Source organism: Gymnodraco acuticeps, unplaced genomic scaffold, assembly GCF_902827175.1.
Source record: "Gymnodraco acuticeps unplaced genomic scaffold, fGymAcu1.1, whole genome shotgun sequence".
Taxonomy (NCBI): domain Eukaryota; kingdom Metazoa; phylum Chordata; class Actinopteri; order Perciformes; family Bathydraconidae; genus Gymnodraco; species Gymnodraco acuticeps.
In genome coordinates, this window is record NW_022990947.1 from 1267674 (window position 1) to 1326007 (window position 58334).

At 40.9% G+C, this 58334-nt stretch overlaps 4 protein-coding genes across 5 annotated transcripts; 3 read left to right on the forward strand and 1 right to left on the reverse strand.

The window, feature by feature from the left end:
* The first annotated feature begins 6770 nt into the window (after positions 1-6770).
* Positions 6771-7841, forward strand: LOC117558667. The gene is made up of 2 exons (XM_034235001.1): positions 6771-6935; positions 7025-7841. The coding sequence occupies exons 1-2, from the start codon at positions 6792-6794 to the stop codon at positions 7823-7825; spliced, it is 945 nt and encodes a 314-aa protein (XP_034090892.1). The 5' UTR covers positions 6771-6791; the 3' UTR covers positions 7826-7841.
* Positions 7842-18600: 10759 nt separating this feature from the next.
* On the forward strand, positions 18601-29369 carry c7a (complement component 7a). Its single transcript, XM_034234790.1, has 18 exons — positions 18601-18699; positions 18920-18981; positions 19096-19174; positions 19374-19515; positions 23753-23897; positions 23978-24116; positions 24667-24810; positions 24918-25161; positions 25771-25884; positions 25983-26149; positions 26253-26481; positions 26797-26968; positions 27081-27168; positions 27333-27465; positions 27548-27736; positions 28514-28610; positions 28713-28894; positions 28989-29369. Exons 1-18 carry the CDS (start codon positions 18694-18696, stop codon positions 29171-29173), a joined length of 2517 nt encoding a protein of 838 aa, XP_034090681.1. The 5' UTR covers positions 18601-18693; the 3' UTR covers positions 29174-29369.
* A 3095-nt stretch (positions 29370-32464) lies between these two features.
* On the reverse strand, positions 32465-39518 carry rgs7bpa (regulator of G protein signaling 7 binding protein a). Of its 2 annotated transcripts, none has more exons than XM_034234854.1 (6): positions 38542-39518; positions 37435-37601; positions 34120-34250; positions 33545-33689; positions 32877-32947; positions 32465-32684 (listed from the first exon to the last, which is right to left on the reverse strand). In XM_034234854.1, the coding sequence occupies exons 1-6, from the start codon at positions 38689-38691 to the stop codon at positions 32593-32595; spliced, it is 756 nt and encodes a 251-aa protein (XP_034090745.1). In that variant the 5' UTR covers positions 38692-39518; the 3' UTR covers positions 32465-32592. The 2 variants fall into 2 exon arrangements, with proteins under 2 accessions (XP_034090745.1, XP_034090746.1); XM_034234855.1 differs by having other exon boundaries at positions 39235-39516.
* Positions 39519-50519: 11001 nt separating this feature from the next.
* On the forward strand, positions 50520-52443 carry htr1aa (5-hydroxytryptamine (serotonin) receptor 1A a). The gene has a single exon (XM_034234852.1). It carries the CDS (start codon positions 50779-50781, stop codon positions 52036-52038), a length of 1260 nt encoding a protein of 419 aa, XP_034090743.1. The 5' UTR covers positions 50520-50778; the 3' UTR covers positions 52039-52443.
* Positions 52444-58334: the final 5891 nt, after the last annotated feature.

The following is a 58334-nucleotide window of genomic DNA, read 5'->3' on the forward strand; positions in this document are numbered from 1 at the left end:
AGGCTCTTCCCCATTGACTTCAATGTTAAAAAAAAGAGTTTTAAAAAGCTGAATATTTCAAAAAGTATGAAATATTTTGAAAAAGTTGAAAGTTTCCCATCGATTCCTGAACAGGCTGAATAGTTTAATATTTGAATGGTTTCTGTAGCTGAAAATAAGCTGAAGTTATGGAGTGCCAAAGTATTGGCTGAAATAATAATAAGGGGAAGAATAAAGATTTGAAGCACTATAGTGGAATGCTGTAAACAGCATTCGCACTAATAAGGGGAAGAATAAAGATTTGAAGCACTATAGTGGAATGCTGTAAACAGCATTCGCACTAACTAGAAAATGCATTTCTTGCAGAAAATGCGTGCGAATGCTGTAAACTGTGAACATTTATGGCTGAATTTAGCTGAAAATGCAGAAAAAGCTGAATATGTTATTAGCTGAATGGTAGCTGCTTTTAGCTAAAAAAATGCAGAAAAAAGCTGAATATTTAAAAGAAAAGGTTTAAAAAAGGTATAAACAACAACATGTATAGCCTTGATGTCCTGAAATAGCTGAATAATGTAATAGTTGAATGGGTTATGCAGCTGAAAATAGGCTGAAGGAGTTAAATATCAGATGTAAGTAGTAGTGAATTAATTTGTATTAAGATGAGAAAAGAAAGTAAAAAGGCTTGGGAAACTTTTGAACTAACTTGATGGTGAATGATCTGTCGCCATGGCAATGGCATTTGATGACATCCCATAATACTCTTAGATGTGTTGATGGCTGCATTGTTACCAAACCTGTGAAGTTTTGGGCCATTTCGAGTATTTTCACTGAAGTTATGAGAAAACCGTGTTTCATGGTGAGCATTGTGTTGCCATGGCAACGGCATTTGAAGAAATCTCAAAACTGTCACGTAGATGTCTTCACGGCTGGACTGTTACGGCCCGTCCACACAGCAGCTTTTGGCGATTTGTCCACCGCTTCCAGCGCGTCTCCGCCCATTGACTTTGAATGGGGATGACGTCACTTTCCCTCGCTTGTCGCCGAACTGCATTGTGGGGGGGCGAGGCGAAGATTTCCAGGATTTCCAGGATGTTCAGGATTCCAAAGTTGAACAATGTTCAACTTTTGAGGCTGAGCTGGAAGCGACAGCCAATCAGATCCGTTTATGCAAATCTGACATTTCAAGCGCTAGCCAATCAAACCGCGTGCAAGCTGGGAGAACCAGACCCGGAGTTCATTTCCTCATATTCCAAACGAGAAATTACGGTAGCAAATCACCCGGTTCTTTACGACCAGACTATTTACCGGGATACAAACCGGAGGAACCAGGCATGGAGGGAGGTGGCAGAGACAGTGGGTGAAACTGGTAGGTTTTCGCCTGTTTGGGGAGTTTATATATATATATATATTGCTCGCATAAAAATCCCCGTTTTTTTTTGCTTTGTATGTCGGGGGCGGGAGATTCATGTGATTGGTTGTTGGTCGTGTTGCTCGCAAAAAATCCCCAAGCTGTCAGACACGCCCAGCTCCTAGATTTTCAAGATTTGTTCAAAGCTGCTGTGTGGACGGGCCGTTAGCACACATGTGAAGTTTGCGCACTCTTTGAACATTTGCATAGGAGTTATAGTGACATCATATTTTATGGCGAGGGATGCGTTTCCATGGAAACGGCATATGGTGAGATCTCAGATTTGGCGTAGAGCTGTGGAGGCATGGACCGGTGATATACAAGTGAAGATTAGGGGACGATTGGACCGTGTCCATTGGACTTATAGCGACATCAAGTTGTATGGCGAGGGATGCGTTTCCATGGAAACGGCATATGGTGAGATCTCAGATTTGGCGTAGAGCTCTTGAGGCATGGACCGGTGATATACAAGTGAAGATTGGGGGACGATTGGACAGTGTCGATTTGACTTACAGCCTCATCGTGTTTCATGGCGAGTGGTCTGTCGCCATGGCGATGACACCCCATACTACGCTTAGATGCATTGATGGCTGCATCTTTATCAAACCTGTGAAGTTCTGGGCTGTTTGGAGTATTTTCACTGAAGCTATGAGAAAACCGTGTTTCAAGGCGAGCATTGTGTTGCCATGGCAACGGCATTTGGAGAAATCTCAAGACTGTCCCGAATCGTCTTCACAGCTGGACTGTTGAAGTCTGCTGCATGTCAGTTGGAGTGATGACATCATCGTGTTCCATTACACAGGTGTTTATATTTGAACTAACGAGCTCTGTAGAGATCACAGGTTTCCATTGTTCTGAATGAGAGATGAACCTCTTACATGTGAACGTTTTGTGGAAGAACCGTAACAGATATCTGTGAAATTTCAAAACGTGAAGCATGTCAAGGAAGTTGAGTATCTGAAGTGTAATTGTTGTGTAGTTTTGGTTTAATAATGTGGCCTTTTTGGCAGTTTAACTAAAGGTGTGCGGCTGCTACCGTGAGGAAATATCTGCCTGAAATTACAATGGGCTTCAATGGAGGAATGTTGAACGTTTTTGTCACTTAATGCCCTCAAGAGGCATTTTCTTTAATATTTTTTCTTATTTTTTCTTTATTTTACAAGCTAGAAGAGGTTTTCCTACGTTTTCCATGAAAAAATATGTCTGAGGAGTGTAGGGTTTGGGAAGTATGGCAAGTTTAAAACATTTTTGGGGGAGAATTTTGAGCTGTCCTGCACTCTGTTTTGAGATCAAAGCACTCTAGAGTTAATGAGCTGCTCCATCCACTCTAATGTAAACATCTTAAAAATGCCTCTCTACCAAGCTCCAAACTAAATTCAATATCTCAAAAAGTTGAAAAGATATCAAAATTATTTTATACAAGTTTTATAGCTGAAGGTATTGTGATCATTTGAAAGTTGGAATGAAGTGTCTGGCTGAAATTATGTGGAAGGAGATGCATTTGGCGCAAAGTGTAGGAAAACAGGATTTGAAGGCATCTCCCATTGACTTCAATGTTAAAAAAAGAGTTTAAAAAGCTTAATATTTCAAAAAGTATGAAATATTTTGAAAAAGTTGAAGGTTTCCCATCGATTCCTGAACAGGCTGAATAGTTTAATATTTGAATGGTTTCTGTAGCCGAAAGTAAGCTGAAGTTATGGAGAGCTAAAGTATTGGCTGATTTGAAGGCTCTTCCCATTGACTTCAATGTTAAAAAAAGAGTTTAAAAAGCTGAATATTTCAAAAAGTATGAAATATTTTGAAAAAGTTGAAGGTTTCCCATCGATTCCTGAACAGGCTGAATAGTTTAATATTTGAATGGTTTCTGTAGCCGAAAGTAAGCTGAAGTTATGGAGAGCTAAAGTATTGGCTGATTTGAAGGCTCTTCCCATTGACTTCAATGTTAAAAAAAGAGCTTAAAAAGCTGAATATTTCAAAAAGTATAACATATTTTGAAAAAGTTGAAGGTTTCCCATCGATTCCTGAACAGGCTGAATAGTTTAATATTTGAATGGTTTCTGTAGCTGAAAATAAGCTGAAGTTATGGAAAGCCAAAGTATTGGCTGAAATAATAATAATAATAACTAGAAAATGCATTTCTTGCAGAAAATGCGTGCGAATGCTGTAAACTGTGAACATTTATGGCTGAATTTAGCTGAAAATGCAGAAAAAGCTGAATATGTTATTAGCTGAATGGTAGCTGCTTTTAGCTAAAAAAATGCAGAAAAAGCTGAATATTTAAAAGAAAAGGTTTAAAAAAGGTATAAACAACAACATGTATAGCCTTGATGTCCTGAAATAGCTGAATAATGTAATAGTTGAATGGGTTATGCAGCTGAAAATAGGCTGAAGGAGTTAAATATCATATGTAAGTAGTAGTGAATGAATTTGTATTAAGATGAGAAAAGAAAGTAAAAAGGCTTGGGAAACTTTTGAACTAACTTGATGGTGAATGATCTGTCGCCATGGCAACGGCATTTGATGACATCCCATAATACTCTTAGATGTGTTGATGGCTGCATTGTTACCAAACCTGTGAAGTTTTGGGCCATTTCGAGTATTTTCACTGAAGTTATGAGAAAACCGTGTTTCATGGTGAGCATTGTGTTGCCATGGCAACGGCATTTGAAGAAATCTCAAAACTGTCACGTAGATGTCTTCACGGCTGGACTGTTAGCACACATGTGAAGATTGAGCACTCTTTGAACATTTGCATAGGAGTTATAGTGACATCATATTTTATGGCGAGGGATGCGTTTTCATGGAAACGGCATATGGTGAGATCTCAGATTTGGCGTAGAGCTGTGGAGGCATGGACCGGTGATATACAAGTGAAGATTGGGGGACGATTGGACCGTGTCCATTGGACTTATAGCGACATCAAGTTGTATGGCGAGGGATGCGTTTCCATGGAAACGGCATATGGTGAGATCTCAGATTTGGCGTAGAGCTCTTGAGGCATGGACCGGTGATATACAAGTGAAGATTGGGGGACGATTGGACAGTGTCGATTTGACTTACAGCCTCATCGTGTTTCATGGCGAGTGGTCTGTCGCCATGGCGATGACATTTGATGACACCCCATACTACGCTTAGATGCATTGATGGCTGCATCGTTATCAAACCTGTGAAGTTCTGGGTTGTTTGGAGTATTTTCACTGAAGCTATGAGAAAACCGTGTTTCAAGGCGAGCATTGTGTTGCCATGGCAACGGCATTTGGAGAAATCTCAAGACTGTCCCGAATCGTCTTCACAGCTGGACTGTTGAAGTCTGCTGCATGGCAGTTGGAGTGATGACATCATCGTGTTCCATTGCACAGGTGTTTATATTTGAACTAACGAGCTCTGTAGAGATCACAGGTTTCCATTGTTCTGAATGAGAGATGAACCTCTTACATGTGAACGTTTTGTGGAAGAACCGTAACAGATATCTGTGAAATTTCAAAACGTGAAGCATGTCAAGGAAGTTGAGTATCTGAAGTGTAATTTTTGTGTAGTTTTGGTTTAATAATGTGGCCTTTTTGGCAGTTTAACTAAAGGTGTGCGGCTGCTACCATGAGGAAATATCTGCCTGAAATTACAATGGGCTTCAATGGAGGAATGTTGAACGTTTTTGTCACTTAATGCCCTCAAGAGGCATTTTCTTTAATATTTTTTCTTATTTTTTCTTTATTTTACAAGCTAGGAGAGGTTTTCCTACGTTTTCCATGAAAAAATATGTCTGAGGAGTGTAGGGTTTGGGAAGTATGGCAAGTTTAAAACATTTTTGGGGGAGAATTTTGAGCTGTCCTGCACTCTGTTTTGAGATCAAAGCACTCTAGAGTTAATGAGCTGCTCCATCCACTCTAATGTAAAAATCTTAAAAAGGCCTCTCTACCAAGCTCCAAACTAAATTCAATATCTCAAAAAGTTGAAAAGATATCAAAATTATTTTATACAAGTTTTATAGCTGAAGGTATTGTGATCATTTGAAAGTTGGAATGAAGTGTCTGGCTGAAATTATGTGGAAGGAGATGCATTTGGCGCAAAGTGTAGGAAAAGTGGATTTGAAGGCTCTTCCCATTGACTTCAATGTTAAAAAAAAGAGTTTAAAAAGCTGAATATTTCAAAAAGTATGAAATATTTTGAAAAAGTTGAAAGTTTCCCATCGATTCCTGAACAGGCTGAATAGTTTAATATTTGAATGGTTTCTGTAGCTGAAAATAAGCTGAAGTTATGGAGTGCCAAAGTATTGGCTGAAATAATAATAAGGGGAAGAATAAAGATTTGAAGTACTATAGTGGAATGCTGTAAACAGCATTCGCACTAATAAGGGGAAGAATAAAGATTTGAAGTACTATAGTGGGAATGCTGTAAACAGCATTCGCACTAATAAGGGGAAGAATAAAGATTTGAAGCACTATAGTGGAATGCTGTAAACAGCATTCGCACTAATAATAAGGGGAAGAATAAAGATTTGAAGCACTATAGTGGAATGCTGTAAACAGCATTCGCACTAATAATAATAAGGGGAAGAATAAAGATTTGAAGCACTATAGTGGGAATGCTGTAAACAGCATTCGCACTAATAAGGGGAAGAATAAAGATTTGAAGCACTATAGTGGAATGCTGTAAACAGCATTCGCACTAATAATAAGGGGAAGAATAAAGATTTGAAGCACTATAGTGGGAATGCTGTAAACAGCATTCGCACTAATAATAATAAGGGGAAGAATAAAGATTTGAAGCACTATAGTGGAATGCTGTAAACAGCATTCGCACTAATAAGGGGAAGAATAAAGATTTGAAGCACTATAGTGGAATGCTGTAAACAGCATTCGCACTAATAAGGGGAAGAATAAAGATTTGAAGTACTATAGTGGGAATGCTGTAAACAGCATTCGCACTAATAATAATAAGGGGAAGAATAAAGATTTGAAGCACTATAGTGGAATGCTGTAAACAGCATTCGCACTAATAATAAGGGGAAGAATAAAGATTTGAAGCACTATAGTGGAATGCTGTAAACAGCATTCGCACTAATAATAAGGGGAAGAATAAAGATTTGAAGTACTATAGTGGAATGCTGTAAACAGCATTCGCACTAATAAAGATTTGAAGTACTATAGTGGAATGCTGTAAACAGCATTCGCACTAAATATATAAACAACCGGACCTGAGGGGTTCAGCCTCTTTTTCTGCTAGCGAGAGCCAGGGACAGCTGCTTTTCTGTCGGACAATATCTTGTTTGTGACTTTACCACACTTTTTATTAATTAAAGTACCAATTTTGAAACAATCTCAGAGACTCCATTTAGTCTCCTTTTTAAGCTTCTCTTTCCTGGACGCGAGAATAAGAACACAGTTAACAATCCGAGCTGCTCGTAATGGCTACCGGCGGGCAACAAGTCGTCTCGTGCATTAGCTGCGGAGCGCAGGGCCACACTTCTCCGCTCTGCCCTTCAGTGCCTCTCTCCGGGTCTAGCGTTTTCCCCATGCAGTATTCCGGGAACAATAAACCAAACCGTCAGGTGATCAAGCAAAGGGATAATAAGATTTGCGTTTATTTTAATGAGAACGTGTGTTCTTACCCTTATTGTACTTTTCTTCACATTTGCAGTACCTGCAGGGATGCTCACCCGAGTTCAGTTTGCCCCAGGCGCCGGCCCCCTTTCCCGCGCCAGAATCAACGTGGTGGAAAAACCTTTTAAAACATCACCCCTCGACTCCCATTAACACCACACACTTAGCAGCTGCGCTTTCGACTCACCCAAATCCCGTGTTCGTTGATTATCTTTTGTCAGGGCTCTCTCAAGGGTTCAGGGTAGGGGTCCTTTCTCCCCCCTCAGTGACTTTAGTGGCTAAAAACCTGCAGTCAGCCGCCAAAGAACCCACCATAGTCTCTCAGCTCATTCAAAAAGAGCTCAACAAAGGATATTTAATCGGTCCTTTCCATTCCTCTCCGTTCCCAGTGTTCCGGACAAGCCCAATAGGGGTCGCTACACGCAAATACTCAGAGAAGAAAAGGCTCATTTTCGATCTGTCCGCTCCTCGCGCTGGTCCGTTTTGCAGCACCAATAGCCTTATTCCCCCAGAGTATTTTTCGCTTCATTACGCTTCAGTCGATAATGCCATCAAGCTTATCAAATTCGCAGGGCAAGGAGCGCGGCTCTCCAAAGCAGACATCACCGACGCGTTCAAAATAATTCCCATTCACCCATCTCAGTGGCACATGTTCGGTATCAGGTGGGAGTCCAAATTCTACTTTGCTGTCCGTTTAACCTTCGGGTGCAGAAGTAGCCCTTGCATTAATTATTTTTCCGAAGCCCTCTGCTGGATCCTCCTAAACATCGTCAGAATCCCCTCCGTCCTTCACTTATTGGACGATTTCCCCCTCGGGACAACTCAGGCGCCTCTTTAGCAAAACTCAAACTATGCTTTCAGGAGTTAGGTGTTCCCCTCTCAGAAGAGAAAACGCTAGGTCCCACCACACGCCTGGAGTTTTTGGGCATTACACTCGACTCTGTAGACATGGAAGCGTCTCTCCCCACGGACAAACTGCAGCGCATTCGCGACATCTCAAAAGCCTTCTGCGAGCAACAAGTTATCACCAAGCAGCAGCTGCTCTCCCTGCTCGGGCACCTCAACTTCGCCATGCGTATCATCCCTCAGGGGCGCTCTTTTATTTCCCGGCTCCTGGATACAGCATCGGCTGCAGAAAACCTCCATGACCACGTCTTCCTAGATGAAGGCTGCCGCTCAGACCTGCGGTTTTGGTCCCTCCTGCTCGCACACTGGAATGGCGTCACCTTCTTCTACGACGACCTCGTGTACTCCTCCGACTCCATGAGATTATTTACGGACGCTGCCCCATCCGTGGGTTTTGGGGGTTTCTTCCAGGGAGAGTGGTTCGCAGGCTTGTGGCCTCCGTCATTCCCCAGCCATGCCTCTTCCTCCGCTCTGCATGAGATCTTTCCGATCGCTGTTGCCTGCCACGTGTGGGGTCACCTCTGGCCCCGGAAGCGGATCTCAGTACTCTGTGACAACCAATCAGTGGTCGGGATTATTAATAAAGCGCACTCCCCGTGCTGCGACATCATGCCGTTCATGAGAAGCATCACGTGGTCTTCCATCACCCACAACTTCCTCATCTCCGTCCCTGCTAAGTCAGGTTGCCCCGCACGTCCGGGAAGCCCTGCATGTTCAGGACGCCCCGTACGTCCGGGATGCCCTGTATGTCCAGGACGCCCTGTATGTCCAGGACGCCCTGTATGTCCAGGATGCCCTGTATGTCCAGGATGCCCCGTACGTCCGGGAAGCCCCGTATGTCCGGGACGCCCTGTATGTCCAGGATGCCCTGTACGTCCAGGATGCCCCGTACGTCCGGGAAGCCCTGTATGTCAAGGACGCCCTGTATGTCCAGGATGCCCTGTACGTCCAGGGTGCCCTGTACGTCCAGGGTGCCCTGTACATCCAGGAAGCCCTGTACGTCCAGGAAGGATGCCTGGGAGGCATCAGTATGTCTAAATTCCCACATGTATTAACCTCTCATTTCATCCATAGATTTCCACTGCATCCCACAAGGTAAGATTTCTTCACGTTTAGTACTTCATACTTCACTTCTTTTGGGGGTTCATCGGAAACGGTTCTTTCCCTTCCCGAATGATATCCTACAAAACCTGGGCCTAATCGCCAAACACCATTTAATTCACTTTCATTCAATGATAAACTGTCATAATTATGTTTCATTTATATAATGTGACCGATAATAAACATGTATTCCATACATCACGTCTCTCCTGATTGAAATGAAGCTTAGCGCAAGTTCAGGCAGGAAGACCTATCACTCCGTATTGCACATCATGGCAATACTCGAGTCTCGCTCCCTTCACTAGATGACAGGGAGCGCCACTCCTTAGCTAACCTATCACTTCCCTCCATTCACAAGCCTAATTATCGCACCTGTTAATCCCTCTATATATGCTCTCCCCTTTTCTATCAGCTGTCTTCCAGGTGTCAACGCGCAACCCTCCTCCACCCTTTCGCCTCCTGCTTCCAACTCAGGGCCAAGCTTAACCTTCTCCCTTCCAACCGGACCTAACCACTTATCACCACCACCAGTGTCTAGACCCATCGGAAACGGTTCTTTCCCTTCCCGAATGATATCCTACAAAACCTGGGCCTAATCGCCAAAACACCATTTCATTCACTTGTTATAAACTGTCATCATTATGTTTCATTTATATAATGTGACCGATAATAAACATGTATTCCATACATCACGTCTCTCCTGATTGAACTAGCTTATTTGTTATGAACAAGACTTCACTTTAAAATAGGGAACACGTTCTTAGATATAAATACCTAATTTTGAATGATTTAGACTTAATTAACACTTAGGCCTATAGTTGCATGTCTTGTTACATAAGGATAGATCATATTTTTTAAGTGTTATTATGGGAGAATTACTATTGGTACTACTGCCTTATTAGGCCAATATTGAGCATATTAAGACCAAACAACTTCCTTACTTGCAATAAATAAGCACCAAATTAGAGGGTTATTGAGGAAAAACTCTCAACTAATGGCCTATTACTTGTAGAATATGGTCATGTAGAATAAGGCATTAATAAGTGTTTTATAATGACCAATAAAGAGCCAATATACTGCTAATATGCATGTTAATTAATGACTAGTTGATGGTGAATTTGTGTACCTTAATATAAAGTGTTACCAAAAGTTCTTATTGTAGCTCAAATTTAGCCAGCAGTGCTCTGAGCAGCTTCAGGCTTTGTTTTCAAGGCTGTAAACCAGTCAAGGAATTCATATTTAAACTGGCTTTCTGTTGGATCAACCTGACTTCCTTTTAAAGTATACTCTCTCACAACCAGTACAATGTCCTCTCACATAAACTGTCATAAGCTCTCAAAAACACAAGCATAGTCTTTCACATACACTATCATTCTCTCTCACACACACACACACACACACACACACACACACACACACACACTACTATACCCTCATACATACTACACTTCCTCTCACATACACTATCATTCTCTCTCTCACACACACTACTATACCCTCATACATACTACAATTCCTCTCTCACATACACTATCATTCTCTCTCTCACAAACACTACTATACCCTCATACATACTACAATTCCTCTCTCACATACAAAGTTTTCTATCTTGCATACACTACTAGAGTATTATACTGTAGTATGATGTTGTCTATAAGTGGGAATAATAGTGTTTCTGAGAAAGTACAGTTTGGTATGTAAGTAAGTTTGATTTATGGCCCAGACAAAAGTGTGTGAAAGAGAGTATGTATTTTGCGTGTAAAAGTGTTTAGCAATATGTATAAAAGAGTTTAATGGTGTATGTGTGATATTCTGATATTGTTTGTAAGACCAAGTATGAGTTGTGAGCTAGACGGCCTCTCATATTATGAAGTGGATTCTAGCAATTACTGTGCCAGTGAAGGGAGCGGAGGAGCGGCGTGGTGTGGTAAAATGTTGGAAGGTTGAAGACCAGACAAGCTGCTGCATTCTGGATGAGCTGCAGAGGTCGGATGGCACATGCAGGTAGACCAGCCAGGAGGGAGTTGCAGTAGTCTAGGCGTGACGAGAGCCTGGACCAGAAACTGCGTCGCTTTCTGGGTCAGGAGGGGACGTGTCCTCCTGATGTTGTAAAGAGTGTATCTGCAGCAGCGGGTTGCAGCAGCGGGTTGTAGCAGAGATGTTTGCAGTGAAGGACAGGTTGTTATCAAGGGTCACACCCAGATTCCTTGCAGTCTGACTCGGGGAAACAACAGAGGGGCCGATGTTGATTGTTAGGTCAAGAGTGGGACAATCTTTTCCCGGAAGAAATAGCAGTTCAGTCTTGTCCAGGTTGAGCTTGAGGTGGTGAGCAGACATCCACGAGAGATGTCCGCTAGACAGGCAGAGATACGTGCGACAACCTGGGTTTCAGAACGGGTGTCGTCAGCATAGCAGTGGTATGAAAAACCATGCGGGCTAATGACAGATCCGAGCAAGTTTGTGTACAGAGATAAGAGGAGGGGACCGAGGACAGAGCCATGAGGCAAGGCAAGGCAAGTTTATTTATATAGCACCTTTCAACACTAGGCAATTCAAGGTGCTTTACAAAAAACGAAAGACATTCAGAAAATGGCATTTAAAATCAGTCATTAAAAAGAAAAGATAATAAAAGAAACATTAAAAGAAAAAATACATGGATACAAGTTACAGTGCAGTTTAAGATATGAATAGTTCAATTAAAAGCAGCGGCAAAAAGAAAAGTCTTCAGCCTGGATTTAAAAGTAGTCAGAGTTGCAGCGGACCTGCAGGTTTCTGGGAGTTTGTTCCAGATATTTGGAGCATAATAACTGAACGCTGCTTTACCATGTTTAGTTCTGACTCTGGGGACAGAAAGCTGACCAGTCCCTGAAGACCTGAGAGATCTGGATGGTTCATAATTTAGCAGGAAGTCAGAAATGTATTTTGGGCCTAAACCATTCAAAGCTTTATAAACCAGCAGCAGTATTTTTGAAATCTATTCTTTGACACACAGGAAGCCAGTGTAAAGACTTCAGAACAGGAGTGATGTGATCCACTTTCTTAGTGTTAGTGAGGACTCGAGCAGCGGCGTTCTGAATCAGCTGCAGCTTTCTAATAGATTTTTTAGTGAGACCTGTAAAGACACCATTACAGTAGTCCAGTCTACTGAAGATAAAAGCATGGACAAGTTTTTCCAAATCCTGCTGTGACATTAGTCTTTTAATCCTAGATATATTCTTTAGGTGATAGTAGGCTGATTTAGTAACTGTTTTAATGTGACTGTTGAAACTCAGGTCAGAGTCCATGACTACACCTAGATTTCTGGCTTTATCTGTTGTTTTGAACATTGCAGACTGAAGCTCAGCGCTAACTTTTATACGTTCTGCCTTGGCTCCAAAAACCATTACCTCAGTTTTATCTATGTTTAATTGGAGAAAGTTCTGACACATCCAGTCATTGATTTGTTCAATGTACTTACTCAGTGTTTGAATTGGAGCATAGTCTCCTGGTGAAATTGTTATGTAAATGTGTGTGTCATCCGCATAGCTATGGTAACTTATTTTGTTGTTTTTCATTATCTGAGCCAGTGGTAGCATGTAGATGTTAAAGAGAAGAGGCCCCAAGATGGAGCCTTGAGGTACCCCACATGTCATATTTGTCAACTCAGATGTGTATTTACCTATAGAAACAACGTTTTTTTCTGTCCTTTAAGTAGGATTCAAACCAATTTAGAACTGTTTCCGAAAGTCCCACCCAGTTTTCTTGGATTGTAGCTGACATTCTCGTGGATTCATCTTCTTATTACAGACTCATGCATTTCCTAACATTCGGTCTATATGCTCTAAAATGTATTATCTCTTCGATTTACACACGGCATCTATTGCACGTCTGTCCGTCCTGGGAGAGGGATCCCTCCTCTGTTGCTCTCCCTGAGGTTTCTCCCATTTTTTCCCCTTAAACTGTGGGTTTTCTCTGGAAGTTTTTCCTTGTACGATGTGAAGGTCTAAGGATAGAGGGTGTCGTTTTTTTCATACTGATATTCTGAACAATCTGTGTTGTTGTATTTGCTGTAAAGTGTCTCTACTGTAGGCTATTTTTATTTTATGTACAGCACTTTGGCTCGACCAAACATCGTTTATAAATGTGCTATATAAATAAAACTTGATTTGATTGGATTTTCTAGTCGGTCTAGTAATATGTTGCTGTCAACAGTGTCAAACGCAGCACTGAGATCTAATAATACTAATACTGAAGTTCTGCCACTGTCTGTGTTTAAGTGGATGTCATTGAAGACCTTTACAAGAGCAGTCTCAGTGCTGTGGTTTGGACGAAAGCCTGACTGGAACACATTGAAACAACTATTTAAATGCTAGAAATTACTCAACTGTTGAAAAACAACTTTTTCAATGATTTGGTTTGATATGGGCCTGTAATTGTTCATTACTGAAGCATCTAGATTATTCTTTTTTAAGAGCGCTTTAATGACTGCAGTTTTCAGGGCCTGTGGAAAAATACCTGAGTGAAGAGATTTGTTTACTATATGAAGTAGATCTGAGGCCATGCAACGAAAAACATCTTTGAAAAATCCTGTTGGAATAATATCAAGGCAGCAGGAGGATTTCAGAAGTTGAATAATGTCCTCTAGGTTTTTATCATTAATCTGATGGAATTGTGTCTTATTTTTATCTTGGTTTTATGGAAATTATAGATAGACATGCACCCCTGCGTACATTTAGAGTGAAGGGACGAGACAATCCTTAGTTTTCTGCTGAATTATCTAGTCTCCTTCATGAGAGAAACAAGGCCTGGGCAAAGGCTAGGAAATCAGGCTCAGAGGTAGAATGGCTGCGTTTTAGGCAGCTAAGAAATAGCTTCACATCGCAAATCAAAAGTGCTAAGTCTAAGTATTATCTGTCAGTAACCACAAAGAACCTGAATAATCCTGGACATTTTTGGAAAGCCATAAAATCGATATCCACCGATGATATCCGTAATGAGCTACCTCCGTGCATTACCACAACATCTGGCACTACATCGGACAGGGCCACTATGTTAAATTGTTTTAATGAGCATTTTGTGTCCTGTGGCTCTCTGTTTGATTCTGTCACTAACTCTGCTTCTGTGAACACTACAGTCTGTGACTCTGAAAAACGTGTTTTGGAAAACCCTTTTAGTTTTACTCCTTTTACTGTTGATGTTGTTCGTGAAGCTTTAACCAAGTTAGATCCTAAGAAACCGGCTGGCCCGGACAACGTAGAGCCTTTCTTTTTAAAGATAGCTGCAGATTTTATTGCTTTATTTTATTTTATTTTATTGATTTTATTTGTATCTCACTACTCTTTTTAACCTCTCCCTCAGCTCAAACACAATTCCAAAATTGTGGAAGTCAGCGTATGTCCTGCCTCTACTAAAAGGTGGGGAGGCCACTTTATTAAATAATTATAGGCCCATCTCTAAATTATCAGTTCTGGCTAAGGTTCTTGAACGCAGGCCTAGTGAGTGAACAGGTAAAGGTGTTTTTATGTACAAATAACATCCTGTCTAAACATCAGTCAGGCTTCAGAAAGCAACACAGCACCATCACTGCGACAATAAAAGTGGTGAATGATGTGGCGAGTTTTTTAGATAATAAGCAGAATTGTGCAGCTCTATTTATTGACCTGTCCAAAGCGTTTGATACCGTCGATCATCGCATCTTAAAGCAGAGGCTACTCAGTATTGGCATATCCAGCGATGCAGTAGGGTGGTTTGTGAACTACCTCTCTGAAAGGTCCCAATGTGTTCATTTTGATGGGATGTCTTCTGAGTGGTTAAACATTATTAATGGTGTTCCTCAAGGTTCTGTTTTAGGTCCACTTTTATTCTCCATCTACATCAATAGTTTAGGTGAAAATGTCGATGGAGCAACCTTACATTTTTTTGCGGACGATACCGTGATGTACTGTGCAGGTCCCTCCATTAAGGAGGCTGTTGTTGAATTGCAAGCAGTTTTTAACAGCTCTCTGAACTAAAGCTTCTTTTAAATGTTGATAAAACCAAGGTAATGCTCTTTTCAAAAGCTAAAAAGACACCAGAGCCTGTTGTAGATATTGTAACTAAGCAAGGAATAAAAATTGAAGTGGTTACCTGTTACAAATACCTTGGTATCTGGCTTGATGATTGTCTCACTTTTAAACGTCATGTAAATAACCTGCTTAAAAAACTGAGAGTTAGGCTAGGTTTCTTCTACAGGAACAAGTCCTGTTTCTCGCTTGAAGCCAGGAAAAGGCTAGTCACTGTGACCTTTTTACCTGTGCTGGACTATGGTGATTTGATTTATATGAATGCACCTGCTAATTGCCTGGTCAAGTTAGATGCTGCGTATCACAGCGCACTGAGATTTGTGACAAACTGTAAAGCATTAACCCATCACTGTACCCTGTATGCAAGGGCTGGTTTGCCTTCGCTAACTGTACGGAGGCTCAGTCACTGGTACATTTTTATATACAAAGCCATGTTAGGGAAACTTCCATCCTACATCTGCTCCCTGATCTCACGGTGAATTGTAAGTGGCTACTGACATGGAATCACTGCTAAATTTGATAAACTCACACAAACGTTTGAGCACTTCCTGTTTCTAAGCTGATTCACCGCTCTTAATCTATTACCTATCAACACAGATATTGGCAAAGCTACTGGCAGGCAGGGCCCTGGCATGTCCTGGAAAGAGTTGAGAGTGCCTTACGCCCTTGAGCCTGGACCCAGCACATATCAGTAAGAGTTTGTTGCATTTTGTACACACACATCCTTTTCAGGCTTCGGAGACTGCAGATGCTTTCTTGAAGGGAGGGACCCCTTACAGGGTAGGTCAATTGCCTACAGGGACCCCTGTAGATAATTGACAAGGTTCGGACTCGGACTCTCTCCAAGTTAGCCTGTAGGTGCAGTCTTTGAGGTAGGAGGTGAGGAGGGAAAGTGCAGAGCCTGAAACTCCAAGTTATTGGAGAGTGTGAAGGAGGATCTGATGGATCTGATTCACCGTGTCGAAGGCTGCAGGCAACACTCACAGCAAGGGGACGGAGAATGAGACGAGTTGATGTTATGATTGTGTATTTCTGTCTGAACGGACCAATGATTAGACCAATGATTAGAACTGACTGCGTGTTGTTTACGACCCTGTTCATCATAACACATAGAGTTAGGCTTAACTTTGCACTCTTTCTGGCTTGTGAAGCAACTTTTGACCCCTTGTCACAGGCTAAATATCTTTATATTGCTTCATATTGCTGCTATTGCTGCAGAAAAGATAATAAGCAGTTCAAGATAAACTTTTGTTAAAATAAAATTGTTGAGTGTTATACTTCCCCAATATGTAGATGTAACCTGTAAAGGAACATTTAATCTGTCTGTTTTTCTCAAAACAGTGACAGGAGTATTGTGTGCTTCTGAAATGTTTTCATTTTTAATAATTCATTAGACACCTAAGGGAGTAGAAGTCAGATATTCAGAGTAAAAGAAAGATGAGAGAAAAGTCTGTAACAAATTAAACAAAATGTTGTTCTATTTCATGTTCAGTTACAGCTACATAAATCAGTAGCAGCTACTCAAAACCTTACAAATGTAATGCTTTTATAAAAAGATATACATTGATATTGAGCAGAATTTAGTTAAGCCCTCCATGCAGTCCCAGTTTCTCATGAGACTCCTTTGGAAAATATATTGCCCACCCCGTTCTGGACCCCTATGTTAGGAGTTAAATGAATTACCATAAACGTACAAAGTTGATTTGGTTGAAGGCTGTGTGATTTGCAGTTTTGGCAGCTTTCATAAGTTCTCATTAAATGTTAAAGTTCTGTTTTAAATAATACTTTACCTGGACTGACAGGAAATATGGGATATGCAACAAAAATCCCCAGGCAAAGAAAACTGCTGAGTTTTGCAGAGTTGCATACTGTATGATAAACATTATAACTACAATAAAAAAGTTGAAATATGGTATATTGTTTTGTCTGGAGGAGAGTAAGCAGAGCAACTCCACATTCATTGACCATATCTGTCTCTGTCAGAACCTCACAGCCTGACAGCTCTGGCAGACCGACCTTCCCGGGCAGATGGCGGTCAGAGATGCCTTCTGAACATCATGAGAGCCAGAGAAGCGGCACTAATGGAGGGCATGGTCTGGTGGCCTACTGTCTGAGCCAACTGTTATTCTAGGTGCTGGGACTCGGCTTTCTGCCGTACAGTTGCCAAGTCATTCAGCATGGGCTGGCGAGTTTTGTTGTTGTTGTTTTTATCAGTCTACGTATGTAGTTGGCAATTATGCGTGACCTTTTGATAGTCTGGAATTGGTTTTATGACCTGAAGTGACACTGTGCTCAAAGAAATGTTTTCTCCCATTTGTATATTTTTCTACAGTAAAAAGATCACTTTCCCAAAACAAAATTATGTATCAGTACCTAGAGAAACATAGTAAGTTATTAATGTATTCAAGTTACATAGCATAATATTTAATAATAATAAATGATTCTGCTGCATATTGTTAGGTAAAAGGCACATTTTCCCACTTGCTCTTCATAGATGACAATGCCATGCAATTTTGGCATTGCTCAAAAATTGCTGTACCTGGACAATTGCTCTCAAAATAAGAGGCTTACCTTGAGGGAGCTTCACTTTTCTGTAAATGTAGGGCTGGGAAAGTCGGCACCAAGTGTTTGAGCTCTGTATTGCTTCTATTGTATGTGTCTGCTATATATTTAGAACAAGAAACGTAATTGCAACTGTAGTAAAAGTAACATTTTCTATCATTTGCATCTCATTTTAAATGGAGCACTACAATTATTTGACAGCCTCAATTTGAGGGCAGAATAAATTGGGTCTCGCTTATTTCTATAGATGATATGACGCAAGAATCAATGCTCACTAACACAACCTCACTTGACCGAAGGCTGCCAGAAAAACTTCATCTCAACCCAGACACTCAGTGCTCTCCTATTGAGCTGCCAGTATGTGTTGGATATGCCTTCTGTCTGGATGTGTGGATTTCACATACAAGTATGTTGAACATTCTATATTAAATAGCAAACAATCTCAACTTTGACCTGTAGACACATGTCTGATTGTTATCGACGTCATCATCCAGACACAGTTTTGTGTCTCCCTCAACATTTGCACAACTATAAACATTATAATTGAACCAAATCTAAGGGTCAGTCTTTTAAACTATCCCATAAGATCCTTTACTATATTCATTTTTCCTTAGAAATCTCCTCTACTTACTTACTTCGTCTACAACTTTGCTCAGCCTTGAATCACATTTCAGCCAGGGAGAGGAAATGGTTCTCTATTGCCCTCAGTGTTCACTCAACAATATCCCATCTCAATAATAATATATGTGTTTTTCGTTTTTTTTTGTCTATGTCAAAGTTGTTGTTCATGCATGCTTTCACTGCCATGACAGCGGAAAGTGTCTGCCATGAGAAAGGTCAATAAGCCCGATAATAAGTGTTATAGTCAGAAGAAGAACAACAGACATAGTTTATCACCCCAAGAGAAAACTGGTTTAGGTTTCACAATGAGCTTTTTTGGCAGGAGAAGCCGAGGCAAAACGACCAACCCCCAACCCCAACACACACTCCCCTCACATACACCCAATGTCCTTCCAACAGTTTGACTCCATAACAAGAACAACACCAAGCCTCCACACCATTTCAAGACTCTTCTGTTTGCTGCTCTACACCCACCATGAAGGCAAGTAGATGTTACACTCAATAACAATTACAAACACATGTTTCACATTTCTGCAAAACCTCTGACTTATATAACTGAGAACAGATTTTTGAGTTGTAGTATTTTCACTTTTACTGTCTTCTTTTTACTACTGCGACATTTTCTGCCCGCAACTTATTCTCTTGTCTTTGTATCTCATTCTGTCTTCTCTTTTCTCTTGTTCTCTTCTTTTTTTCTTCAGAGAATTACTCAACTTCTTTTTGCAGCCTTGCCATGGCTGCTATTCCAGGTCATTTCAAAGGGGTGAATCTGTTTTTGCTTACGGTTTCAACATCAAAAACAAAGGAACAAAATTACAAATATACAATTACTTTTTGGTTTTGTTTAATTTATAGAATTACAAATGTTATTCCTTAGGTTTTGTGAACAAAGAGTTAATTGCCAGTGGGGGCCTTATGGTGAATGGTCAGAGTGTGATGGCTGCACCAAATTACAGGTAAAAGGATTCATTTGTAGTATTGACTTGTGCACTTCTCAGTTTGTTAATTACCTTAAGAAGATAAAATATCACATCATATAGAATTTGGGTAAAATATACATTTTACCAACAAGACTGCTCAATTATATTTTAAATGTATTCATTTTGAGTATATTTTCTTATTTTCTAATCTTTGCAACATTGTGGTATGTTTCAGACAAGGAGTCGAGCTATGGCAGTACACACTCAGTTTGGAGGGAACCCATGTGATGGGGATCGCAGCGAGACCAGAGCCTGTGAAACGACGCAAGGCTGCCCTCTGGAGGAGGGATGTGGGGACAGGTTTCGCTGTCGTTCAGGTTTGAAATTACAGTAAAGTTCTCCTATTATGCTATTTTTAGGCATATATTATAGGTGTCAGATATATACAAAACATGTCTATGAAGTGTTTTGCTCAAAATACCAAACAGATCACCCATTCTAGCCATGCCTCATACCCCTCTATTTCAGCCCTGTTAGAGAAGTGCTGATTCTGGGTTTAACGCTTTGAAAAAAGAAAAGAAAAAGAGGGTGGGGGGGGGGGGGGAGCTTATGCTGAGTATCTGATCAGGAGAATTCTATCCAGATACAGCTACATGCTGCCGTGATTAAACGCCATATCATGTTAAAAACCACATCAAGGATTATTTTTGACAGTATGGAACTCAAATGCTTTTTCTCTTGCGGGTTTACCACAAAGTGGGTGAGTACCTTTATACCAAGGTTGTTGACACATACTCTCTCCAGTACAGGTTAGCTCTGAGTGTTAGCGATGCTTGCTAGTGCAAACAAAGACCATATACGTCCAAAACAGTCGGGCATTGTTTCTGATAGCGACGTTTCTGATAGGGCCGTGGTTCCACAGTTCCGATATTACGTCATATCGGCAGGAAATCTGGATCAGTTTGTCACGATCTTGGAAACACAAGGTATTGGACTCAAATGCACGACCCAGGAGACAGAGGTAAAGTATGAGTAAGATACTTTATTCCAAAAACAGGATAATAAATAAGGATCGACACTCTGGATGAGGTGACAAAAAAGGTTCAAAAAGGCACAAAAGAAAATCGCTCACTAAGTGAGTAACAAACTTACAAAATAATTCGAGAAGATAAATCAGACTTGAGACAAGGTGAGTAATAGAGACAGGACAAGACGAACTGACACAAAACAAGGGGAGACTGGGGAATTTAAACAAGACGTGGGAACAATCAGGGGCGGCGCTGGCGCTGATGAGAGCGGGAGACACACACGGATAGGGAGTCAAGAGCCCTGGAAAGAAACATAACAGGTGAGTACCAAAATAAAACAGGAAGTGGGAGACAAGACAAAAAATAAAAACATGAAGCATGACTAAATTCAACATTTTTGACGGGACACAACACAATTCCGTTGTACCCCCGTTTTTAGAGATTTCGGCAAGGAGGAATAGAGAGAGGGTTTTGTTTTCTGACACTTTGTGAGTTCTCTTACACACCCGGGACACATATTTATGTAGAAAAGACATACACAAGCTAATTTTGCATGATAGCTAGACCTTTAAACTGCTCACTGCTATAATCTTACATACTTAAATACATGGGCGTCGCAGCCATTATATGAAAGTGGGACAAGTCCCCCCCACCTTTTAAAATGATTAGTTTTAGACCCCCCCCCACTTTTACCATGTGGAAAGTCCGTGCATCGGTCTGTCCACTCGCCACTCGTTGTAGAGCGCTGTGTCAGTGCTTCATTATCAAATCCATTCCACTTGCTTATTGAGAGAATGTCCAAATCAATGAAACTCCGTACCATGTTTTCACTGCTACTTTGTACAAAGGCAGATTCTCAGAGCCGTACACATGCTGCGTGTTTTGTGTTGCTGTGTCTTTAGTTGTAAAATTATGCGCGCCACAGTTCTCATTCATAACACTCCGTTCGATGTCTCACTATGGGATGTGCCTCATTGCGGAGCAAACAGAAGCATCAATCTCATTACGCCAATCCTGATTGGCTGGTGATCTTGACGTCAGCGTCAGGGAATCACCCCCTATAAGTAGCTTGCGCTACGTCGCATGCGTCATTCAAAATAAGCACCTCTTCTCGCTTCACCATAGCAAGGAGGGCCGTCTGGTGAGACATCTCACTACATGTTACTCTGAGAACTGGGGTTACGTAAGTAACCTATAGTTCTCATTCATAACACTCCGTTCGATGTCTCACTATGGGATATTGTAGCTCCCGTATTGCCAGACGAGCTTATCTCGAAATTCACCAAACCAACCAGAACTTAACAGGTAGAGCTCTGACTCAACAAGGTGCCCAGCACTGCTCGGGCCACACTAGGAGCAGAGACGTCTAGCCTGTAAAAGCGGACAAAAGTGAGCGGCGAGGACCAGTTCGCTGCTGCACAAATGTCTTGGATGGAAACACCCTTGAACAAAGTCCAGGATGTAGCCAGACCACGAGTCGAATGAGCACGCAGACCCGAAGGTGCCTGCAAACCCTGACTCGTATAGGCCAAAGCAATTGCCTCTACAATCCAGTGGGAGACCCGTTGCTTAGTAACGGGCTTGCCCTTCTGAGGGTTAGCCCAGGACACAAAGAGTTGGTCATTATGACAAAACTCTTTTGATCTGTCCATATAGGTGCGTAAAGCACGGACTGGACACAGCAAATCCGGCTGCTGTTCCCCGGAGGAACACAGCGGCGGATTAAATGCCTCAATGTCAATTGGGGTACATGAACCAACCACCTTAGGTATAAAGGCAGGGTTGGGCTTCAACAACACTCTCGTTTGCCCTGGGGCGAACTGAGTGGATGAAGGATGTACAGATAGCGCATGAATGTCACTGACTCGCTTGGCTGATGCCAGGGCCAGTAACAGCACTGTCTTGAGTGACAAGTGCTTCATGTCAGCTTCTTCAAGGGGTTCAAATGGGGTTAGAGTGAGCCCATCTAAAACCACTGCCAAGTCCCATAAGGGCACCAGTGACCTGGAAACAGGGAGGAGCCTGCGAGCTTTAAGATGCGATGATCGACGGTATCAAACGCTTTGGAAAGGTCAATAAATAGAGCTGTACAACTCTGCTTATTGTCTAAAATACTCGTAATGTCATTCACCACTTTCATTGTGGCAGTGATGGTGCTATGTTGCTTTCTGAAGCCTGACTGATGTTTAGACAGGATATCATTTTTACATAAAAACTCCTTTACCTGTTCACTCTCTAAGCGTTCAAGAACCTTCGCCAGAACTGACAATTTAGAGATTGGCCTATAGTTATTTAAAATAGTTGCCTCCCCTCCTTTTAGTAAAGGCAAGACATAAGCTGACTTCCATACTTTTGGAATTGCATTTGTGCTGAGGGAGAGGTTAAAAGAGTAGTAAGAGGAAGAGCAATAAAATCTGCAGCTATCTTTAAAAAGAAAGGTTCTACGTTGTCCGGGCCAGCCGGTTTCTTAGGATCTAGCTTAGATAAGGCTTCATGAACAACATTGACAGTAAAAGGAGTAAAACTGAAAGGGTTTTCCAAACCACATTATTCAGAGTCACGGATTGGGGTGTTCACAGAAGCAGAGTTAGTCACAGAATCAAACATAGAACCGCAGGACACAAAATGCTCATTAAAGCAATTTAGCATAGTAGCCCTGTCCGATATAGAGCCAGATGCTGTGGTAAGGCACGGAGGTAGCTCATTACGGATCTCACCGGTGGATATCGATTTTTATTGCTTTCCAAAATTTCCTTGGATTATTTAGGTTTTCTGTGGTAACTGACAAATAGTACTTCGACTTTGCACTTTTGACATTTGAAGTGAAGCTATTCCTTAGCTGCCTAAAACGCAGCCACTCTACCTCTGAGCCTGATTGCCTAGCCTTTGCCCAGGCCGTGTTTCTCTCATGAAGGAGACTAAACAGCTCAGCAGAAAACCAAGGATTGTCTCGTCCCTTTACTCTAAATTTACGCAGGGGTGCATGTCTATCAATGATCTCCATAAAACCAAGATAAAAATAAGACCATGCGGTTTCCACATCAGCACACAGATCGATTTTACCCCAATCAAAATCAAACAGATCATGCACAAAACCCTGCTCAACAAAATGTTTTTTGTCTCTCTTAATGATAATGCGAGGTTTAACCTTTTGGACCTTAGTGTCCCTAATTGTGGCTACAACACAGTGATCGCTCAGATCATTTGCAAAAAGGACTATCTGAGGGTTTAGATAGTTAACTTTAGTCTAAGTAGTGGGTCTCAAACGGTTTGGTAACACAAAAATACAGTTTAAAAAAGGGAGTGATTTGTAAAATATGCATAAAGAAAAAGTCAATCTGTTTACAGTTCTGTTTCACATGGGTGTTGATGAGAGATGTATCCATAGATCTCCTAACTTTGCTCTCAAAATGCACCAGATTGATGCTTTTAACTTCAATATTTAAAAAAGAATCTTCCCGGGGGAGCATGCCCACACCACCTGCCCACACCCCCTGTCAAATTGTCCCACCCACATTGAGGATGCTTCCTACGCCCATGATTAAATAACAATCACTGAGCCGTCCGCATGTCTTCTGACTCACAGGGCAGTGCATAAATCGGGCTCTGCTGTGTAACGGAGATCAGGACTGTGAGGAAGATGGACACGATGAACAGGTCTGTGTCGTTGAAAAATACATTACATGTGGGATGTCAGTTCCTCCGCCTAACATCAAGGACCTAGGACTCGGGTATGGGACACATTGTTTGAACACACTCACACAAACAGGTACGATGTGCTGTGTAATGGAGACTTTCATTGCTCCTGCAGGTTTGATGTGGTGTCAGGGAAGCGGAGGGGCAGTGTCATCAACACAGTGAGCTTTGGGGGGCAGTGCCGCAAGATCTACAGCGGAGTTCATAAAACTTTGTACAGACTGCCCCTTAGTACCATCCAGTACAGCTTCTTGGTAAGTCACTCTGGAAACACATACAGTGGCAAATTTGGCAATTATTATTGTAAAGGGGCCCTGTGTTGATTGTTCATGAATTCCACTGTTAACAGTCAACTTTATAATACATAGATCTAGATCTAGACTATAACTTTTCAGCCTTTTTATTTTGATCTTTGCATTAGTTGTGAGTATTGCAACATGTTCTTCTTTCTTTTTGGTAATTAAACCAATCGCTGTTAAAGTTAAGGAAAGATTGTGGCTATGTTTGAAACATTGCTGTCAATGACTTGAGGATCTTTCACAGAGCTGTATCTCTGGTGTCAAAGTCATTAGGTTAGTTGACTTTAGTCAGCTACCATGGAGCCATTCGTCTGTTATTGTGTGTGTATCTGTCTTTTTGTTAATGATGGAAAACTAAAGGTAAAATAATAACTCTGCAACACAACTTGTGGTCAAAATCTCCACAGGGTACCTTTTAAATATCCAACATCTAATTTTTGTGAAAAATGCAGAACATTTCTCGATTTAAGATGTTAAATTAACATTGTGAAACCTCTGCTGTCAGGTCAAAGCTCAAAATGACTTCAGTGATGAGACGTTCACCAGTAAATGGCACTATGCAAAGGACATTATCAATAGAGAGAAAGTGACCGGGACAACGGAAGGATTTAGCAACTATGACTTTCATGAGACACATGACACGGCTCAGGTGTGTACAAACCTGCATATCGTCACTGTATATTTGATTAAGTATTAGATTGGTAAAGGCAAAACAAATGAAATGTAACTTTCTCATTGATTTTTTGCTCCTTCTAGAAACAAAAGCTTTTGATTTTAAAGAGTGACATAGAGGTGACTCAGTTCCAGAGTAACTCCCCTCAGTACCTCCCATTATCTGAGGAGTTTTGGAAGACACTGGTTAAACTCCCATCAGTCTACGACTACGCTGCATACAGGAATGTGTTGGAGAGGTTTGGAACACACTACCTGTCTGCAGGAAGCCTCGGAGGCTCATTCAAGGTCATCGCAAAGATTGATGAAGAAACTGAGAAATTGATGGGTGAAGATTAATTAATCATCAGCAGCTTCTTGGCAGGCCTAAATTAAAGAACAGTGAATCTCCAGGAACCAGACAGCATCAGCTTGTCATTTTTTTTAAATATTCATGATGGAATATGTAGGGAAAAAAGGTACCTTTTACCTAACATGCTGGTGTTCACATTAAGATTTCTTCTGATGTTTGCTGGTTTGCGTTTTAACATTATAAAAGTATTATAAGAACTAGCCCTTGTTGTTATAAACAACATTTTCAATATATATTCTATGGTGTATTTCTATGTGTCTATTTTTTCAAGAGTTAGTTATCAGATTTCATTTGAAAATGTGAAAGCCAATTTATTTTTTCATCCCTGAAATGTCATGTTATGTCACTATGCTTCCTCATTTAGAAATGAAATAGCAATTATTTTTTAAACGCAACTTAACACATATGATATTTACAGTCACACAGGATTTCCAAATCCACATGACCCTTTTAACGTTCTGTGGGTACATTTAACTGGGAAAACTAGTTGGATGAAACATTAATTAGTATTATGAATGAATCTATCCAGTGTGGTTAATATATGACACTTACTTTGAATTGTCTTTTTCCTTTGATTTACCTAAGTCAGTGAAAGCTCTCATTATGATGAATGTGCAAGGACTAAACGCTGGGTTTTTATATTCCCCATCACCCATGTGTCCTGCAAGAGTGGCCAAAGTCCAACACGATCAACATCTGGTGAGCTTTTAATGTTACTACAACAAACATAACAGCACATGAAATAACTTTACATTCTGAATCTTTCTGTCATTCTTAATATCTGAATTTCTTTGTAGACATTACTAGGAGGTTAAACTTCCAAAAAGTGGATGTGCAAGGAGGAGGCAGCCAACAAAAAGCTGCCCTTTTGCTCATACAGCCGTCTTCTCCTGACAGGAACTGGGAAGTGTACTCAAACTGGGCCGAGTCTGTCGGGTCATTTCCACATGTTACGAAACAAACGGTGAGGAAAAGTCAAATTAATGTAATGTTAGATTTACTTCTGTTTATTTTAGTGTATCATCTTATCGAATAATACAACCCCTCTGTCCCTCTGGTTCTTGTAGCTGCGGCCCCTGTCAGAGCTGGTGAAGGAGGTCCAGTGTGCCGGGGCGAAGAGGCTGTACCTCCGTAGGGCCATAGAGCAGTACCTCAGTGAGAGCCACACCTGCCACTGTCGGCCCTGCAGAAACAATGGCATGGTTGTCATGGATGGAGATGAGTGCAAATGCATCTGTAAGCATGGCACATCAGGAGTGGCCTGTGAGGAGGGAACTGAAGCCGAGGGTCAGCCGGGTGGGTGTTACATTTCAGACACATACTTTACTCCTGCTTTGGTCTTGGTTGAGTTGATTTGATGTGTTAGTAAGGGAGTCACCCTTCATCGGATAATATCACATACACTGTATTACATTTCTGAATGTAATTTAATTAATTTAACTCCTTTATTGTCATTGTACAGGTACAACTAAATTGATACTAAATATATATCAACAGACAATACAATTAAAACGACATGCAGTTCTAATCACAGTGTTCAATAACATACAGGTAGTGAAATTAAATTAATTAAATACAGAAATAAATATGTGTTCTGTTTCTACTCGTTAGGGGTGATTGACGGTATTTGGGCCTGCTGGTCTGCCTGGTCGTCGTGCTCTGGGGTCAAAAGGTCAAGAAGTCGCTCCTGCTCTAATCCCGCTCCTCAGAACGCTGGACAACAATGTATCGGAGAACCCACTGAGACATCCAACTGTGAAGACCAAGACATGCAATACTTAAGGTCAGAGCTAGACGTTTTTTGTTTGCAAATATCACATTTTCAATAAGAGGTGGTTTCTAATAGATGTCATCAATATGCAGCAATAAATCATGCTATAAACTGTTTTTCACAGAACTATGGAGCCTCAGTGCTTTGACCAAACTCTCCCAGCAAGCCAGACCTGTGGAACACCGCCTGCTCTGATCAATGGCTACATACTGGTAAATATTAAGCCAAACTTGAACTTTTTCTTACATTTAATATTTTGCATTGGTTATTGTTTTTTTAGTCCCTAATTTCTGTTATTTTTTAAGAGATTTCTGACCAGAAATCTGAACTGAAACATGGAACTGAATCACCTTTTTGTAACCCAAATGTTTCACAGGTCCCTAAGGACATCTACCTTGTGGGTAGTAAGGTTGACTACACCTGCACAGAAGGATTATATCTTGTTGGTTTTGGCACTATTGAATGCACTGCTAGTCAAACCTGGTCTGCGAAGCCTGGACCGTGCACAAGTGAGCAAGCATAACTAGTGTTCAACATTACGATCACAATGTATTACAATTGTACTGTGTTTAACTCTACATTTCCCCCAAGATGCTAGGTGCACCATAGATTCCCTTGATGAGGACGTCATTGCCTCTCCTCAACAAGAGGTCTACGGCATTGGGGAGTCAGTCACTTTGTCTTGTCCAGAAGGCAGACAGCTAATAGGAGAAGCAACTCTTATGTGTGACCCCAGTCTGAATTTTTCACCAGACCCAGCAGACATCAAATGCAGTCCAGGTACACATTTTCATTTAAGTTTCGTAAAAATAACCTATTGACAGCGTGGAACTGATGTCTAAAACTACATGACTGCAGTTTAATGTATCCTATCACTGTGAAGTTAGTTTTAAGTTGGATATTTTGACAGACATGCAGAGGACAGTTAGCTCCCATCCAAGCCCTCGCTCTAAACCACAGGGTTGGACTAAGGGACTATCAATAAATTACACAAAACCAGGTTTATGTTCAGTATCTCCATGTTAACTTGCACATATTTGTGAAAATGATGCAAGAGAAAATAAAATGTATTTGGACTAAAATAAAGCAAATTAGGTTTCCTACTAAAAAAAGTAGCATTATTGAATACACTGTTGCCCATAAAGTTGGAATACAATATGTTTTACCTCTTGACCAAATGATTGTTTGTGTAAATAGGAATAAAAAGAGGAATGTATCTGAAAACAAAAATATTCCAACTTTAGTTATATGAAATAGAAGAAGCACTACAATCTAATATCTATCTAATAAGTCTATTTGTTATTCATAATAATATTTGGTATGGATTTAAAGCTATAATTTAAAGGCAATGGGTCAGACGACATAAAAAAAACTGAAAATATTTTCACGCTGCTACTTCCATGAATGTCTGTTGAATATCCCACCTAAAACTAACTTCATTGTGGTACCTTATTTTTGATTGATTCTTTACTGGTCCATATATTGTAATTCAATCACTGCATGCATGTAAAAGCTACTCAGTTACTAATGTAACAGAGTGTGCGATGAATCCCACAGTCACTGTGTCTCAAGCACCCACCTCTTCGCTCCAATGTCAACCCTGGGAGAAATCATCCAGAGGAAAATGTGTTTGCAAAATGCCTTTCGAATGCAGGTATGTTTACTCAGACAGCCATCACTTTGGCCATGGGATGTTTCTAAATTGGACCATTTTGGTTTATTGGTCTTATGGTTTGTATTTGATGATTGTCAACAGTTCATCTTTGGAGGTGTGCGTCACTACCTCTAGCAGAAGCCCAGTCCTTCTGAACGTGTGCAAAATGCAATCACTGCAGTGTTTGGGGAAGAACCACACGATGGCAGAGGAAAGCTCCTGCGTGTGGCCGCAGCGCATCACAACAGACTGCACCAACTGTCACATATGGGAGACCTGTGATGGTGGGGACATCTCAAAGTCATACAATCCATGATTTCACAGAGTATTTGTACTGTGTAGGCATTGATCTTATCCATCTTCACAACTTTCTTTCAGATCAAACCAATGTGTGTCGCTGTAAGGAGTCTGCAGATTGCCTAACCCCTGGATCAAATGTCTGTGTTCAAGTTGGAGAAGATGCAAGTGCAGCTTCTCAGACCATGAGCGAGTGTGAAGCAGGACAGCGGCGTTGTAAGGGAGAAAAGGTTACAGTTGTCAGTATCCTGCCTTGTGCTGCCTAACAATGCAAGAAGAGTGTCTGACCTTATGACCTTATATCTCCCCCTTCGTTTACACATTAATCCTCTATAACACAATACTCATATTTTTCCAGTAAATTAGTATTGTATCACCACATGTACAAGTACACAGTTATGCATGTAAACTGCTATAATGTAAAACAGTATATAGACAATAAATAAACAGCAAAAAACACCAGCCAAGTTGGATTTATTTTCAAAAATGAATATTGACAGAGATATGTGTATAATCATTACAGGGAAATGTTGTTGACTGTTGTTGAGTTGCATACGCAATACACTGCATAAAGTAGGTTTTAAGAGTAAAGAGTAGTTTTGTAACCTCAAGATAATCGATAAAAAACGTGCAGTTGCCTGAGATGATCTATTTTAAAAAAAGTATAGTGCTTACTTAACCAGACAGGTTTCAGCATGCCATCAAACCCCTGCTGAAAATGTGTTTTCGCCGACCGCTAGCTGCCGTCTGATGGTGTGAGTGCATGTGTTTTATATTGACAGTTCATGGTCTCAGCCAGATCCTTGATGTCTTCTCTTCACACAAACATGCTTATTGTCAGCAGATGTGTGACCATCAGTAACAGCCTGTTGAACAGAAAGGCTAGTGGGTGATTGGAAGGTGTTGAGAAATGGTCAAGAGGGAACACATGCAACTGAAATACAGGGTTTTTCTGAGTGAAAAAGGAATATTCAGGAATGCAAAGTTAGGCTTTAACAGTGTTGTGCTAGTTACTGAAAACCAGTAACGAGTTACCATTACTAGTTACTTCATTTAAAAAGTAACTCAGTTACTGTACTAGCTACTTACACCAAAAAGTAATGCGTTACTGTGGAAAGTAACGTTTTCGTTACTTGACAAAAGGGCTCCCATTAATGCCCTTATAGCCTTCATTTCAGTACTGTTATTGCATTGGAGAATAATACAATCTGTTGATCAACTTGACATGCATTATATGCAATCTGGATTGCATCGATATTAGCTGGCTTTCCATTTCTGTATATTCTTTCTCCAGGTAGTTGGAAAAAGTTTTCCGTCCCATATGCCGTGTGCCGCCCGGACATGCTATCATGCTAACTAGCTCCCTGAAAGCGGGTGACTCCACTGTAGCAATAGCCTGCATGTGTTCTACAACATACCGTGCAATGGCTTTATCGACTTTTCCCTGGCTAGCAGTCCCTTGGTTAAAATCCAGCCGCTGTTGCTTAGGTGGAGGTGGAGTGGCGTCGGCTGAGTCTCTGTGGTCTTAGCTACTAGCTTCGTCCCAGCATGTTGTTTTTGCAGATGTTTTAAGAGATTTGAATTACTGGTTTGGGCAGTAGATCGGATCTTTGACCCGCCAAGACACAACTTACATTTAACTAAAACGTTCTTTTCTTTGTGCTCGACAAAAGTGAAATAGTGAGAATATCTCCAGGTGGAGAAACTAGACTTGAGCTCCGCCGCCGCCATGATAGTCTTGTTAGTAAACAACACAAACACGCCCACAGCGCGTCTCCGCATGTGACACAGGAAGTATCTAAGTACATTTACTCAAGTACTGTACTTAAGTACAGTTCTCATCTCTGTTCGCCTGGCTGTTGACTATATAAAAAAAACTAACGCAGTAACTGAGTAACGCACCATGTAGTAACGGTAACTGAGTTACTAAATTCAAAAAGTAATGCGTTAGAGTACTAGTTACTGCCAAAAATAACGGCGTTACAGTCACACGTTACTTTGTAACGTGTTACTCCCAACACTGGGCTTTAACCATAGACTGTATATATAAAGGCTTTAACGATGAAGGATAGGAAATATACAGTCATGTGACAAAATAGAGATAAAAACAAGTTTACAAATTGATGTAGGAAAACAATGTGATAGATGCATCTACAGATTGTAAGATGCTACTGTCCTTTTACTCATCTCATAAAAAAACATGTTATTCCTAAAAGTCAACTTTTCATGAGTTAGGAAAAGAGTAAACGATATGTAGTAAACATTTGGGACAATTTGTGTTTTCTTCTATGAAAGAAACCATGCAGCCACTGATCATGCTGAGAGAATGTTGAAGTGTAACTGTAAAAAAATGTACTTTATTTCAGCAGCAAAAGTAAGTGACCAGCTCCCTTCTTAGGTTTGGTAGTTTAATCTACAACTGCAACTGCCTTTTATGGTCTAAATATGATCAGGCTTTTCTGTATCTCTATCACTCTTTGTCCTCTTGTTACCCTCCCACATAAACATGTTTACTCTACAAACAGGGTTAAGACTAGGACAATCCAAAGCAAACGGAAGAAATACAAAAATAGCAAGTAATTGTTGAGGTGTGTATCCCAAAATATGAATGATGATTAACTATATTGCAATCCATTGCATTTTTTAAGATTTTTTAAGATTTACACAGATGTTTCAGAACAGTTTGGCATTTTTGATTGTTTGTCTCCACCAAGTGGACACTTCATTGGATTACATGCAAATAAATACAAAGACTAGTTTATAAATTTCAATAACAAAAGTTTTTATTAACAATGTAAAATGACCTATATCACCTCTGACTACTGAACCTCCACCGTGCCCTAAACATTGATCACTATCATTAATAAGCAAGACCATGCTGTCTCACCTCAGACAGAGGGAGACCCTTCCTGCTTCTGCCAACTAACAGAATCTCTGCTAACCATCTCCATCCTTGAAAATAATTCAGAGAGCAGTGCGTAAAGTGTATGTGTATATACAAGTCTAATGTCTCAATGTATAGATAGATATTGTGTGCAAAGGATTTTTCTTTTTGAGTATTGTATCATATATTCCATTCTGAAGCTGGAAAAGTTTAAGTTGGATACAGGTACTTGGTTTATGGAAGACTAAATTAAGTACATTAAGAAGAAGAAACAGCAAGTAACAGAAAACAGAGACTGTAATACACAACAAACCTGTCATCTCAGCTTAGACACACGAAGGTATAACTTTGTCTAACTTAAATAATTGGATTGGCGTCTAATTATAAGTTATCACATTGTTTCTGACAAAACTGACAATTATATTCCCTTTTTTAAAACATGAATCTTCATTTCATTCACTCAGGTTTGTGGAAGTAATGAACATTGACATTATTTCAAATGACCTCTCATTCTCTTTAGCATTGGACAAGCAGATATCTGACTTCATTTACCAAAAAAGGGAAAGTTTGTTGCAAAATATCTTAAAATATATGTTCATGACTTTTGTTTTCATTACAATGCAGTTACAATTCTTCTTTGTATTACAAAATAAAATTATAAAATGGGCAGCCGTTTAAAAAAAAGAGAAAGAGACAATTTATTTGAAAATGGCAGTAATAGATTGGTGGGAGACACAAGTGGTGAAGGACAGTGGGTAATGGTGTCTTTGTTACCGCCTCCTACCCACAAAGGCGGGGCCCTTAGCTGGTTACCAGGCAACAGAGCCCAAAGAACCGCCTCTTCCTCTGTCGGACCAGAGGGTATGGAGTCAGGTTCAGCAAACTGCTGTCGTCTGGGCACAAGAACACACAGCAGAAATGTTTAAAGTTGTAATCATGTTTCTTTTTTATATTCACTCTTGATCCCAATACATCTTCTATGCTTTCGGAGCAGAAAGGGTTTCAAAGTGTCACTGCTCTATGGGGTTGAGGTGTGGGGGGGATGTGTGTGTTAGAATTAAGGTAAAGTTTGATTTGTATCTTACCTTGGTTCTTCAATGGTAAAGGCATTGTCTCCCTGAGTTTACTGAGAAGGTTTTTCATCTCTCTCATATCCCTGCAACAACACAAATGACATATTTACACTCACACACACGCCTCCCATTTTTGACGCATCGTCTAAAAATGCAACCTAAAAACCTACTTAGTAGTAAAAATGTATTATTGTATAATACAAGACTTTCTTTAATAATAATTTAAAGCACAGCACACTCTGAGACCTTCGGATGCAACTCCGGTGATATTTATATGTATTTCTATATTATATCTTATTTTAAGATTCGATTCTAAAGTTGTATTAATTGTTAAAGTTATAAAAAATGCTACATTCCATTAGCCTACATTTTTGTCTGGTTTAGAGTAAAATATTTGCATATATTTTAACTGTTGTAATAATCTAGGTTGGCATAACTCCTGTTATCTTTTTTTGAGTAAAAAAAGGTACATTTCATTTTCAAATCCAATTGAAAATGACCAACTATTACATCATTAGTGAGGTTCAAAAGAAGAACATGTGAAGTGTGATTGACTAAAACAACTTTTAACTACATACTGTATGTGTATTATTTTTAAACAAGGAGCATCTACAATTATTGACACCAAAGAAACGTAGTCACACACAGAGGGACACATTTCATTTTGTGTCTACCTATACCTTTCAATGTTCTCTATGTCATTGGCCACCAGCCAGCAGAGCTGAGGAAAGTCGGTGGGGGAGGAGGAGGTCTCCTCGAGGATGGGGATGTCCGAGCTGTCCTCCTTCTTATTGTCCCCTCCAGTGGGGCCGCAGCCATCCTTACCTAAAGCACACAGAGAGCAGCTAGCCTTTAGCATGTGGCACCACTACACGCATTAGAAAACAAGGAAAACAAGGGTGGGAACAAAATAAGAAGAGTTGACATACAATTAGCCATCAGATTACATGATAATTGTTGAACATTAGTGCTGCTTTATATCTGTAGACTAATATTCAGGTCTGTTGATCAGGTTGCTGTTGGTAGAATAGGAATGGTGGTGAAGTTTTAGATGATAATCTGTTAAATAAAACATGGTAGAAAGCTGAAAATCAATAATTACATCTGAACAGTTTCAAATCTGCCAGTGTGTGATTGTCTCCTGTTTTCTTTGTTGAGAAATCATTTTAAAAATAGAAGTAAATCATGCTGTGTATATACTAGCTAGCACACATGCATAAATACAAACATTCTAAAATCGTCTTTGTGTATTAACCTTTCCTGTGGAGCTGCAGGGAGCCCAGCAAGCAGACAGACTTGAGCATCTCAGTGATGAACATCTCGAGACAGCACTGCAGCTGGATGAAGAGCCGACAGATCTCAGGGTGGATCTCCCCGTCCTCCGGCCTGAAACGGTTCATAGTTCGAACACAGCAAGTTTGTAAGCGAGCTGGAACTGGATGAACTATGGAAACATTAAAGCGACTTAATGAAAACTAATTCAAATCATAGTTCCGTTTAGGGATAAAGTTAATGGATAGCATCTTCACGTTTCTTAGTATTTTTAACATAGTTTACTGTTGAGTTATGCATTGCTGACCTCAGTAACTTGATGTGCGTGTGCTAATCTAAACTCTTACATTTGTAGCAATTCCACTATAAAGCCCTCTATTAATGTTCAACATATAGTTTCCAAATTGCATGCAGTTACATACAAAAAGACTCTCTCCAAATCTCGTTAACCATGAGAAAAGTGAAATAGTTGATAATGGTATAGTGAATGGGGAAGAAAAATCAAAACCAAAACCCAATGCCCTTTAATATAATTACACAGAGTGAATTATTGATGTGTGGCTATTACAAGTAATACTTCCATCTTTCAACATAATATCTTCGATGCCACATCATAAGCAGCAACAAAACTATTGAGTATCACAATTGCCAAAAGCTGCCTGACGAGTTAGGCTGCTTGTGATAACTTCAATGTGATCTCTAACCTGAACAATAACTATAAATCCTAATAGCAGCAGCTATCGCCAGAAGAGGTAATAAACTCACATACATATAAAACCTTGTCCATTCTTTACCAAATTCACACTAACAGACGAGCCATGTAGTTTGCGTTATTGATTAACCTGTTTTTTGCAGCGTAAAATGTCAAAATGGCTACTGACTGGATTTGATTGGTTATTTGATAGTGTGTTCATATGTTAGTCTGATCATGTATAAATACAATGCAGTGGACAAGTTTAAACATAAGAACCTCATCTGAGTATAATTGATTTACCCAAAGCGGATCACTAGCTTTTATGAGGCACTGCAGTAGCTTTACAGCCATATAAACCTGGTGTTGAACAGATAGGTGATATTAAGGTGGTGTGATATCAAAAGGGAAAGTGACAGCGATGAAAGGTGAGAAACTTGCACCTGGTGCAAACACTTCTCACATAAATAACGTTGTTGCATTTCCCTCTTGGAAAAGATGGCTTTTCCTTCCTATCCATGGTTTGCCACAGCGATGCCTTCTAAAGTACTGTTGCTACAGCACAGCTGTCATCAATGCTATCCTGTTTATCAGCTTTCCTCTAGCACATCGGAGAGGCCCGCATCACTCAAGCAATTCAGACACAGGCTTTATTTGATTAAAGGGGAATGATCTGTGCTGTCTAATTCAAGTGCTGTAAATCTCATAGTGGAGAACGACACCAAAATGGTCTGAGAGCTTTTGGAGAAGGAGCTATAGAGTATGTGCTGGTGATGATTATGACAATCAGGGCGGTGGTGGAGAAGTTGATAGGGACTTGGCTTGGCAACCGGAAGGTCACCAGTTCAAGTCCCGGCAAGACCAAGTGCTACCGAGGTGTCCTTGAGCAAGGCACCGTTCCCTACACTGCTCTCCGGGCGCCGTTCAAAATGGCAGCACACTGCTCCTAACACAGGATGGGTCAAATGCAGAGAAACAATTTCCCCACGGGGATTAATAAAGTATATAAAAATCAAAAAAATAAATCAAATCATGTTGATGCCATTATCAGTAGGAACTTAGAGTTCTCTCTAAAGCTGCTGCATCGTCTCTATTTCTATAGCAGCAGCAGGAAATCAAGGTACGGTATTATAATTGATAGTACTTGTTTCTCTTGGAGGTATTACTGTATAGTATAATTGCAATATATTGGAAAAAGAGTATACAGAACTGCTCTGTTTCTCCAAAGATTTAAGTATGAAGTTATTAAAGCCTTGCTATGAAAAGCAACTGAGACACCCCTGTTCAAAGGATGTTGTATGATTCATGCCTCTGCATGACAGGAAACATGCAAGAAACATGCTTGCTGGCTAACCATGAGTGTGTCACACATATGTGATTCAAAGACTCCGTACATAAATGGAAAGATTTTGTAATGCATCTAAGAGACAGTGAAGGATGTGCATTCTTAAATGGCTGCAAGATGTAGCAAGTGGATTAATTATTGAGCCAGGAAATGGGTTACAGAGCAGAGAACAGCCTATAACACATTTTAAACTGAGCATTGTGAAAAATGTGGCAGACTAATATGTTATGGGAGGGCATTCAATGATCAGAGGTCTCTAATGAATGTGTATGCCTGGAATAAGGAGGAATCCAATAGTGCTCGGGCTTTGGCAAGCACCTAACACTGCAGAGCATCCTCCAACTCTCTCTTACCACTGGCATTACTTTGTCCGATTGTTATTTAAGTAAGTTTGAGATTGCTAAATCAGCTGGCATCTTAGCTTCAGTGAGGACATTCAAATCCCAAGCCTCACTTTGCCCTTCTTACACTGGCACCAATGTGGAGTAGATTATGCTCAATGGAGAGAGCAGGCCAAGTCAACAGACACGTCAGGCGTCTAGCACAGCCTCTATCTTCGACATAAACCACTATTATAGATATAACTTGTAATATTTTCTTTGGTGCATCAACTATTTCATTATTAAAGCTAAGGATCAAAGATATTCTGCACAAGAGGAAATAATAACATCCGTTTTTGAAAAGCATGATCAAATGACAATAACAGAGAGACAACCTACATACACACACAAACACACACGGTCACTCTGACAATACATTAAAGCAGAAATGCAAAAGTCCTCAACTGCACATTATTGATAGCCTACTATTATTATCTCAGATATTGACGAGGGAAGCATTCCACTTCATGCATTCAGGTTTTAGGCCCCAGCTAATGGGAAGCGGTCAGTTAGAGCATTGTTGTAATTGCTTCCTGGTAAAGCTGTCTCACTAACAATTAGAGACATCACTTAAAAACAAAAGACTAATCGCATGTTCTGTGCTCCCAAAACTCTTTATCCACTTCAAGCTCACTAGCTTCACTTTAATGGGACAGACCCTTTAGCTTTCTTCGAAGTTAAGAGGAGCATGCCTAAGTATACATGTGCCTAAAACGGGGACGCTTATGCAAATTAAATATGTGCTTTGATAAAAGTAGCTACTTTATAACTTTAGGCACAGCAGTGTGCAGAGCACCCCATTTGGTGCACTTTCAGCACCATGGATAGCGCATAGCAAGGTACTAATGTTCAGCACCGTGGACAACGTCTGTGCCAACTCACCCTGATATCAAGGAGAGACTGTGGTGAGCAGCTCGCGCCATTTCGCAGCCTTTAGTTCGGGTCTTCAGCAATTCGGCCCGTAAAGAAGGACAGTCCACAGTGATTTCGCCAATGGAGATGACCAGTTCACGGTACAGAGCCACAAGCGTGTTGAACTCTTGGACGATCTGTGATACAATTAATGAGATAATAAAATATGTTATTCCGAAAACGACTTGGTCAAGTAAGTAGGCTACCATACAAACATAACAATGCTCTTTTGGCTCCCTGTTCTTCTCATTGAAGTAAAACAATCTTTATCTTTGGCTTTCTTCTTGACTTTGACACTTAAAAAAGTGTCAGTCAAGACGGAAATGCAGAGCAGTATTATATCCAGCCTCACTATTCTGTTCCCCTCACTGAGGCAATATAATGTGTCAGCAGGTTCCCGGCTGCATGCTTCAATATAAACAGTATTTAAGAACATTTTTACATTGCACATTATGGAGTAAAAAAAACCGATTGTCGTTCAAATTGTCCACAAAGTCAGAGTGTATGATGAATGTATTGATTTTATTTGTCATTGTCCCATTATGCTAAGTTTGGTTGTTTGCACAATCTCAGATCTTGGGCTCAGGGCAAACACATTTCGTTCATTTTGTGCAATTCCTACATAGCATCCTGCTGCACTCCTGTGTATGAGGCTCCATGACGTTCACAGATGTTTGAAAGGGTAAATACATATATTTCGTGCCAACATCTGTCAAAACACGGGACCTCTGTGCAAGGATCATAGACACCTCCGTGGATAATCTTGTAATTCAGGCAATTTTGATACGAGCCAAAATCACCTGGAGCTTTGCACACTCCAAATGCAAATCACACAGTCAATCTGCACGCAGAGATGATCTGTTTGGATTCACTCCCAACAAAGCAATGTAAATGCAAAAAGCTATTTTTAGGCACCCAGCCCGGGTTACAGGCTTTTCGTTGCAGCTACTAACAGCTTTCGCCTGTGCATTCTGCCTGCACGGGATAGTCGATCGTCTTGGAACAAAGACATGTTGGGATAATAACATCACTCCTTATCAGAGGCACCATGCAGTCATTGACGTGTCGCAAACCTACCATTCTGCAGTCGGCCACGGCGCGCTGGGCTTTGCGGGTACTTTCGGTGCTCTCCCTCCTCTCTGGGTCGCGGGAAGGAGGCTTGCCGATTTGGAAGATGTTCCCGGCTGATCTGGGGCGGTTTTTGCGCCCATTCGATGCAGAACTCATGCATACACATCCACTAATAAAACAGCCCTAATACAGAACGGCTTTGTATTATTTCCCTACCAAACTCCACCACTTTCTCTGTTCCTGCCTCACTAGCCCGCACCTTACTGTTCACCTTATTATCTCCGATTACGCTGAATTCACCTTCGCCAACTGCTGGCTGGGTCAAGCCTCGTTTATTGTTATTGCTCCGTCTATCTCTTGCCTTCCTTCTCTCTAGTGTGGGAGACGAAGTAAATATGTTCCCAGACGAGCCTCAGAGCGCAGGAGAAGTACCGGATGAGCGCCTGCGACACCTCTCCGCATTGCCTTGACTGCGACGGGGCGCAAGTCACCTTCACTCCAGCAGCACACGGTGCACAGTGAAGACTTCACACCCAACCCGGAGCCCAGCTAGCTGAGTTGTTTTCTCTGACGCACCGATGTCGGAAGGAGACGATCGCATTCACGGATATTCTCCAAATGCAACCATTTTTTATGATTGCGAGTTTCCATTAAGCACCAATAAGACGGGCGATAACGATATTGTCTTCGCTGCAATACCTTCTTTTTGAGACGAAATAACACTGCCAATGTCCCGGCTGATAATTCTACAGCTCCCTACGCGACACCTAAAGCTTCTGTGTCGGGGAAAATCTGAACGCAAAGAAACAAAAACTTAATCGTCTGGTATCGTGGTGTCAATTCTGCTCCCAGCGTCTGATCCTTCGAGTGTTTCCGGCTGGTTGGGCAGGCCTGTATCTAACCTTGGAGAGGCAGAAGAAGAGGAGCAGTTGCTACAGGCCTGACGTGGCTCTGTATCTGGCAGCACTGCGCACCCAAAGGACGGAATACTAATATGGCCCATCCAGTCAAACCCCCGCCCCGAGCTGTTACCTATGTGAGCTCCTTAACAAGTGAATGCAGGCTGTTACCCACTTTTAGTAATACATACTACATAATGCATAATACAATCTGCTATGCCCTTTGTTTTGGAACTTTAAAGTGTGATTTATGGAACTCTTTTCTTTTAATGATCCCTATGTTTTAATAGTATACTTCACTTAAAAACTCAGGGTGGTTTAGTTTTATGTTATAGAGTTCACAGTGACCTAATGATTTAAAAAAAAGTTATAAATGGTATGAGTGTTTCATTGTTACATTTTAGAATATGCCTGGCAGGAATATGCCTTTAACATCTTACGTTGCTTGTTGCACTTATGTTTTCTTCCTGACCAAGAATAATCTTAAATCAAATTCAATTCATTCATGTGAAACTTGACAGGCGGACAAATACATATCACCAAAAGTATTATGTCATTCTGAAATAAGCTGCTTAAATGCACATACAGATGGAGTGCATTGTGATCAAAACTATACTCAGAGTCACAAAAACAATACTCTTTCAACATTCTTATTTTCTGTCTGCTATAAATGTTCCTGAATCCATTGGCAGCTTTCAGCAGTGCCATTTGCACTTCCTTGCTTTTTACAACCACAAAGAGGAAAGTATGCGGTAGATAATCTGAATAAATTACGAGTCCATTTCAGTGTATGGTGAGTGTTCTTTCCAAACCTGTATTACTATTTAATTGTGAATGCAGAAAAAATACTTTCAAAATGCATCTATGTAAGTGAAATACACCCACAGGCACACAGCATTAACACACAGACAGAAAGAGACACGCATGCATTTCGAGTGAGACAGGAAATGTACTGTGTGATCTTTCTGATCTTTATTTAAATATTAAATATTATTTTGTTAGTAAGTATAATGACAATTAAAGACATAAAGTGTGTCAGGAATAAAATCATTTATTTGGCTCTTACACATGATTTCATCATCAAATGTATAATCACTTAAACGGTTAAGTGTTTATGTAAACTATATCTGCTACAAAATAAATTGACTTTAAATTGACAACAATATTCTCTCCAGATGGATGCTTATTGACTTTATTCAGCGACCTCGGTCCCTTGAAAGGTGCTATATAAATATCATTTATTATTATTATTGTTGTGTTGCTTGTCAAAAATGTAAGCACTAACAGAATGTATGTCATTATGTTGAAAGTCAAACTGATGTGATGTTACACTGTTATTACCTTCCCTTCAAGCAGGAACAGGACACAATGGAGGATATAGGATTCCCAAACATCCCCGCACCATTTCCCTATTTGAATCATTTATTTATGAGACACAACAAGCTGGCACACTGCTGTTTTCCCTCCACAGCGACATCCCACCTGCTTGACATTCCCTCATTGTTTTCTCATTAAACATTATCCCTCAGTTTTACCCTTTCTCCCTATGTGAACATACCTGTCTTCTGTCTCATCCTAAATTCCTTATTGTATGATCATTCTTCAGTGTCCTCAACCTTTCCTTTTTCTATGTGTCTCCGTCATTGTTGCCAGGACTGTCAAAAGGAAGGGAAGAAGATGTAGCAAAGAAAGCAGAATATGAAGAAGCCAATAACCCAGTTGACTGAGTAAATATAAATGATGACCATGTCCATGTCAAAGCGCCAGCCTCGAGAGTCATCCTCAAAGTCCAGAGCATCCAGGCGGTAGCCTCCTCCGTGGGGGAACTGGCGTCTAGCTATGGGACTGGACTGCCTCTGGAAGCCTGGTTTGGGTGACAAATAGGTATCTAGCATCTTTCATTTAAGTGGTACTTTACCCAAAAGATATATAACTGACTTACTTTGAAAACAGTATGATTGGTGGGTAGTAAAGCCTTTCTAAGTGTACTGGGAGAAGGAGCTGGGATTCATAACAGAGTCATTTAGAAATGATAAAAGGTTTTTAAATCAACTACAATACAAGTCATTGATGTTATACAGTGCATCCCTGTTTTCCTACAGCTCTTTTGGAGGATGGTGCGACACTGCTTTAGCTCAAGATATCCTCCAAGAATTGTGCGAATAAAAAATAAATTGCATGTGTGTGGGAAAGGCAGTCACTTATACAATATAAATTACAGACAAACGCAGTATAGTTTAAAATGTGTCCTACTGTTGCTGGTATTTGCAAAAGTTGATCAATTCATCCTGAACTGAGAAAATTTCCATGGGTGATGATTCAAAAACTTGCCTCCAAAGATACGGAAGAGTTTTCGGCAGCTCGGGAGAGGCCACTTGGCACAATTTGCTTTCTGGAAGTTCTGTTTCCGGGAAAGATATTCCTTTGGGAAGAATGTTCTTGCGGTTTGGTTTAACTCTGTAAACAAGACAAGGAGACAAACTTAATATTATAAAACATCTTCTTGATAGCCTGGATGGATTAAGTTATGAGATCTGTATTAAAGATCCTGCATTATTAGACTCCTTCATATTTGTTCTTGTTCGGTTTCTGTGTGACCTTGGCATTGGTAATCACCACACAAATCTTATCTAAAGTCCTTTTCACCTAATCACTCACAAGAGCCCTTAGCGTGTCTGCGATGCTCATAACCATGGCCACTCTGCCTATTTATGGACACAGCAGTGTCCCTGCCGCTCATTTCTCCTACATACATCTAGAAGTAGGTCAAAGTGAATCACAGAACTTCATTACTTATTCATAGATTTGTCCAACTTAGACTACGTCCCATGTAATCAGTGTGCAGTGATCACAAGGTTACATAAAATAAGTATGTCACTATACAGCATAAGAGTGAAATATCATCATTACTGTACGTTATATAACATTGTTTAGTAGGGATGTTACAAATAAGATAAAGGTTTTATCTTCCATTTGTGACGCTCTTAATAAAAAGCTAGTTTTGTCATGCATTTGCAACTCATAATGAGTACACAACGTAAAGGTGTTGTTATCCTGTTTGAGTTTGTCTTCTTGTTCTGAGCGACTCATCTGGTCAGAGCTGAACTAAAGGTCTACTCTGCTCCCTGTGGGACGTCTGCAGCTGGGCCCCCGAACAATCTGCAGCTTAGATCTGTACCAATACACATATAGCTGAAATTATGCATGTATGCATCTATACAAATGTACTGTTTCATAACACTACCATGTGATATGTCATAACACTGGAAAGCTCTTATTATACTGGCATATTTCAAAGTGTCTTTTTATCCATCTAACATTACTCACTTCAGAATGCAGAGTCGTAAGTTTGAGGTGATAAGTATTTCAAATGTTGAGAATTGTACATCAAGTGCTTTCTGCCTATTAGCTCACCCTTCTGGAAGAAGACATGTGTGATGATTGTTCTGCAGAGGGGGCAGGGTGTGTTGGTGGGGCTGCCCTTAGCTAGCGTCCTCAGACAGGGTTCACAGAAGACGTGGTTGCAGGGGTGACACATGTAAGGACTGAAGAACACATCCAAACAAACGGCGCAGATTAAACCTTCTCTGTCACCGGCGCTCACATCCTCCTCGTCCTCGCTGCTGCTGCTGGATGGGTTCCCTGTTGAACTCTTGGTGCGGAGAAAAGGCAGAGAGAGAAAGGACAGATAGATGTTTAAGACAGAGGTATCCCATGCATACATTTTCTTTGTATGCAGTACCTTTGGGTATGTGAGTCGTTTTAGTGTTTCTAAAGGATCAGATTTACATGGATTGAGATTTTAAAACAGAATGATTGAGTATCAAGTAAAAGAAAAAAGGGAAAAATAATCCAGAAATATGCCGCTCTACATATGAGGTTCAGCATTTATTATCACTACAAGATGTCATTGCACCAGCTGGCAATACATATATGTCAACAGGTACTATTTTGCAGTCCTCTAGAGATTCTGTACCCTCTTCTTGATACACCCATTTTGATGAGAGTAAATTACTTTTGCAACAACCGGCACAACATAATAATATGTGTGAGGACATGAGGGTGTAAGGTGTGAGCTCAAAAGATCATAACTTCTACCTATCTACATGTATCACTTTGTACTGTAAAGCAAGAAACATTGTTTGCTAAAGAGGGACATTTGACCCAGATACCGGTACGAATTCAAACTCCATTCACTTTACAACATAAAGAGAGGTGTTGCATCTCTCCAGGTAGAGTTTAAGTATAAGGCACAGTGTGAGACTGAGTAAGATAGCACTTCGTCTTTATGTTGTACATGGCCTGTCCTCTTATCCTTTGATCTAGTCTGTACCCTTTTATTTCATAGAGCACAATACACTGCTTTATCCCTCTTATCTCCTCAGCAGTCAATTGCCCTTGATTCCAAATGCCTTAGAATTTCTGAATAAAAAACACAAATCATATAAGAGGAAGTACCAACACATGTTTAAAGAACAGTTTCTCGGGTCCCTGAAGTCCCCCGTCTCCTCCTAAGACCTGTGTTAGCAGACGCAGAGGAGTGGTGGCTGGGGCCTCTGCTTGAAAAGCCTGGGGGTGCTTCCAGAGTAATTACCCTGTTCTCACCCAGGGGGGGCCTCTGGGGACTGCAGTGTCTTACAGCCTGCCTCCCAAGGTGTGTCATTATCACAGAGGAGACAACACAGTGAGCACAGCTCCTGAGGAATCATGGCCACTGAGGCTTCTCCCTGGCAACATGTACTGTAACATGACCATTTTGTCTTGGTATCATTCAATGGAAAATAAATTCAACTTTCTGAAATAAAAGTACATTTAAAAAGATACTGAGTAAATCTCTTCCTTTTTCCAATTGTCACTTCTAACACACCACTGCACTGTGAGTTACCTTACAATAATCATTAGTATTTCATAGCAATATATTTTCCGCAGGACTCCAAGCAGCAAATAAAACTGCTTCAGTACAGCAGCCGAATTAAGTCAACCAAAGAATCAGGCACTAATTGCCACACAGGAAAGAAACCACTTCCTGTGGGAAACTGGATGACAAAAACACCTGCTCTGACCTTTGGCATACTTTGTAATGTATGCCATAAGTACGGCAGGACATTGTACTCAGAAGTAGTTACATGATATTCTCTCAGGGGGGTTAAAACAACTATCTCCACAAACAAGAAGGTAGATAGGTCAGCAGTAAAGTTACATGAAATATGCAAAAGGAAAGTAAATAAAAGCATCATTCCCATTGTGAATTATTTAAATGATATTAAAAGCAGACTTTGTGATTAAAGGGGTTAAGAAAAATGGGAATGAGACTATTGTTCTAATGCTCTTGGGAGTTAAGTCGAAATGGCTAAAGCTAATAGCAAAAATGCTGTGCTTGTAGTGAGGAGTTCCCAAGTGAGAATCATTGTAATTGTAAAGTGCAAAGTTGGGAAAAGCTGACAAAAAGAGCATGCACACCCAAAAACACCTTGATAAGGATTAATGACCAAGCAAGCCTATTCAATCTCCCTCTGAATTAAAACAAATATAAAGTTCATAGTTGGACAAAAACCCCTACTCACTTTTTCTCTGAGTTATGAGAGAAGCTCACAACCACTAACATGAATACGCATTAAGTATGGAGCTTAGCTTAGCATAAACACTGGAAGCAAAGGGGAGCAGCTAGCCTGGATTTCTCAAAAAATTCAAATGTATGAATATTGTTTCAAAGTGATTGTTGGTGCTGCTGACATAAAGAAAACAGCAAAAGTTGATGTTCTTCTCAGAGCATTTCAACTACCAAAAACAATGGACACACTTCATTTTGGTTTCAACTGTTATTTCAGTTCAATTTTCACTTCCACCATTTGCCATTGCCTACTGGGAAAGGTGGCTATTTGGTCACTGGGGATAGCTACTGATAGGTAGAAGGTAAACCAAAAGTGCATTCGTAAATGAAGTCTACATTTCCCCCGGTGATATACCTGGTGGCACTGGCAGACCGAATTACGATGAGAATGCAAGACTAAAAGGGCACATAGCCAGGCGCTGATGGTGTCATTATTCTATTGCCTTTACATTATGATTATCAATATTTTAGGCATTACAAGTAAAGATGTGTCTATTGCCACTTTATTATGTGGTATGTCACTTGCTTAATTGACACACAACATAGATGATAAAGGACAAGTTGATCATTTAATGGAGTCATGCTTTGACTTGCCTTTCAATGTAGGACAGTCCAAACTGATTTACCCTTAAATCATAACTATGGGGCAAATTGAATAGGATTCACACTTACACTTGATGTATTTTCCACACGGTGGCACATGCCATCTGTTCTCTTCTACAGAAATAATCCACCAGATTAAAATAGACACAATTAAATGTGCTTGAGTATATACATCATGCATACATTAACAGGCCAAATCCAATGGGAGGAAGAGAGGAATATCTTAACTAAAACAATGTAATCAGCAGGGGGGCTTTGAATTAGTAAATGGATGTTCTGCTTTTTCAAAGCAACTAATTCTATTGAGCTTTATCTAATTCAGAAGTAAGAATAATTTCTATCAACCGACATGACTGCAGATCTGCAGCAGCCAATCAAAACAGAATCTGATCTTTTGTATGATTGTTTTTGAAGTGCTCTCCAACCAGGCCTCATCATGCAACCAATTCAGATGTAACCCCACTTTAAACCGCAAAGACAATGGCTATTGAGATGAGCATGGTGCTGATAGGACTGTGAGCAGTCAGACTGTGTAGATGAAGTGAAAAACACAAAGGAACACAAATACACGTGACAAAAACTGCTATAAATAGTTACAGAGAGAACGTGGACCGATTATGCCAGAATTTAGTCGGCCAATTGTAGTTTACCACACACTCAAATGTACACAACTCTTACTTGCTTTATTGCATTAAACTTTCATCCTAAAATATAAACAAACCTTAACCGAATCAGTTAGTAATTTAATGCTGGAGTGCCTTGAGACTACAGTAATTCAAAAGTATCGTATTTTTACTAAGTGCCATGCAACTTAATAAGGAAGGCACATGGATTTAGATGCATAATTTGTTTGTTTTTTTTAAAAGAAATGACATTCAATGATAGGTTGCCACTATCTCTCAAGTTCTTATATTGCTGTTAGTGTAACAACATAGTCTGCATTAAGAAATGGGAGGGAAACATACATTATTCAATGATCTAATTACAAGCTCTATGGTTCCTCTTGTAGCACACTAAGATATGAGGTAGGTAGCTGATCTTAATCCTTAAACCACTGACAACCCATTTGGTAAAGAACAGCGACTTCAGTACTTATTGGTGTTGGAAGGCTCAGTTAATTGTCATTCACCTGTCTGCTCTCCTGCAGTTGACTTTGTCTCCACCTCTCTCTTCTCCTCTGCCTCCTTCTCAGACACTTAATCCTGTTCTTCTCTCTTTTACTCATCCTCCTCTCCCCAAAAGGAACATAAGGCAGCATCACTGCTGAGGTCATGGTTTGACCCGTCACCTCCACCACACCACTGCCTCCTTCCTCGCCATCTTCCAAACCCTCCTCTTCATCATCCTCCTCTCCTTCACCTGCCCCGAGCACTGAACTGGCGATGTGTGTCTGGGGTATTTGTGACCATCGTCCAGATGAAGCAGCTGTCCTGACCTCCACCCAGAACGGATCTGGCTCTCTTGATGAACTTAATGGGTAGCGGAGGAGGTCTCCTGACACTGTCCTGGATGAAAGTCTCTGAAGGGACATAGCTGAGGATCTGGTTTGGATAGGAGGTGAAGGGAGAGCAGAAGACATGAGCCTCATTGCCGGCCGAGGGACTAGGGAGTTTAAATCTGTGGTGATGGTCCTGGTGCAGTCAACAGTGGGATGTCTAGGACATTGGTATCTTCTCTGGAAGTTATTTGATCCTTCACAAACTTCCGAAGTGCTGTTTGACAGGATCTCTGAATTACTGCTCGACAGACTTTCAGTGCTGCTTGTTCCTCGTCTGTCCTGCGATATATCTCCATGTTTAGCACTTCTTACAGTCTTTCTCGGATTTTGTTTTCCTCTTGCGCTGCCTCCTGCATGTTCAACATTTTGTCTCTCCTCATCACTGTCTTGGTTTCCTTCTCTACATCTAACTCTTTCCTTGGAGCAGGTCTTCCTGTGGGCTTTCTTCCCTGGCAAGGGAGGTCTCACCAGTGCCTCCACACTGCCCGACCCCCCCTCTCCGGCTGGATCTGCCCTTGTTAGCCCAGGTCTCACTGGTTTCAAATATGGGGTATACGTCTTGTTGTTGCTGTTTTCTTCACCAGAATCCTCACTTCCACAACCACCAATTCTGCCATTTACACCAGATGGTTCCAGATGGGAGCTCATGACGGCAGTTTTGAGCCCCTCAGTCACAGCTGATGTAGCTTTAGCCAGCTAGCCTGGTCTTTCCCCTCTCATCTTTCCCAGAGTCTTCTCTCTGCCTGCCAGCCCTTCTGAATGTATGGGAGGTAGAGGGACAGTTCCAGTGTAGAGGTGAGCAGTGCAGCGCTCTGGCCTGGCTATCCTTCCCTGGTTGGCCTGCTGGGACATTCCACACTGTTGATAAAGACAAAGCCCCCCCTGGTGAGCCCCATTACAATAGGGGCACTGTTCACAGCTGTACTATTGTCCCATGTGACCTATAGAAAAAACACTGCTATGCAACCACTGAATACAACAAAAATAATGTGAATAAACCAGAGTAACCTTTTTTTAACTCACGTCCACAACCATGGTGTCAGCTTTTTTCACTCAGGGGTTTGCAAACTGAGCACAGATATTGTGTGTGTGTGTGTGTGTGTGTGTGTGTGTGTGTGTGTGTGTGTGTGTGTGTGTGTGTGTGTGTGTGTGTGCGTGCGTGCGTGCGTGCGTGCGTGCGTGCGTGCGTGCGTGCGTGCGTGCGTGCGTGCGTGTGTGTGTCTGACTATTGCTTTATTTAATGTGTAAATTCAAGTTTTCTGAAGGTACATTTTTAAAGTGTTTCACTGTACTTGCCCAAAGGAACTTCTAGACCTGCAGAAAATCTAAATGTATTTAATGAAATATGTCAGGATAAAAGTTTTGACCTGTTGTCTCCAAATCAAAATACAAAACACAGTTTTTAACTTCACAGAGGAGAGGGACAGGAAACGTTTGTATGTAAGAGAGGAAATGCCAACTGCAAATCACAGATGCATTTATTACACGGTATGCGCAAACTAAAGGGCTGAATGGTTATTAATATCAATATTATTATTACTTCTGAGAGGGACAGTGACGATGCTTTTCTGGGGACAGGGGCAGGTGATTTTTAAGAAACTGACGCGCTTCTGCAGTACACGGATCCTGTCAAGACACTGGAGGTCCATGACCATCCCAAGATACTGGAGGTTGCTGAGCCTGCCAAAGCAAGTTGAGGTCCCTGAGCCTCCCAAGACAATGGTCATGATGCTGTATATTAGTCAGGGAAAGAAAAAAAGGTCTCAGTGGAGGAGAAGTTTCAGTAGACGGTGCAGGAGAAGTTTCAGTAGACGGTGCAGGACAAAGACTTAGCCGCTTGAACATTTAGATTAGCCCTTCAGTTTTGATTGTGCTGACTTGACATGTAGGATAACTGGACAGTACAAACAGGGCACTCTTTGTTCTCAAGAAACACCCTCCACCACATCCTGCAATGCTGCGTGTAGGTCCATTCAGCTAGAGTGAGGAAAATAGAGGATGAGGACCAGACACCAAGAGATACCAACAAATTATTCATCTCTGTCTATACCATCTATTGTATCAGATCATCAGTTTACCGACTCTGATGATGAGTAGGATGAAACCCTCAGCCATATCTCTGTTGAACAGTGTCAACCAGACTCTGAGGGTCTCAGAAAACAAAGTTGATGTTGAGGAGATCAAAGCAAAGAGAAGCAGCAATCGCTTCTACCACTTCTTCCGCAATATCTTCTCAAAGGTAGGTATTCACTTGAATTGTAATTAGTCAGACAAGATAAAAAAGTACACACGAATAGTTTGGACCTGACCGGACCAGATAGGATCTAAATTGTTAAGTCAAGTGGAACAGACCAACACCCATGTGCATTGCATGCCGTCCTGGGGAGTATGTTAAAGAAGAGGCAAGTTAGTAAAGAGCTCAGCTAGGCACTTGTATGTTATGAACTTAATTAATGAGTGAAACCACTTTGAATATTAAGTGCAGCTTGAAGCAGTCATTAGTTAGCCAACATTGCACACTTCTCAAACGTCATGCCACCTGATAAAACCCATCCATCCATGTGACTAAACTTATGGCGACAGTATTACTTTTGTGTAAAAAATAATACGACTTAAGGGCTAAAGCTTATTACGTTTTATTTCAAAATTGGAACGAAAGACAGCAGCAGGTTGCTGTACAATGGGAATGTGGAGCAGAATGTCTTGAATGTCATCTTTGCTACCCCTTCATCTCCCTTTCAAATCTTTACATTATCGTTCACACACACACACAACCATCTCTATCCGTATCCTTCCTACGTACTCTGCCTTGAACATTCTGACACACGTTTCCATGCATTATATGGTGCTGTACCCGCTGTGGGCAGCAGATGGCAGCAGCTTCCCTCTCTGGATTGTCCTGGCGCTGGCCCTAGACCTGAAACTATACCTCTCGCTCGAATGGCTCCGGTCATGGTACCTTTTCTAATTCTGACTTGAAATGCATTGTTGCGCTCTTTAACACTTTATTAACACTTATTCCTGAATTTCTATTTAAGCTCTTTTTGCCTTACAAGAAAGCATTACATGTTTTCCTTTCTTACTAATATTGTAATAAATACAACACAAAATGAAAGCCCTGATTTACTCCTAAGGTGTAAACTTACAGAATTCACAAATTGGAACAATCAGTGAGTCCAAATAATCAAATAAAGGGGAGAGAAAAGGAGAGAAGAGCTTTGCACCCTCGTCGGCTGTCTGCAGTAGAAACACGGAAAAACGAGGAGAGCAGAGGCACAAAAACTCCAGGGCAACCTCCAAACGGTCTGACGTACCCCAAGCTGCAGGTATAAATGAATTCACGGCGTCTACACGCTCAGATGATTCGCAGCACCAGTGAAGGCACCCGGCTGTCAACACTCACGAGCTACAACACACACAACCCCCCTCAAACACACACACGCACACGCACACACTCACACACACGTCTGCGTCATGCGTCCTGAGAGCGACGGCACCAACACGGTAACTCCGATGGACCCCGGAAAAACGCACAGCGACAGCAGTCTGAGGGGCTGACTGTGTCCTGTTAATCTGTCCAGCTGCGAGTCCCCACTGCCCTGAGAAAGTTACACTCTGAGTGCGGTCGCATAATGGATTTTATAACAACAAGCAGCAACGACAGCAACGCCACCAGCAGTTACCCACACCGGGAAGACGTGGTTGCCGACTGGGACGGGGGTGAGAATGGCACCGGGTCTGGGTCTCCGGCAGAAATGAAGCTAAGTTACCAGATTATCACTTCTCTGCTCCTGGGGGCCCTCATCCTCTGCTCCATATTTGGCAATGCGTGCGTCGTGGCAGCAATTGCCCTGGAGAGATCTCTCCAGAATGTGGCTAACTATCTGATCGGATCACTGGCCGTCACAGACCTCATGGTATCGGTGCTGGTTCTACCAATGGCGGCCCTCTACCAGGTTTTGAGCAAGTGGACACTGGGGCAGGAAATATGTGACTTATTCATCTCTCTGGATGTACTATGTTGCACCTCATCCATCCTGCATCTGTGCGCAATTGCCTTGGACAGGTACTGGGCCATAACAGATCCAATTGACTATGTAAATAAACGGACACCGAGGCGAGCTGCGATCTTGATAAGTGTGACTTGGCTCATTGGTTTCTCAATCTCTATCCCGCCTATGTTAGGCTGGAGACGCGCCAAAGACAGAGCGAACCCAGACGCCTGCAGCATCAGCCAGGATCCGGGCTACACAATCTACTCCACATTTGGGGCTTTTTACATCCCTCTTATTCTCATGTTGGTCCTGTACGGGCGAATATTCAAGGCTGCTCGGTTTCAGTTTCGAAAGACTGTAAAGAAAGTCAAGAAAGTCGAAAAAGCAAAAGTGTCAGACAAGTTTTTGGCTGTCTCTCCGGCCATCTTCCACAAGAAAACTAACGGGGAAGCCGGGGTCAAAGGCTCTCCGTGCGTAAACGGGGCCGTGAAGCACGGAGAGGAAGGAGAGTCACTTGAGATCATTGAAGTTATGAGCAGCTCAAAAACGCACCTGCCTCTGCCCAACACCCCCCAGTCCACGCATGGCTACGAAAACATGAATGATAGGAACTCGGGGGCGAAAAGAAAGATCGCGCTGGCCAGGGAACGTAAAACAGTCAAAACACTGGGGATCATCATGGGGACTTTCATCTTCTGCTGGCTGCCCTTCTTCATCGTTGCTCTCGTGCTGCCTTTCTGTGCAGAGAGCTGCTACATGCCGGACTGGCTGTTCGCAGTCATAAACTGGCTGGGCTACTCCAACTCTCTCCTCAACCCCATCATATATGCCTACTTCAACAAAGACTTCCAAAGTGCTTTCAAGAAGATCATAAGATGCAAATTCCACAGAGCGTAACAACACAGTAAAAACATTTGACTTTGATGTGGAGTAAATTAACTGACAGCAGGAAATGTTTAGTGACCGTATGGAAGAAAAATAAGCCTACAGACTTTAATTCAGGGACCGTCTTCATTCGGTGTGTGTTCGAGGACCGTGTAAAAAAGAACCCAGGTGCATTGGCCGCTGATGAATTGAGACATTGCAGGAACGTTCGCTCTTAATGTACATGCTCATGTTTATTCAGTGTTGTAGATACAGTATTTAACCAATGTCTGACTCTAGCCATCGTTGTATTGCCATCATGCAACACGTGTCATGTGTTGATGCCATGCATATAATTATGAGACACGCGGGGCTTACATCCTACGTCACGGACTTTGTAGCACTGAAACAATAAAAGCAATCAAGGTTTGGCATTAACAAATATGAGTCCTTTTTGTTTAAAGAATAACACAGTAACAAGCCAAGCGGCCTATAGTATAAAAAAAACAGTTTTTCTTGGGATCTGTTTCATTAAGTGTATCTTCATATAATATAAAGAATGAATCATGTCGTAGAAAAAACTAAGCAGAGAGCTTTGCTGTGACAGGCCACACTCATGATAATGGGGGGCCGATCAGGTTATCAGTGCAAGCTGTGTTTGAGGTCTTACAGCAAATGGGTATCGAACAAACCACACAGCCTATCCATCAAATCCATATTAAAGTCAAGCGCAAAAGGAGATGGGCTATTTTTTCTAAAATGAAGGCTGGTATTACATTTATGATATGATATGTTCTCAGTCTTCCCCCCCACTCTCTTATTATTCCAGAGCTCTCCCATCCCATCTCTCTATTTCAGAGCATCCCTTAGGTGTGAGGAAAAGACAGACAACACACTGATTGCCCGAGTGAAAAATCAAGGGAGAACATGACGGTTTTTTTCCCATTTTACATTATTATACTGTTCCATTTCCCAAACAGGCCTAACCCTACAGTGCATTGAGCTTTTAAGAAGTCGTCAACACCAAGAAAAACAGTGCTACATTTTGTAAATGCATCAGAAAACCGCATAATGTAGATGGCTGCTCAGAGAAATAGGTCACATCAATTCAAACAGTTGCAGGAAACCTCCTCACTGCTCTCGTCTATTATACACATCCCAGGCACACATCTACTCACAGTAGATGCAATGATAAAGATCGCAGACGTTAAAAGAGGAAAGAAGGAAAACAACTTTCAGGAACAAGTCCCAATGAGGCCTGCACACTTCACATGATGGGTGGCTAGTTGGCTCATTGCCATGGCAACAAATCAAGCCCAATGCATCGTGGGTCAGCCAAGGTGGGGTGAAGGCTTGGTGAGCAGGGAGGGACAGCAGAGAGAACTTAGAGATGACACCCGTGTCTGTTACTCTGCAGTCTGCAGGGTGTTACAGAGCACACAAATACCCTTAAATAAATCAATAATAATAATACATGGTGGCAGAACTGTTCATTAAGGGGTACAAATGTATAAGCAGTAGGCAAAATAATAACTAATGTAATAATAATAATTAAAAACGGTTTAGCTTATATGAGGACAGTTTATGCATGCATAGCTCCTCCTGTGGGACCTCTGTAGCTGCTTTACAAACAGTTAATGAATAATTGATTAACAGAATAACATAGCTTTTATCTAAATATAAATCCACATATGAAGACTTCCTTAAAGTGTGTTATGCATTAGTTATTAACATGCGTTTTTGTGTTCAGAAGAACTCAACAGAAATGTTAAGCTTGACGGTTTAGTTTGATATTACAATTAAATCAGGGTAAACTTTCTATATTTCTTTGGGGGTTTTTAGAGATCTTATATCGCACTTTAACCATCCATTAACTTTTAATGCAGTAGTTACAGATGCTTAACATCTTCAAAGTATGGTGTGCTATAAGCCATTTAGAAGGTTTAAGTCAATGCTTCTAAAAGTGATTACAATAAAGTGTGACCTATTTGTCCCCTATAACACCCATCTTGTTATAATTCAAATTACATTTTTCCTCCAGAGTAAATATCACACTTTGATCTTTTGAGCTGAAATGATGAGTCAAGGAATTGATACTCATTCAACGGAAAATATTCTGCAACTCTTTTGTAAATGGATTACATTGTATCGTTTTAGTTTCTCATTATCATAAGACTTTTCTGTCATAGCCATCCATCTCCCATTGATAGTAAACAACTATATCTTTGTTTGGGATGGTTGATCAGTTAGAAACAACTATCTGAGTTGAATTTAACTATTAATGACAAACAAAAAAATCATAAAAAGAAAAAGAATGCACATTAAACAATAGGGAAAATAATTATAATTTGAAGCCCCAATATCTTATTATAAAAGGGCAATTAGAAAGTTCATACATTTTAGCCAAAGTTTTATTAGCAACTTGATCAGGTGTCAATATCCAGCATTGATTTGAGTCAGAAAAACATTAAGCTTAATCTCAGAAAATTGAGTTGAAAGGACGTTCCCCTCATCTCTCCCTGACACAGGTTTCCTCTCTCCATCGAAACACTATTGCTCTGTGCTGCATCAGTGCGACATCATTGCACTCAAAGCATTTTTGGGGAAATTAGTCTTACCTGTGACCCATAGGTCACTTCCGAGTTTATGACAGTCACATAAAGTGTGCGATGTGAGCAGCTGAGCGTGGTGGAGAATATTTTTCATTTGTGAGTCATTAGTAAGACCATTAAAATCAGTACAGTTTGGTCCGGATACATGGGATTATAGAGCAGCTGACCCCCTGTGAGTGTGAACTCACCATTACGTAATATCAAAGCTGTGGAATGCATTAATCCCACTCCCTCTAGGATTCTTAAATACAATGTGGGTAGGTGGGAGAAGTGTGCTGACGCAGGAGAATCTCTTTCAACCCAGGAGGAAAGGAGAGGAGAGGAGAGGGAGAGAGGGAGGAGAGGGAGGAGAGGGGGAGAGGGAGGAGAGGGGAGGAGAGGGAAGAGAGGGAGGAGAGGGAGGAGAGGGAGGAGAGGGAGGAGAGGGAGGAGAGGGGGGAGAGAGGAGAAGAGGATTATATGCAATGACACCACAGACAGGGTAATTATAGGGTTTATTAAATGTGTGCCACTGCCCTCTAGCCTAAAAGTGTGGGAAAATAATACGAGATTCATAAAGGAGGATGTAATTGGTCCTATAGGAGTATTTCAGTAAGAATAAACAGCAGGTTAAATAACGGTCAAATGCAAATGCAGAGCTCTCGTTCCACACATCAGTGTCCTCCTCTAACAACAGACTAGACATTAAAGATTTATAGATGTTGCATTTAAATGTCACACAGGACATAAAGAGGCGTTATTCCACTAGCAACCCTGCCAGTTTTTAAATGACATTTAAATTGAGTATATCATTTGAATTGTTCCCATTGTTCTACTTTAAAATGGATTATACTGATCAATATCAAAGAGCAGTTGCCACATAACAATTTTATATCACATGGTTGCACAAAGAGCAGCCAATCAATGAAGCTAATGCACTATTTCATATGTATTACTTTTAAAATACACTTGAGATCAAGCCTGTCATAGCAAAGCATTTCAATTGGACATCTCAAAATAAAAATATAATTTTAGGCTGCGTTCAAAGGCTGCGTATTTAATTTCTAATGAGCACAGTCATGTTATCTGTAGAGGGAAAAGCGTGTTGACTTGAAAAAGTGTAGCTACGGGATGAGCAAAAAGCAACACAAAAAGAGAGAGAGAGGAGAGAGTAAAAGAGAAATAGATATGACAGAAGACTCAGCACAACACATGTTTATCGCCCCCTTCTTCCTTCAGGGTCTTTTTGATCCGTGAGGTTTTATAAGGATCTCACAGTCCACAGCCCCGCCCCCCCCCCCCCCCCCCCCCGCCCCCCCCCCCCTCCGTCCAAGCCTGAGAGGCAAGAAGGGAAGAGCATCACAAAACCTCTGATTCTGACAACCTCATTCTTTACTAAAAAGGTTATTTTATACCCAACATGGACACAGATGAGTCCAAACATTGATGGATAAACAAAGTTTAGGTCGTGCTTCTGTCTCACACACACGCACAAACACACACTTATCACTTTGATGAAGGATGGGCAGCATGTGTTCAAGGACCACAGGATACAAACAAAAGGGAGGAGTGCACATTAACAATGTTTAGTGCTTTCTGCCACTTCCCGCTTTTACAAACAATCTGAAAAGCATAAGAGAGATGAAGAGTTGTGCTACAGAAACCTTTGCTATCAGTGTCACAGCAGTGAGAAACACTTTACCTCTCATTTTAAAGAGAGGGAGACAAACATTTGCAGCTGCTCCATTCTTCCCGGAGGATCACTCAGCGCTTGTGTGTGTGTTTATTTTATTAAGGGGCAGAGGGAAATTAAAATCTGTGTCATAACTTATATTATTTACAAGGAAAAATGTTCCCAACCAACTTCAATTTTAGCTCAATTGTCTCGGTGTCAAGATCTGTCTTTATTGTATTTTGTCTTGTCTTTTTCTGTCTTTTGTTTCATGTTTTATTTTTGAAAGGTCTTCACCTCCTGTCTTGGCTGTTTCTGTCTGTGTTGTGTTTTGTCTTGTCTAGATCTGTCTTTGGTTTTCTGTCTGCGTTGTGTTTTGTCTTGTTTAGATCTGTCTGTGGTTCCCTGTCAGTTTCCCTGGTGTGTCTAATTTACCCGATTGTGTTCACCTGGTGTCCCTATGTTTTCTCCTCCCTCCTCACCTGTGTCTTGTTTGTATGATTAGTCTTGTGTGTATTTAAGTTCTGTTTTTTCTGTCTGTCTTTGTCGGTTCGTCTTGTGTTTTGACTTGGTCTTCGGTGAGTGTTCTGTTCTGTCTGTGTTTCTAGTATAGCCTTGAAATAAAGGAGATATTTTTGCCACTTTAATCTGCATTTGGGTCCTGCTTCCTGCACACACCGTAACACTCGGTGAAACACCCAATGCACACAGACTGAAAAAATGATTCATAAAACATAATAAAGTACATAAAACACTTTGTACATTCACATAACACATGGTACATTGTAATAGCTTAAAATGACGCCTGGAGTACACCCATCCATCATCATCAAACCCAATCAACAGCATTATTATCACTCACTCAAATCGTTACATGGGAGACTCATTAGCTTTCAACAGCCCAATGGCACGAACTAAAAAGCATTGCTCACCTTTTAGTTTGGTGCTCTGACCATTGTCCAATAGGGAGAAGCTAAACTCCATAGAGCAAGAAAAGGACACATTTCAGATTTTCCAAGCACTTGAAGTTGCTATTTTGTAGAAAATAAAAGTTAGTTGAGAGAAGTTAGGCAGTGGATGACTTTCATTTTTTAGACCAGTCAAGTCACCACATGTCAAGGAATTAAACTTTTTCATGGAGCCACAAGAGGAGGAAATCAGCAGATTGTCTCCCTTATGGTATACTTTAATGCCATCAACTATTTTTTTTAAATCTGTTACAGATTTCCTCTCAATAGATCTCAATAGTTTATTTGATGATGGTGACATTTGTGTTTGGTTTCACTATTTATAATTCCTGGTTAAATACATATTTTTGCAACTTTATTAATATAATATTGTATACTGTATACCAAACGGGCCAGTAATATGAAATATAACAAATATATTACAAAAATGAGCTCCACATGCACCAGACTCAACCATTCTACTCTTTACTTACTTTGGCTGTTCCACTTTATATTGCAGTTTTGCTGCGTCTTTTTCTATTTCAGCTCTGTACATCATTACAGCACAAACTTTGGCTTGTTGAAGTTTCAAAAATTGAATTTCTTCTTCTTTTACTTCCCAAGTTATGCATTGTTAGTCAGATATAACAAAATGGACCTTGTGCGTTACTCTCAACGCTGCAGTGCTTGTTATCAAAGAAGAGAACATTAATACAGGTTTAAATTTGGACCTCACTGCCTCTGGCGCCATGGCGTTGAAAAGCAAAGTCAGAGACGAGGAGTGAGAGTGAGAGACAGTGAGACAAAGAAAGTGAGAGATATCTTGGAGAGGAAACATCAGTTGGCTTATTGCATAATTTCCCCTTTTCTGTCAGCAAGCTAAATATTTTGCCAAGAGTAAGATCTATTGCCTTAATATGAACTCCAAAAAATAAATGCCCCCGCTGTCTGCGTTTTATCCCCTGCCAACACTTGCAATGCATTTTCACAGCATCTCACTATGTGTCCTGTAAATATGTTCACGGTCTGCGTATAAATAAATTAACTTGACAGCTTTTTGCTTTAGGGACAATATCTTATTTTTGTTTTTGCTTTTTTCCGATTGACTTTTCCTGCCTG

Excerpts from the sequence above, each read along its gene's own strand:
- LOC117558667 (XM_034235001.1), top strand. The coding sequence starts at position 6,792 with ATGGCTACCGGCGGGCAACAAGTCGTCTCGTGCATTAGCTGCGGAGCG. Across the intron at positions 6,936-7,024 it reads ACAATAAACCAAACCGTCAG|TACCTGCAGGGATGCTCACC; the intron begins GTGATCAAGCAA and ends TCACATTTGCAG.
- c7a (XM_034234790.1), top strand. Across the intron at positions 18,982-19,095 it reads TTCCAGGTCATTTCAAAGGG|GTTTTGTGAACAAAGAGTTA; the intron begins GTGAATCTGTTT and ends GTTATTCCTTAG. Across the intron at positions 19,516-23,752 it reads CAGGTTTCGCTGTCGTTCAG|GGCAGTGCATAAATCGGGCT; the intron begins GTTTGAAATTAC and ends TCTGACTCACAG.
- rgs7bpa (XM_034234854.1), bottom strand. The coding sequence starts at position 38,691 with ATGAGTTCTGCATCGAATGGGCGCAAAAACCGCCCCAGATCAGCCGGG. Across the intron at positions 34,251-37,434 it reads AGTCTCTCCTTGATATCAGG|GCCGGAGGACGGGGAGATCC; the intron begins GTGAGTTGGCAC and ends GAACCGTTTCAG. Across the intron at positions 32,948-33,544 it reads GACATAGAGAACATTGAAAG|GGATATGAGAGAGATGAAAA; the intron begins GTATAGGTAGAC and ends GTGTTGTTGCAG.
- htr1aa (XM_034234852.1), top strand. The coding sequence starts at position 50,779 with ATGGATTTTATAACAACAAGCAGCAACGACAGCAACGCCACCAGCAGT.